Genomic DNA, 72089 nt, shown 5'->3' with positions numbered 1-72089 from the left:
TAATCACTCTCCATAACATTCATATAATATCTTCATTCATCTTCTGAACCACATATCCTCACAAGAGTTGCGGGGGTGATGGAGCTTATTACAGCCAACTCCAGGCAGAAGGCGGGGTACGACCTGAACAGGTTGCCAGCCAGTCGCAGGGCACATACAGACACACAACCAATCACGCATACACACACCCCCACGGACAATTTGGAGTGTTTGATCAGCAAACCATGCACGGTGTTTTGGGATGTCTCAGGAACCCAGGGAAAACCCACTCAGACATGTGAAGAACACGCAAACTCCGTACTAGAAGGCCGGAGCCGGAATTTCACCTATGATCCCAGAACTGTGAGGTAGACGTGCTAACCATTGTCCCACCGTGCTGCCTTCATAATGTGAATTACAATACATTTAAGAATAACGTAGAAAAATGCTCGTCTTTGTTAAATGCTTCATTGAGTGAGTCCACTCAAATTTAATGAATACACTGCCGAGAACAGCCTCTTACTTAGGCTACGTTCATACTGCAGGTCTTAATGCACGAATCAGATTTTTGCGTGTTTTTCCGAATCGAGTGAGGCATTAACTTCACTGTGTGAGTCGCATAGAAGTGGACCATTTCAAATCCGATCTGGGTCACTTTCGTATGTGGTTTAAAACCCAGCTAGGCCACATTTTTCCAGAACGTCGCGGCAGTCTGAACTGGCAAGTCTCCCAAAATCGGAATTCATGCAGCAATTACGTCAAAGAGCGAGAAAGACTGTGGGCTTCGGTAGCGGTGCAGCTGTGCGTTAGCGCCTAGCTTGCCTTGAACACGGCTTTTGGGGAAGGGTTGGGCTTGGCAACAGTCACAAAAAAATAATGGGTTGAGGATAAGCCTGATAATGATCGGTTTTCTCTTTGCTCTATATGAGCAATACTTCAAAGATTGTTTACAGGGCCAAAAGTTGGGGGCAAACTGCCCATATGTGTGTGTGACATGCACGGACAGTATGTGCATGCTATCGATCCACAGAAACTGAATATACTGTAAGCATAAACTGGGATTATTTATGTCTGTTATTTATGTCCTCTTTTTGGAAATGAAAATATGATTACCCTGGAATGACTGATGACAGCCAGAATGTGTAGTCATTTGTTTTGATGCTTCTGCACATGCAGGTCTTGCTCACTGTGCGTCGGACTGCGAATTAGTGCGCATGCGTAATACTTGAACTGTCTCAATGGACAAAGGCAGCCTGAACAGGCACGCCAAAAAAACATGACCAAAAAAATCTGATTTGTGCATTAAGACGTGCAGTATGAACGTAGCCTTCGACAACGAATGAGTTGGCGCAGCACACTTCAGACTGGCCTGCAGGTTAACAATGATTAACACATTTGTGCCTTTGATCGTAGCTACCAAGGCCTCTCTGGCCAGATCACAGCTACAAAGTACAAACCTGTCAATTATCGTTAACTTTACTTACCAACCAGCTGCACTGGTGACCAACAAAAGTTTGGCCATGCTGCTTAGCAGAAGGGAGGGTGAGAGGTTGTGGAGGTGATTTTTTTTTTTTTTTTTTAAACCCCATCTTTGACACCTCATGCCGATCCTCTGAAAAATGGAGCAATTGGCCCGATATCCGATAACATGATCGGGGACATCCCCAATTTATAAAATGCCATTTAATCATGGGTTGCTGTATATTAAAGTCATCCAGGATCTGCACTGGATTTGCTGCTTTTATAGAAACAAAAGTTTACATGTTAAAAAAAACAATTGCACATCCTGTGCTGTGACTAATGCGCATGCTCACATTCCGATGGAGATGTTCAAATGATATATTGTGCAGACCTATTATGTAGGTTACCATTCAGTTTTAATGGAGTCACTTTTGCAATTGTATAACTTTGAAATAACCCAAGACGGCAACTTTATATGAATCATGAGCCACGTTTACATGCTGACTTTTATTCATACCGATTCAAATCATTCCGAATGGAAATTTCACATCAGCTGTTTACATGTCACTTCATCTATTCCGATCCAGCGTTTACATGTGTCTGCCTTTATTCCGAAAGGACGTTTGACAACTGCCGTCTGACATGCGCAGATTAATCAAAACAAAGCGTCACGTTGCAAAACATGGAGATCGATCGTCAGATCAGCTGCTGTTTTAACTTTTCGAGTGGAAACAAAACTTCAGAATGACACGCCGTTCATTTAAAAAGTTGTGTGGGCTGGTGGAGGGATTCATGGATATAAACTTTCCGCCGGACTCCAATTAAGTGCGCTGTGCTTGGAAGCCATGTTGCAAGTGACGTTACTTACCTCACCAAGTGACGTCACCACGTCAGTACGGAGCATGTGCAGAAAGAACGCAACCAGACACCATTCCGCTTCCCTGTATACATGATATAATTTTACTTCTAATCGGTTTGGGAAAAGGAATATTCCACCCCTGTGAATCGGAATGAAATTCCATTCGGTTTGGGCCTGTTCATTCCGAATGAGGTGTTTATATGGAACACATTTATTCGGTTTGAACATCTAAACCGATTGCAATTGGAATATTTGGCTCCATGTAAACGTGGCTAGTGTCTCGCGCTAGCCATGTTGAATAAACTCCGCTCTCCTCGTATGTTTACTTCCGCGCTCAAGTCCCTCGTCCCGCCCGTCGCTGATTGGTCCACTCCGCTGTCAGTTTGCTGTGGCTTGCTCCGCCCTGGAAATTTTATCCGCTTAATGGTGTCCAGACTCAATAGCTGGAACAGCAGAGAGTCTGGAGTACCAGGCTACATTTGCCCCCCCCCAAAAAACCTTTGCCTTTTGTGATCTGTATCATGCTTGATATTTTACACCATCCAAGTCAAATTATTATTGGAACTGGCCAAATGAAATGCCCCCTCCCAGTTTGTTTCCGCATCCTATATTTAGGAAGTCATACTAGTTTGCCACTCAGTATTGTAGCTTAAGAAATATGGAATTTGCCTAAAGCAAACGTTATGGTCCAAGAACCTTACGCATTTTGGCCATGCGGATTAAATTGTACCATGTTACAGTTCAACAAAACAAGACTTTAGGCAAAGTTGTGTCATATTGTTTATTGGCCATCATTTCACATTTTCCAAATCAAATCTTGATATGATGGAATGCTTTAAGTATCCCTCACCTCTGTACAGATGTCAATTGTATCACCTCACCTCTACTAATGCCACCACAGTACACTTACAAACACACACATTTTCATCATCACGACTAGGAAAACTAGTCATTCATAGCCATCACTCACACATTATACAGTGAAAAGTAGTGTATAAGTAGAGCCAAGAGGGGATACAGATGGTACATACAGTATGGGCGAGCGGTGGTACTGTGCAACTGCTTCCTCCCCGTATCAGAATAAACTCTTGTCTCAGAACAAACATGAATGTAGCGCACTCGTTAACTTTAGTAACCATAAAGAATCTCGAAAGAGGCATGAACGCAGTGCAACTTTTCAGAATTGGCTCCCAAAAAAATAATCATCCATGGCCTGAGTGTATGTGTGTGTGTCCAAGTGCCAACTCTGTCCCATCAAGGCCAAAAGCGGCTACAATTGGGCACGATGGTCAAACATAAAAAAAGTCCTAAATTAAAAAACGAAAAACACTCAGTTAAAGCAATTAAATAAAAAACATTCCCACCCCCGATCCTCCCAAAAAGTTAGCATTTGTTCCGTTTGGGGGAGGAAAAAAAAAAAAAAAAAAAAAAAGTCAGTAGACCCCACAGAAAGTGAGGAGTTAATTGTTTGGAAATGACAGGGATAAAAAGATCTGCCACCGCTTCCACTCTGAAGGCAGGTTGTTCAGATATTGGTCTAAGCTACATGTGAGCGGGAGGGGCCTTTTGCTACACAGCGAGGATATATTTTACTGTAAAAGCACAGGTAGTCCATTTGTCCGAGAGATTGATCCTTACAAAATGATCAGACCAAACTCCGTAAGTGCACAGATGAAAGCTAAAGTGTACTTTGTTGAATGAAACTAAACATTTGGTGGAGAAGCTCTCGATGCCAATGTGTGATTTTTTCTGTGTGCCCTCCCCAAATAAAATGAGACGTCAGGGAAAGAAGCTTGTACCAATATACTGACTGGCCAACTAGTGGGCCTGCTGGTGGACTAAGAGGTGGCTAGATAAGGGAAATAATGGTCTCAGTAGAAGGACACTGTCTTTAAAGAGTGAAGGGAAGGTAAATGGAAGGAGGGGGCAGCGTGGGTCTCTTCTACCAGCTTTTTAAAACTCATCATGTACTTTTTCCTTGCTGTCTGAGTCTTCGTCATCCGTATCCTCCAAGTCCTCCAAGTCCTGCAAATCAGTCGAGAATGAGATGGGTATTAACATCTACTATGACTCGCAGATACCTCAAAATTGATGCGCCAATGAGTTTCAAAAAGGCCTTGCGAGTTAAAGTTATTAATCATGCTCTTCAAATGTGACCATCTACAAATGTAAAGAAAAAACAAAAAACAAAAAACAAAAAAAAAAAAAAACAAAACAAAAAAAAAAAATCACACATGAGTCATCATTTGGGTGCAACAGACATGACATCTTGTGCTTGCAATGTCTTTCCCAGTCTAGGCTGAGGTTAACTAGGGGTGGGGAAAGGAAGATTTTAATGTTGGCTGTGGGTGCTGCACGTGCGCTACTGCAGGCTTAGGGTCTCTACGGGCAAAGCCAAGTAAACAGGACAGCTGTAAGATATTTGTGGACATTGGAGTGGTGGTGGGGGTCTACACCACACAATTAGACTTCTGAGAAAAAGATGTGCTAAAACAACTGCCATGCAAGAATAGTAAACATACACGGCAGACCTGTAATGCACGCATTCTAATTAAAAGCCGGCACGCATCAATATCCGATCGCGATCCAGACACGTTAACACCTTTAATCTAATTAATATAAACACTTCAAATCAGTTTTACTTTAAAATGCTAATATTTTACCTCAACCTTCCCAATACGGCATTTCATTGGATAAAGTGCATGCATGCATGCATGCCAAGCTCTATCCTCACTTCTCAGGCACATTCTGGAAATGTTGTCTTTTGGTCAAAACACACAATTACGGCAATATATTGTAGAGGTGGGGATTCTTTGGGCACCCAACGATTCAATTATAAATCGATTATTGATGCACAACCCCCCCCACACTTTATGGTTTCGTACATTAGTTCCAAAATTGTTCGAAAATCCTCTCAGACTATTTCAGTATCAAGTTAACAGCTAAAAACGGTAAATAGAATACTATTCAGAATACTGCTAGAATAGTCCCCATTCTGGATACCAGTTTACTTAAAAAAAGTAAAATCAAGCAGATTTAACAAAATTTTTCAGATCTCCAAAATCTTAAATGGCGCACGCTGTGCTAACAAACATTGCTGATATTGTTTATTCATAATACATATGGGTTGCTGATAGGGGTGTGACAAAATATCGAAATGGTGATATATCGTGATACTTTGTATCCCAAAAGGTTATCGATATGCTCCTGTCAAGAATCGAGATATCGTTTTAAAAAGGTGTCAGTGTGTGTAAAAGTTAAAAAAAAAATGAACAAGTTGCTTCCAAAATCTTCCATCATAATAGTGTCTCAGTTAACTCCAAGGGTGCATCGACGGTGCTCGACACCCAATCCATTTGTGATGGATTGGGAACGTTCGATCATTCGAAACCAGAGCATTCAGTCATTCGGTCTGATTTTCGGGGCATTAACAGGTCACTAACTGTTCATTTTAGGGCATTTCAAGGTCATTTCCTGTTAAGTTTGAGTCACTGCACACACTCATTTGGGTGATTCCCAGGTCACTTCCTGTTCTGTAACCAAAAATAAACAGGAAGTGACCCATAAAATACCCCAAAACCAACAGTAAATTACTGAAAATCAACAGGTACCTTAAATGGCCCAAAATTACCTCATTGCCTGGCATTGGCTGCCACAGACGTCCAGACGTTCAATCCGTTTGAAGTGGGAGGGATTCCAGTTCAAACGGATTGGCCGTCTACGAGGGAAACTCATTCCAAATCACAGCAGAAGCTTGTTTTTCGGTTTATTAGTTATTTGTACAATATCCTAAAATGATTTCCTGACCAATGTATCGATAATCGTTGTACCGCCATATCGTCAGATCATCGTTATCGTGAGCAAATCGTATCGTATCGTGAGGTACAAAGAGGTTCCCACTCCTAGTTGCTGAATCAATAACTTTACGAAGTGTCGAGAGGTGGATGGTCTTTTGTGTTGGTAGATCCAGTGTGCCTCAATCAAAGGTGAGTAAATGAAGCCAATTGTTTGTATTCTTTGTTGAGACGTTACTACTTAGCACAGAGCGCTTTAGCTAGTTAGCGATTATGCTAATCCGCAGCTTAAGTGTCCATTTGTATTGTGTTTTGGGGAAGCATATTAGCACTTGAGTTATATGTTATATGGTAAAGTTGTCTCATTTTTCCTAATAAAAGGAACCACACACACATATAAGCCCATTCAAATTACAGCTTAGAATGTCCTTTCAACAAACTTCCATGTATTGTTTAGTTTGCTTAAAGAAAATGGAGTCATTGACAATTTATATCACCGCTTCACCCACAAAAAAAGTCAATCAGCAGCACTTTATTGGAATGAACCAGACTTTAATCTGAGAAATTCTTTTGTTTTAAACTCAACCTTTTATTTAAAACTAAGTTTTATGTACTTAAAACAGTGCAGTTGTAGACTAGAGTTAGGTCATGAAGCTGTAATAAAATATTTTTTAAAGGCAATAGTCATCCATTTTATCTTCATTGTTACTTCCAAGTGCCTAACACAACTTAAAGTTAAATTGTTAAGGTAATTGAAAAATTACATTTATCCGATTAATCATTTAATCGATCATGAAAGTAATCATTAGTTGCAGCCCTACTCACTAACGGGGCACTGTGATTTTCAAATGATCATTTAAGAGTGATCATTTGAACGCATCAACACTGGCAGGAATTCATGGAAATAGTGTTGCCCATTGATAACGGTTTCCTATTTATGTTAACCTATTGCCCACCATTGACAGAAGTAAATGTCCAGCCCATTGTAACTGGGAAGTGTTGCAATGACTGATCACTGCGGCTCTCTCTGCTTAAAATGTAATAATATTAGATGTCTATGGCCATCAATGTCAGCGAAAAAGTTAATGAGAACTGGCCCTTTTTTGTGACAATACTTCAAAATGTTGATGACAAGCCTAAGACCTGTCAAAAAAATGTCAGGGACAAGCTTGTAATTTATCCAACGCAATGGTGGTGATGATTGGTGACTTTTGGAGGCGTGGCTGCACACGCCGCATTTAGCTACACTAGTCAAGCCGTGCTAAAAGCCAGTTTGTTCTGGAATCGCAACTCTTAGGGAGGGTTGCAATGTTGTTATCCCCTCAAGAGTGTGATGTCTACTTGTTCCCTCCTTTCCAGAACATTTTCATCTTGTCCGTAACGAAACACTGCCAAATCAGAAGACTTGGCATCCCTGCATTTAGAAAGCAATAAAGTGGGTGACCCACTTTGTTGTAATATTACAACCTCACATCCTGACTTGCACCGTTCATCTTTTATTGGAACGGCAACCTCTACGTCTCAACAATCATGACGCAGCCGACTCAACCTTAAATGGTGCTAAGATTTATTTAGCTCTTTTGGGAAGCACAATCTCTAAGCCAGCCTTCGGTTTGTGGGGAAGGTGGTGAAAACTTCTATGGAGAAGATTCAAAACTGACATTGCAAAATCCAAGTATACCTTTAACGTGTGTCTAGAGTATGTTAACATGTTGGCTGCGATAGACCTCCAATCATTTAGACTCATTGGCTACCATTGACAACGCTAGCCGTTCAGTCCATTGTGACTGGGAGATGTTAGCCCTTCCAGCCAAAAGAGTGGCTGTGAGCGGCACAGAAACTTTTGCATTCATCGCCAGCTCTCCCAGTTTGAATGAACTGGATATCCATCTTTGTTAATAAAGGTTTTACTAGTTCCTACATTTGACATACGATTGTTATATTAGTGTGTGCCACAGCTTATGAAATTGGTCTACATCAATATATTTTGTCCACTTCCAAAACACCAGGATTTATGCAATACATTTTACCTAAATTGCTAGGATTTTAACATTTCAGCCAGATACTGGATCTCAAAACTACAGCCAATTGACAATTTTAACTTCATTTTTCTTTTTTAATGACCCAAAAACTTAGTAAAATCTCACTACTTTTATCCAAGAAGTATTTTGCTTGTAGACCGGCGTAAACACCACTAGTCAAAATGGTTCAAAAGTCTATTACAGACAATTTCAATAACTCTGTAGCACCACACATTGCTAGGAGTGCTTTTGGTAGGAAATGCATTGATACTACAGAACAGTGACAATCCTACCTCAGGATCAAAGTCTTCCTCATCGCCATCATCATCGTCGTCGCCAGCAGGTGCTCCTCCCTCTGTACCGCCACTCTCCAAGAACTTGCTCAGGCCTTCTAGTGTTCTCTCCCCATTGTAGTCAATCACCTGTTTAAATCAATTCTCTTCAATGTGTCATCTTATGCCAATAGTGTGCTAACATTTAATCTATTTTAATGTCCTAATCCAGCTAGGGTGTATTTCAATATTGATTTTATTCTGGGTAGAAATAAAGCTAGTGCCCAATTATGTATATACTAAACAAAACCTTAATGTGCAGAACCTTGAGGTTGGCTGTCTCACATTTCTATGCAGTTAGCGATGCTATATCAAGAAGCACTAATGACACTTTGGCTGAAAGGCACGGCCTCCATCAATAAAGCCTAAAAGTAAATACACCAGATTTCTGTGGGTGCATTATAAAGTCACTGCATAGTTTGTGAAATGTTTTGACTTGCTGTGAGAGGGAGTGAAATACCTTGCGTTCTTCTCCTGCAGGGAAGAACTTCAGGGTAGGGAAGCTATGGACTTTGACGGCCTCCACCTCATTAGCTGTAGAATCCATCTTGGCCACAAGGATGTCAGCATGGTCCTTGTACTTCTCACCCAGCTTTTCCCAGATAGGATTCAGCTGCTTGCAGTGGCCACACCAAGGGGCATCTATAACAACACAATATTTGAAAAGGAACAAACAAAAACATTTGAGACAAATGACCTCTTCAGCAGCAGACTGACTATTGTACATCACGTGCATCCAACACCCCATCACCTGTTGTGAGATGTCAGACGAATACAACGGAAATAGCCCACATTTGGATGGGAATAGCTCACAAATAAACCAGCAGCTATTTTTAAAACTGATCTTTTCAGCATCAGTGTCTGGTAACAATACACACAAGCAGGAGTGGTCAAGGCACTACAGGTGTGAAGCCTGACCATCTACTCTTAGAAACCAAAAAGGCTTAGCAGGGACAGAAAGGATAAAAATACCACTTCAGCAAGTGAAGTCTTTTCACTCTCTCATGTTTAGCTATTTTTTTCAACAATCAACAAGAATGCTTACAGAATTCAACAAAGACGTTCTTCTTGGGATCAAAGGCGACCTCCTCAAAATTCTTGCCAACCAGAACCTTGACAGGTGTTTGGTCCCAGTCTTTGGGGATTTCTTGGCTCATCAGGTGAGGCTGTGGGTAGAAGACACCTGAACAGTCACTCGAGGTACTACATTATATTTGCAAATTTGTTTTACCAATCAAAAGAAAATGTCTGAGGCTTAGTCAACAGGCTAGTGAATTATCAGTGCTGATATTAAAGGAGTCTTAACCCTTTCTACGGCACAAATTTAACCCATTTTTTCCAAACTTAAAAAAACCCAAACATTTCCTTAGTTTTTGGTAGCATTGGCTTTGAACTGCATGATTTGGGTAACGTTCCACAAGCGTCTGACATTGTTTTCTTACGGAATTCTGGCCCATTCATTCTGACAGAATTGGTGTAACCAAGTCAGGTTTGTCAGTTGCCTTGCTTCCAAAAACCTCTTTGGATCTTCCCACAGACGTTCTATAGGATTCAGATCAGTGCATTGTGATAGCCCCTCCAAGACATTAACTTTGCTGTCCTCAAGCCATTAAAAATTCTCAGTGTGCTTAAGGTCATTGTCCCTTTGGAAGAACCATTTGCGCACAAGTTGAAGCTTTCTTGCTGATGTCTCAAGAGGTTTTCTTCACATTTCATTTTCCACAATTCTTCACGATGTCGTCAATTTTATGAAGGGATCCAGTTTCTACTGCAGCAAAACATCCCTACAACATGATGCTACCACCTCAGTGCTTTACAGTTGGTATGGTGCTCTCAGGTTTACAAGCTTCAGCCTTCATCCAAATTTAACTGTCATTGTGGTCAAACAGCTCCACTTAAGTTTCAGACCACAGGACATTATTATTCCTGTCTTTTCGCCAACTGTAATTTGGCTTTTTTGTTTCTTCAAGAGTGATTTGTTCTTTCATGCAGAGTAGCCGTTCATCCCATGTCGGTGCAGGAGTCACTTCACTGTGGATAACGACACTTCCTTACCAGCTTGACAAAGCATCTGTACAAGGTCTTGGAAGTTTTGCTCTGGCACTGATTCGCAGAATTCGGACCAAAATACGGTAATCTCTGACACAGAGCCCTTCTCCTTTCTGAGCGGTGTGATGGCTAGACATTGCCATGATGTTCATATCTGAATGTAGCACCTTCAAGCATCTGGACATTGCTCCCACAGATGAAGCAGACTTGAGTTTCAAAATGGTCTCCTTATTTCTTGACAGAATTGTGATTTTTCCATGATTTTTAACACGAACGCACAGTGTTTGAGGTGTGGCCTTAAAATACATCTCCAGGTGTGCCTTCAATTAATTTATATGTTGTCAGTTAACCTATCATAAGCTTCCAAAGCCACTACATCATCTGGGCTTCCTAAAGTTGCTAAAATACATAATACTTGTTGTGCATGTAAACATTTGTTTTCAACGAACAACAATTTAAAATTCTCATTATAGTGGTATTTAGCTAAATTAAATTATTTTGTATCCTAAATTACCTAAAACAGGACAAGTTTATTCTGCTTTAACTTCACACAGTGAGGAAAATGTAGTGTCTTATTGCACAGTATGTAAACTTTCATTTTAACTGCAAGTATAAAAGCAGCGTCGCCAGTTCCGTTACCTTCAGTTTGCCTTCTTTAAATTGTGTGCAAAATCCAACAATGGCCTCTGCAGTGATGGTGTCGCTCTCTGGTTTGTACTTAGTCATCTCATCCTCCAGGGTGATGAGGCGGATGGCTGGGCACTCCTCTTTCTTTAGGCCAAAGAACTCCAAGATGCGCTGGTTGTCATCCACCTCGCTGTCGATGAAAATGAAGAGGATCTAGATTTTGGAAAAAGGGAGGAGCGACAAATTAAGTAAACATGGCTCGATGACAGACGTTGGTGCTTCGGGCAAGTTGACTTACCTGTCCTTTGAATGACTCGGCGGCTTTTTTAAATTGGTCCATTTTTTCCTGGAAGTCTGAGGCTGCTTTTGGCAGAAACATAAGAATGTGGGACTTGATCTCACCCCCAAAGATTTTAGGGGCAGTCTAGGGATGAAAGAAAATGTTAAAATTCTACTTGTTTTACTGGTGGTTACTTTGGAGAGAAAGATTTGATAAATAATTTTACACTACCCAATCACTTACCTGCTCAGTGAATTCAATGACCAGAGGCAGCTGGTTGGCTTTGACAAAAGACAGGATAGTTTCTTTGGTAAGGTCACCATCAAAAGTGTTACGTCCTTCATCGAACTTAAAAACAGAAAAAGACACAAAGAGTCAGTCACAAATGTTCCAATGTGGTCTGCTGGTAAACACCCAAAAAAAGATTTACCAGACAACGATTACCAAATCCTCCTATCTTCCGGGATTTGAGAGGGGCACGGAGGTAAACTGACATTTGACTGTTAAGAATAGCTGGTGTAAGATTGGCCAAGCAGCTTTTACCGGCACACAACAGCAAAGTGTTTGGCAAAGGTCACGTAGGCAGCTATTGGCTCTGAAATTTAAGACCCTGTCGTGATAAACAAATTGAAGTTCCCAGCTGTTAAACAGAGTTGCTGCGTTGGCCGAGTTTGCAGGCAAAGAGCCCATATGACAATAATGTTTTTAATTCTGCTCGGATCTTCACATGAACACGTGGCTGTTATGAAGAGGATTGGCACCGATAATGCATAGCAGCTAACAGAGTTACAATAATAAATTAACTTATTTTAGCAACCATTACTTTAGCTCGACTCTTAGGAATTTAAATATACGATTGTCGACTGTAGTGCAACTTTTAATTCCTTCACCTTTTTTAACCTAAAAAATTCAGGTAAACAGGTCATGAAATACGGGTGTATACTTTCTCAATTGGGAAACATTCCAATTGATTCTAAATGTGCATATACATACACACACCTTATATACTGTATGAGGAATATACACAAAGAGCAGCTACTTCCAAAGATCTTTTAGTCATACCCAGTCTATCAAGGATAAAACCAGTGATTCCAGTTTAACTCTTCGCCAGGCACAGTATAACAAAGACAGGAGCAGTAAATTGGTCTGGTTGACAAAGAATGCGCTTCAAGATTTAAATTATTAAAAAAAAAAAAAAAAAAAATTGCTTTTTAATCCTTTGACAGTTGCTAATTTTTGATTAGACAACCATACATAGATGAAGAATAAGTGATTTTTTAAAATGACCTTGCATGAGTAGCCATGACTGTTGATCAACTTGTCCGGTCATGAAAGATAATATTCACAGCTCACACTGAAATGAATGATAAACTATGAAACAACCTTTTATAGAGCTAGATTACCTCTGTAGCGGGAACCCTCTAATTTGTTTGCCCTTTCCACTTGGCAATATCTTTAATGGGTAAATGGTAGGCATTTTTGAAGCACCATTTGGTATACATTTTAATTCTTAGGATGTTTCTGCATTCTTTGACAAGCGTTTATACAACTAGTATATGAATATTTTGATTGGTATCCATTTGGCTGCATTGTTTAATTTTTTTAGTAATCATTTATTGTGTGGCGTATATGAAATTGTCATGAATTGGGGGGGGGGGGGGGGGGCAAAGAAAATTCCTTTGTAGCAAGTTATACATTATCAAACGAAAATTCCTTTCATATCACATAGCTCCATTTTGGACCTTGTACTAATATAACAGTTGAGGTCGCACCATCTAAGATGATAAATTGATAAGAGGCCCACAGCAGCTCTTGTACAGGTCAAACACTTTTTACATTGTTGTATCAAAAATAGTAAAGTGCAAACATCTCAGTTGCATATGCTCAATTCTCAATACTTCAACAAGTACATTAGGGATGTCTCAATCGCGTATTTTTGCACCCGAGTCAGAGTCACCTGATTGAGAATATGCCGACAAAGTCCCAATCAGATACCGAAAAAGTTGTCCAAAAAGTTTTAAATGTGTTAATGTCCCACTGATTTTTTAAACAGAAAAACACTTGTCTTTATTAAATGCTTCATTGAGTGAATCCACTCAAATCTCCTCACACTGCTGGAAAAAAAAAAAACAGTTGCCACAGCACTCTACTGCTAGTGTTTAATAAGCTAAACGATAATCGAAACATTCGGCGCGGTTAAACATAGCACTCCTAAGCTTCTCTAGCAAGACCAAAGCTTCAACGCATGTCAATTATTGTTAACTTTAACAAGCAAACTCAAACTGCAACGGTGGTGACCAAGAACAGCAGCAGAAGAGTGACAGGCTGTACGCACATGAAGCAGGAAAAACAAATAAACCTGATCCTTTTCACCCGATTCTGATCCTCTGAAAAATGGCGTGATTCGCCCGATTTCAAAGATCGGATTGGGACATCTCCATTAGATATGTAATTTGGTTTACATTCATCTGCTCATGGCCAATATGCTTCAGAGAAAATAAATCTTTGAATTGGCTTTACTAGTTGACATTATTCCAAGACCAGGTCTTGCAAGGCAGTCATGTGAAAAGAAATGTGGCAGAGAACCTCTGACGATCTTTAATTAGCAACACCAAGTGGATACCCTTCCTGAAGTCAACTGCATCATGTTACCATCATGTAAATCAGACCACAGCCGACTGAACGATGACCGTTACTAAATAAAAAGGGCTCACGTGAGACCCCGAATGACTCATTGGTCATCATTTTTACACCTGGGAACAATTCAAACTAATCAAGTTGAATTTAGGCCTTATGGTCTTGGGTGTCAAGAAGAAAAGAAAAAACATGAAAATCCTTACACTCTTCAAACTAAGCAATACATCGACTTTATGAATTGCTGAAGATTAAAAACCCAATACCAGTTTTCTTTGTTATTTGCCAGAATGGAAATCTAGCAACCAGTTAATTCAATAGTTCAATAATTCAAAACTTCATTAGTATTTATTTTTTGCCATGGACAACGATTAAATGTCCCGTTCATTTGAACTGGGAAGGATGAAAATGCTCATTTTTCAGTGCCATAACGTTTGATCGCTGCCAGTCTCTCCCAGTCAAAATGGATTGATGTCTAGTGCCATCAACGACAGCCAATGGGAGGAATAAAAATAAAATTTTACGGTTTTCTTAAGATTTTATTTTTAGGCCATGTCACCCAACCTCAATTCAAACCAACTATATATTTTAGTTCCATAATTTCATTCACACCACTTTGCTAAATAAGACCGACACTTAAGAGGTGCACTTGTAGGAAATCTACTTAATGAAAAGGAGAAAAAAAAAAATCTGTTTACACTTTTCTACCTAAGTCGGAGACATTTTTTGGTACCTGAATGAGTCTTTGATAGAAAAGAGCACACATTTAAATTGTCTAAATATTTTACAATGATTGATGCAGCTGTTGATTATGTGCACACTTTGACTTGAGATGCATCCAACTCCACTCCAGTGTGCACACGTGCATCATGCAAAACTTGTTTAAGTTCAGACCGCTGTTCTGACACCTATAATCTAAACAAGCCATCAAAGCTTGAGGTAACATTCCTTAAATGTGTCACTAGATCTGCGGGTAAGAAGGATCTAAGCTAGGGATGTTCTGATGGAATATTTTTGCAACAGTCAGAGTCACCCGATTTGGAGAATCGGCCGATTCAGATTTTTTTCCCCTACAATTTGGACAAAAGTTCCAAACATGTTTCAGTTCTGTACTGTTTACAGTACTTTTTCTTCAGAGTTTTGCAGAGTACAAAAGGTACGTATATATTTTTATGTATATATATATAGATAAAATAAAAAACTCGATCCTTTCACCAGATTCCGATCCTCTGAAAAATAGCCTGATTGGCCCGATTTCTGATCAGGTCCATCCATAATCTAAGCCTAGCGCATCCTTATGCCGGCATCATTGGGGGAAAAATTGCACTCACCTTCTTAAAGAGAACAATGCCATCTTGGGAGACCTCAAACTTGGTAAAAACGGCATCATCTGAGGTAATGCCGAAAGGAACATCTTCGATTGCTTCAGCTGCCATTTCAAAGGCCTTGGCTCCAGCAGACTCCACATCCTGTGAAAGAATAAAACTATTTGAATAATATTGTCAAAATAAGGCGAGGAAGGTTTTCAAGTGACATTCACCTATTATCCACATATTCTACGAAACATCCCAACAGACCGTAGTCAAACTAAGATCAAAATATTCGCTTACCTTAAAGAACCCAATGACCACCACTTCATGGTCAGCTATTAAGGACTGCGCAGCTGTGACGTCAGCCAACAGCGCAACTGCGGGGCCTGTGCGTTTCTTGAGCCAGCTGATAAAGTCATCTGCCTGCCTTCCAGCTGAAACGGGGGGGGGTTGTAATTAGTGATACAAGTACACTTAACAGTAAATAAAGTTGAATATAAAATTACAACAACTGAATTTGGATATTTTGTGTAAAATGTATACAATGCAGTAGCATCCATTCATTTTTTTGGAAAAATAGAATGTACTTCTAAAAATGTTCTACATAGGGACTCCATGACAAAAGCTGCAATTCACAAAAACATGTAGGCCAACAGTTTCAATGTTTTTTTAAAAAAATAATTAATAATTCATTCATCTTCAAATGACAACACAGAGCCCAAATATTTTGACATTTCCTAAAACTTGTGACAAAAAATATCATTCCCTTTCCGTTGAACCAAGATCTAGGGGTTGACAGTAAGATTTATGGTACGAGACCAGAATGGGTCATGGGCAATTAAAAAAAAACCTCCGTTGCCAAATAGACCAGAGCCCAGCCCACAAAGACGACGTGACTGACTGCACATCCCACCAAAGAGTTTGAGCCAACTCAAATGCTTTTCTACATACAGATGGCATTACATTTCCCACCATGTTTAAATGCACCGACATGGTCCTGGGACTTAAGAGCTGGTCTGACATCTCAAAGATTTACAGCGATGGCTTACTGTTCATGCAAGTGTGTTTAAATTAATCCTGCACAATCCATACATGTATGAACCAGACAAAGGTTCTGTGCATGCATGTAATAGGCCAAAGTGGGTACTGTGTTTCCATGGATGGCCCAAGCAGAGACAAAATGTTGCACTTGGGGAAGTGGAGTCTCATGCCAACAAACAGCCAACAACTCCGGAGTAACCAACTACTTAAACCACAGGTGTGAAACAGATTCCAGAAAGGGCCAAGTGGGTGCAGGTTTGCTTTCCAACCAATGAAGAGGACACCTTTTCACCAATCAAATCTTTTACATGTATAATCAGTTAAACTTTGTCAGGTGCCGCTTGTTTAAGTAGGAAGTTCATCGGTTGAACTCTCTGCACGGTATCGGTTGGAACAAAATCCAGCACCCACTTGGCCCTTTCTGGAATCTGTTTGACACCTGTGACTTAAACTGAACAACAGATAACAACAACAACTCTAAAGTTCATAGATACCATGTTATAAGCAACATTTAAAAAGGCCACATCAAAATGCAAACACTTATGCACACAAATGAATAAAATTATGAACTATGATAAAAAGTTTGAATATTGGTTAAAACCTTAAATATTTCAAATAGTGAAGAATGTTCAAAATCATGACTCATGAAGTCAACTCTCCTTTAGCAACTCTCCTTCACCGTCCGTCCTTCAGCCGTTAACAGTGTGATTAGTTTATTCTTATGAACTTGTTGTTTACACTCAAGATGCTACTTAAAATACAACCAAAAAGAGTAGTGAATCATAAAAAAATTGGTTTTCACGAGGGCAGCACACCATCAACAAAAAAAAAAAAAAAAAAAAATATATATATATATATATATATATATATATATAACGAACAAATTGAACTAACCATTCTTTCATTTATGCAATTATGTCAAAAACTGATTAGCAGGGAGGAAATCGCACTGGAAGGGCATGAATTTAATTATCTTTATGATTTTGCAGTGTACGAATGACTTTTCACTCCATTAATGCTATCTCATGGAAGCTTCTCAATGCACATAAAAAAACAATTGAAATCTCTTAATCTACCAGTGTGACCTTACGGAGTCACCTTTAATTTTTTGAGACGTGGTAATGTCGTAAATAAAAGACTTGGGATAATCTTAGTTTTTGTTTAGCCTTTGGGATAATCTTAGTTTGTGTTTAGCCTTTGTCTATACTTATCAAAACTACATTTAAAATCCTACATTTATAATTACTACAGCATCTTGAGCAATAAATTAGCGCAGGTATCAATACTACGGCACGATTAGTTTGTAAACAGTCAAAGTGAAAAGTAGAAAGGCAGGCGTTGTCACATTGCTTGTTTTTAGGATTTGGAAAGCAGCTATTGAAGTCTAACAGGTGTAATTAACCTGTGTGCACAATGAAGACGTGTGTTTAACATACAAACACTTATCCCTTCAAGGCCTAACGGGACTACAAAAGAGTCCAAACCTTTTATGCTGCCGGTTCTGAAGCAAAACTGTGAAAAACAGTTGAAGAAAAAAATAACCAATTAAAAAAAAAAAAAAATAAATAAAAAAACTTTACCTGAGTACTCTCTGGGGGATTCCTTGTCTCCCCCCTTAATGAACTTGATGGTGGGGTATCCACGGACACCAAACTCTTGGGCTAGGTCTGTCTCTTCAGTGGCGTCAACCTTAGCCAGGCGGATATCTGAACCTTCTGCCTTCAGCATACCAGCAGCCTTGGCATACTCTGGAGCCAGGGCCTTGCAGTGACCGCACCATGGGGCATCTGAAGGATGCAGTACAAACAGAAATTAGGGAATACACCTAATGCAAAGACAGGTTTGAGTTTAGGCGATGGAAGTCTGGACAACTGCTCCCGTTTTTTTTCCAGATGCACTGCTAAGCGATTAGGTCATGATAAGGGTTAAAAATCAAACTGGTGGGGCGCATTTGTCCTCACAGTCATTTTGGGAACAAAACATGACAAATGATATGACAAATGGAACTGCATCATGCACAAATACTACAAAGTTTACCGGTAAAATTAACATTTCCAATTCACAGAAAGCGTAAAGTTTAATTCCTTCCTTATCCATGGTTCAGTTAAAAAAATCCATGATTATGCTCAGCCGAGAACACCCAGTTTCCACACACTAAAAAAAATTTGACAAATAAAAAATCTTGCAGAAATTCAACATTTACATAGACAAATACATATTTATTGCCGTACAACTGAGAAAGTATTTTCACTCATCTTTCAAGTTTAAAAAAAAAGAGGACCAAAGCCATCCCAACTTGAAAACAAGGCAGTGGTTAAAAACACTTTAGCCACATTGGCTAAGATGTTTTATGACCCAGTGCCAAACCGAAAACTGCTCTGAATCATTGTGTAGGGAGTGCTAGGGAGTACCCCCCCACCCCCTCACCGTGATCATTCATTGCCAGGCCCTCCCGGTTAAAATGAATTGGGCATAAATGGTCCTAAGAAATGGTGACTATGGATGTCGAAAAATTCAAATAACTTAACCGATGCAATTTTACATGTAGATGAAATTGGCACTCAAATCTCATCGTCTTTCACCATTTAATAGTTACTGTATCTTAAAACAATACAGTAGGGGACGGGCCCCTTTTTCTTCAATTCTGGGAGCGACTTCACAACCATAATTGATGATCATGCCTAGCCTTCTATTGCAGTGCTACCTATAGTGCATGTTGACATAACAGAACGGTCACATTGTAACAACAGAATAGAAAGACTGATAGTATGCTAGCAAACTGCAAAAATCCGCAGCTCATTCTGGGTGTGACATCTTCTGTTAAGTGATATTTAAATGGGAAAGTTGAAGGCAGCTGGCGAAGTGTAATTAGGATTAAGAGTGTGACAATATCTCGATACAGCGATATATCGCGATATTTTGCAACCCGATCTGTTATCGATATGCTCCCGCCAAGTATCGATACTTTTATTTAACATATTGGCCATACAATGGAGTATGGATGCTGTACACTGCTCAATGTTTGTTGAGCAATTCCTTGGCGGTCCACTAGGGGCGCTCGGGAGTGGCGGTGAAGGTAAAGTGCGCACAAGTCGTCTAGAGAAGAAGAGAGGAAGCTCCAAGTGGGTTGAAAAAATAAAGCTCCGTGAGAACGGTGGAGGAAAAAATGAGAAAAATATTGCTACAAATCACGCATGGGGACACAGTTTAGATTTTACACCAACAAGAAAAGAAGTAAGGTGAACAAGGACTTTGCTGTATGCAAGAATTGTCTAACAAAAATAAGGTTCACTGGAAGCTGGTGACGAAGTGCACACCGGATTTCTTCACTGCTTCCCATTCATCACTTGAGGTAAGAAAGTTTTGCAATGTAATTGATTTTTAATTTACATGTATTATTTTGATGACATTTGGTGTTGAATGATATAAAATAAACCAGGACCCTAAACTGGATGAAAATGAACATCGAACAAGCCCACATGAATTTACCGATTTATTTGATATTATTTGAGAACCACTTTCCATCTAGTTTACTACACAAACTGTTATTACTGTCATTTTGATACAATAAGCTATAAAAATGGTTTGACTAGGTTCCAAGATATATAAAGTGATGTGCATGATAATTAATGTAGCCTACATATTAAAAATAGGTAATTATTGTATTTTTAATTTCTATATTCAATTCATATTTTTTTAAATTCAATACTTCCAACACACAAAAAAAATCAGGATTTCAACTCAAAAGTTATGAAGTAGCTAATATTTTTAGTTTTATTTTATTGTTTTTAAGGTGAGGAAGACTGACTGAGCAAGTCTGACATCTTAAATGCTGAAGCAGATAGTGGAAGTGCTCAAACCCAGCAACAAATGTCATATACGAAGAAAAGACCCACCAATTTTATCATTGTCCCACTCCAAGCTCAACTGTGGACACCTACAGCACTTTTTTTTTTAATTTTAATTTTTTAAAGATTTAAAACTTTAAAGAAATTAAGGGTGCCATTCATCATGATCTCTCAAAGCGATATCAGTGGTTGTGGTTTGTTTCCTCTATATGTGCAGGTGCACAATTTGCAGTAGATTTATATTTTACAGCAATGTTGCACAGAAAAGGTGTCACTGTTTAATAAATGACCTAAACAGTATTTTTTCTATTTTGAATTTTTTTTTCCCGTTTCAACAGTTGTATTGAGAATGTCATGGATCCAATTTCTGACCAATATATCGATAATCGCTGTATCGTGATATCGTGAGATGATCGTTATTGTGAGCCTTGTATCGCGAATCGTATCGTATCGTGAGGTGCCCTGAGGTTCCCACTCCTAATTAGGATCTTCTTTCATTAAGCCTTTTCTGTCATTTTTTGATGACTTTGTGCCAAAATATGTTCTATCATTCTAAACTCACCTAGTGCTGCAACGATTAATCTATTAACTCGAGTATTCGATTAGAAAAAAATATTCAAATTTTGTTGCTTTGAGTATTCGTTTAATTAAAGTGGCTTGGATACACTGCCCTCTGGTCTGCCTCTTTCCACATGGCTGAATCCAACCGTTCCCTGTTAAGACCAACGTAAGCTAAGCTTTTGTTTGAGCTAATGTTTTTAATGCATATGTATATGTATATTTAGCCATTTTTGTGGGAATATGCGTCAGAACCATTTGTTAAGAGCATTGCAAAAAAAAAAAAAAAAAAAAAAAAAACCCTAGCATTTTATAGCATTTAAGCAGTCTGACTTCTGTGTAAGTTAGTCAATTGTTCTTTTGTCGTACATGGATCCTAATGTAAAAAGAAATTATACCGTTTGAGGCTCAGCTCAGGTATTTGAATGTTTCATGTTCTTTATCCGATTACTCGATTATTCGAACTAACTAGTCCATCGATTAATCGACTACTAAAATATTCAATAGCTGCAGCCCTAAACTCACCTATGGTAGGATTTCCTAGCACTTTTAAAAGCACCCAGTGAGTTAAACGCCTCCCAACAACCCAAGACAACTTTATTTGCACATTTACTCAGGTGATGAAAAACAAATCAGAGTAAGTTAAAGTGCCTGTGACACGAAAAAGCATGTTTGTTTCATAATACACGCGGTATTTTATGCCCCTGAATGATATGGGCCGCTTGGATGTGTGTGGAAGCGTCGCTATTTTTATTTAGTTTTTTGAATCCCGCGCCATGAAAATGAGTGACTTCCGGCTTCGGTCTTGCATTGAGGAGGAGGGCGCTGTGACGTGTACGGTAGAAGACGTCCTCTTCACGCTACAGTGTACTGTTGTGCATGAGGACGAAGGATTCAGCTGATTTTGCGGATTAATACGTTTATTTTTCGCATCACGCCAGCCAAACGGCTGCAGAAAAATCATTCTGTATGAGGGAGAGGTGTATGCGCCTTTTTGGAGTTTCAAAAGGTTCCCATTCACCGTGGATATTTACTGTGGGACCATTGGACTTACGAGGAAGTGAGTAAACATCTTGTTTTGTATTATGTCAAATACGAATACAGTGATTACAAAGTAAACACTACAAACTACCTTTAAATGAAGGACTACTTACGTTTGATCATTGATAGGCATGTAAAAAGCTCTCCTAATGCTCATTAGCAGCAGCACGTTAGCTGCACAACAACTCCAGCCACCCTCCTCCGGGGAACGAACTGTAAATTGCTCTCCGCCGGGCGGTTTGCCGATCCGCGAAGACAATCGACAACCGGGTCGTCATGTCAAATAATCCAGGATAGTTATGTGTGATTTTCTGCTTCGAAGACTTTGAAACATCACTCGGTTCGGGTTAGCATGTCGGTTAGCTTTCACGCCTTCTGGTTTGTTTACATTCTCCGAAGCCGGGGATGGAAAATGACATATGTCCGATTAAGGTGTCATAAAATATCGTTCGGGAGGTGCGACAGTAAAGGTGAAGTCGACAGTTTTGACCATTATGGAGTAATTTTGCCATGTCGTCCTGAATAAATGCATTTTTATTATTTCATATTCCATTCAGCACAAGACTGTTATTTCTCATGACCATGCCATTTATTTAGCAATTGGGGAAAATACTTGGATAAAAAGAATACCCTGTAAAAATATTGAAGTAAAGAGACAGAAACAATGACATTTTGCCACTCTCTTTGTCGCGTTTTCCTCGTTCTGAATAATTCCCCCTCAATGGGTTGAATAGTAAAACCGATGAGCCCAGTCTACCGCTGACGTCATCCACCTGTTGGGGACGCTAAAGCCCTATAATGGTAGGCGTGGCTAACCGGCAGATTAAAAAACTAATTTCTCGTCATCTGTGCTTTGCTAAATTGTTGTATATAGTCGAATCGTCTCAAAATATGATTCTAATTCACATAATAATGCCATTTAAGACTTTTTCTCATGTCATATGCTCTTTAAAGCTACAATGGGGAAAAGTCCTTGTTGCATCATATTAAAATGTTTATGTGCAGTGCAGTCTTTGTAAATACTCTATGCTGATGAACGTTTGTGAAGTACACGTCAACTTAGCGCCACATCCCCATTAAATTCCTTTCCTGCCGAGAAATACGTGTGCAAACAATTGTTAGTCCCTCCCATTCCACAGTCATTGGCTCGTTCGACCCACGGCGAGCTGTGAATGGTCCACGATGAAGCACGTAGTTCGGTAGCGCGTCAACTTATCTGACTGCAGCGACTCTTTCAAGATGCCAATTGACCGATAATGCTCGTTTTCACATATTTACCCCAATTGCAAAAAGTTCGTGAGTTCAAATATAACGTCATTTTATGCATTCATATACAACTCATTCACTGACATTGACAGCGATAGCCTTGCAATCAATTTAAACAGAAACCACCTGTCTAAATCTCAGTACAATTCACGGCGGTAAACGTCCAACCCATTATAGAGCAACTCTGGCTCGTACATCGCCGTCATTGTCAATAAAGGAGTTCTCTGTACACGTCAGTGTAAAAGTGTGATGAATCTCAGCAACTTAAACGCTAAACTATTTTTTAACAGCAACGAGACTGGTGCTTCAGCATTTTATACATTAAAATACTCAAACTTAGTGTTACAACGGGCCAGGCGTCAATAATTAGCCACTTAGCGGGGACAACCTGTCGGCTTGACAAAGTTTACAGCCAATCACGACTGACTCGAGTTTGCTTAGCACGCTAACGTAGAAAACTGAAAGTCCGATGAACTACCGAGCATTCGTTTGCGGTTTTGTGGCAGATTTAGTCATACTCACAGAATTCTACCAGGATGTTAGGGTGCGCCGAGAGAGCCTCGTCAAAGTTACTCTTCTTCAGTACCAGAACGTCGTCTTCCTCGGGAATCTCAGCCCGACTGGCTACAGCTAACGTGCACAGGATGAAAAACTTGAGCATTTTTGCCTTCAAGAGTGCTCTTCCGCAGAAAAGAAAGCTGGCGGGAGACGCAGCGGACGAACGTGTTACTGAAAAGTTGAGGCTTTCAATTTGGTCGTGGTATTCTTTATCGGGGTTTGGATTAGTAGCTTGGTATTTTATGTCTACCGCTACTAACGTGGCAGTGCAAGCAGAAACCAGAGGGGGTAGCTGCTATGCGCATGCGTATTTATCAGGCCCTAAGCAGTTCGTGTTGAATTGTGACTGGACCGCAGCTGCACACACGCACCTGGAAGTGAAAACAACGTCCGCCGACGTCAACGTCTCATCTATTTCTTCTTCGATTTCTCGCACTTCAGTTGCATTAGCATTAGCGCCCCCCACTGGATAACTGAAGCGCGAGAATGGAAAAAAAGTTATGAGATGTACCTTACAATATACTGTAACTGTATTGTTAATGTATTAACCCTTTGGCAATTAAAAAAAACAACAACTACATATTAGCTAATTATATATGATTAATCATTGTTATACGTTATAGAAATATTTATTATTTTATAATTATAAATACATTTATAAATTAATTCAATCTTAATATAAACCAAATTAATTTAATTCAAATGAATAAAAGCAGAAGGACATACTTTTTATGGCCCCTAGTAACACTCGAATAGATTTATTTTCATAGTATTTAACTTAATGCATACCATTGATGGTGAAATGGCAGGCAGAGTTAGATGGGTGCCCAGTAAGAGTTCAAAGGGTTAACGCAAGGGCGTAGGTTTGCATAGGGACAGTAGGGACATACCACTACCAAATTTTCATGATGCTCAAACTGTCCCCACCAACTTTTAAGCAACCTTATTTGCATTATGTAATGCGTTCAGTTCAGTTCGTTCAGTTATGTTGTATGGGATAGAATTGACCCTACCATTGTTAAGTGAGTTATTTTCATTATGTTCAGACTTACATTTACCATTTTTCACTTGTAGAATGTGCTGGTCGATTTTCTCCCCTAAAATGGGTGTTTGATTGGCTGATGACTTGCGTTTTTTTGTTTGTTTTTTGTTTTAGCTCTCTGTATTTATTTTCTACATTATCTATTGAAAAATAATTTTTGTTTGCAGCCTATGCAGACATGTTTTCGGATGATAATACATTAATCATAGACGAGGTAAAAAGTTTTCATTTTTTGTTGAGTTTAGCAGTGCTTGTGGACAAAAGCAGTAGTTTTTAAAAATACCCTAACAAGTTTTTCAGAGATACGTTTATTTATTTAGAGAGCTAATGTTGTGTTGTCTTAAGACAATTGTTAGATTAGTTTAGATTATATTAAATTAGATTAGAATAGTTAGATTATTAACAAATGTGTATTAGGGGTGCAACAGATCACAAAACCCACGGATCAGATCGTTCCTCAGATCAAGAGTCACGGATCGGATCATTTTTCAGATCAGCGAAAAGCAAAAAAAAAAAAAAAAAAAAAAAAAAAAAAAAAAAAAAAAAAAACAAGACAGGTAAGTATAATTTCTGTTTGTTTATTGAAAACTGAAATTATTAAATTAGAATATATAAAAGTATTGCACAAGGCATAATATCTTCTTTTTAACAAACTTCTAACAACTTCAAATAAATGCATATCTTCTCCTTTTAATCCAATGACCATTAATAAAATAGACCTAAAAAATGAACATAATAGGACATCTTCCCTGAAACAAGGATAGTCCTTCATTGCATTTATTTGATTTTTTTGCATTATCAGTTGTTACTGGGATATTATACTGGGCCTCCATATCTTCCATTCTTCCACCTGCGCAAAATGAGTGCCTGTGTGACTCTCGTAGAGGGGGCGTGTCTGCAGCACTGGACTTTTCATCTCCCAATCTGGTGTGATAAAGTGAGCGGTTATCGTCACATAACTCTCCGTTACCCTGGACGTCCACCCGTCCGTCGTGAGCGCAACAGTTGACGCCCGGGATAGTTCATTCTCAACGTTTTTTTCTCCCTCGTAGAGATTTGGCACAATCTTTTCACTAAAGTGTGTGCACGATGGGATGTCGTAGCGTGGCTCAAGCACTTTCAACATGTATTTAAAGCCCTCGTTTTGCACAACTGAATATGGTCTCATGTCTGCAGCTATAAACACACCGATAGCTTTAGTGATGGCTTTAGCCTGGTCGGATTGTGCAGGAAGAGGCTGCTTAAATGCCTCGGTGATGAGCGGTTCTTTTCCAGCTTTTGTTTTATCTTCGGTCAGTAAAACACCCGGGTGATGTCGCTTCAAATGCGTGAACATACTGGATGTGTTTCCGCTGTCATATGGCTTTCTTATGCCACAATGCGTACACACTGTCGCGGTTTTGTCCACTGACCTTTTTCCTTTGTCATCATACTTGACAGGGAAACCAAAATGCGCCCATACAGGAGATTTAAGTGTAGCGGGGCGTTCAAGCTCCTCCTTTCCTCCGCTTGCCATGTCTGCACTGTGCACTCTGCTTCTCCTCTTTGTCCGCTCTACACAAGTGTGTGCGGCCAGAGCACAATTTTTTTTCTCAGAAATCAATCCACGGATCAGATGTGTGCTAAACCGAAGACGTCGATCCGAACGGATTTCGGACCAATCATGATCCGTTGCACCACTAGTGTGTATATATTGTATATGTTAATATAATCTATGTTCAAATATTGCAATTTAAATTTGCTATTAAATCCAGACATTTGTTCTGGAAGTTCTCAAAATGTTTCTTTAGGAGTTTTTGAAAACAAAGGTTTGAGTCGAACCGTGTATCACCTGAACCAATCCACATGAAATTTAGTACAAGTCAATACAGATTTATTTGGCATGGATCATTTAGCCTATCAATGAATTAGGTTCATATTGGTGAGAAATGTAGCCCTGACCCCCGTTCACCCAATCTGTTTGGTCTTATTAATGTCCCAGCCCAGCAAAAAGTGTACATGCAGGTTTTGGTGCTATATTGTCCCTACCAATGTCATACCTGTCAACCTGAGGCAGTTGGCAATCTTCCAAATAGCGACGTTTGCCATTAGAAATTGGTGACGAATCTTACAACGTCGTATATAGCGTGCAATATGAAAAAATAAAAAACTCCATTTTTAAAATAATATGAATTTATTGGTAATATTGTAACATATAAACTGGTGCAATCAAAGAACAATATCTTCAGCTACATCATGATTAGTAACATTTAACAGTGACTTTTCTTATAATTGTATGTAGCACTTTTGGCAATTTGTATCATGTCTTTTGATGGCTGCACTTCATGGCACTTCAGCTCGCAATTTAGTTCGACTTAAAGGTAGTTCGTTAGTGTGTCCAATTATAAGAGTATAATTACAAAAAGTTCAGTTGATAAAATTAACTTACCGATTTCTTTTGCTAATTCTGAGAAGTTATCAGCAATAGTTGCGGGCAAATTGTTTTGGCAACAAATTGATAGAATGAAATCTCCGCTTTCGTCACCTTTCGTTCTGCAGACTTCACCTTTATGACTAGTGTTGTTAATCTTACTTTTAAAAAGTAATTAATTGCAGTTACAAATTACTTCTCCCAAAAAGTTATTTAGTAACTCAGTTACCTGAATGTAAGAGTAATTAGTTACTTGGCAAAGTAACTGATGTTACCTTTCATGTTTTTTTTTTCATTTTTTCATAAAAAAAAACAAAAAACAAACAAACAAATAAATAAATAAATAACATAGTAACCTTTGCTATGTTTGGAAGTCATTTAATGTTGTGAATCAACCGTTAAAGTTGTTAAAATTGCTCCCGTTTTTGCATTAGTTCCCTTCTGTCTACTTTTGACGTGAAAGTTTTAAAACTGTTTCATCATTTAAAGATAAATTCAAGTCAAGATTTTTAAGGAGTATTTTAGATAAAAAAGTTACTTAGGTTAGCTAGGAAGGTTCACTACAACAGAGCCTTTCTGAGAAGTCTGCTACTTTAAAATGGAGGCTGTTTACCAACGCCGCCGAGTCTGTCATTTCGCATGTATTTCTATATGCATGTGATATCTAGGCGTGGATTGTAGGCTGTCGGCTACAGACAGGAAATATTGGAGCCACCTAGCCTAGCATCGTGTTTGAAACAGCTTCACAACAAACACTCTTCTCTCTCCGTGTCCCTGACTTTTCTCGCGTCATTCAACCAACGTAACGCATAGTAACGTACATTGTCTCGTTGCCAAAATGGTGACAAAATCGGAACGGAGAAAAAAAAAGGTAATGCACGAATAACGTACAGATTTTGAACGAACGGTGTACACATTTAAAAATCAGTGCTCACTTGTACAAATTTCGCCGAAACCGTACAACTTGACTGGTATGCAATGTTGAGACCAAACCTACGCCCTTGTGGAAACTAATTCAAATAAGAGCATCCCAACACATAAATATAGTACTCTACACTATTCATTACACTGGGGAACACAATTTTGTTATTTTAGGACTAAAAGAAGTTTTTAACCAACTTTTTGGAGCATAATCCAGAACTGATTTCAGCTTTTCCCTATTACATCAAGTGTTTGATATCCATTTTCAAAAAAACAAACAAACAAACAAACAAACAAACAAACCGTACTTTAGGTCTTAGGAGACAAAAACATTTATTATGTACAACTCAGTGGAAAGAACTTGTTTGATAATTAAAAAAAAAAAAAAAAAAAAAAGGTTGAATTTTTTTTTTATGGATATTAGTGGAGAAACATGTCAATAATAGCCAGTCTTTCCAGGAAGTGGCCACCTGACATGCAGGCAGACATTTTATCAATGCCAAAGCCACGAACAGTTTTGAATTCCGCACCCTAAAATGTAAAAAGAAAAAAATCTAAAACAACTGTCAGACCTAACACAACAGAATAAATTTGTGCCCAATATAACTGAGATACTTTCGAAATTAGAAACTACTGTAAAAAGGCAACAACACAAAAAGTGTAATTTGTTCGATTTACTTTATAAAGTTAATGGTGGACGACATGAAGAACTGTTGTCATAAAGTGTTACTTTAGCCCCAAGGGCATTTCTAGAAGAGAAGCGCCTAAAACAAAAAACTAGACAATTGGTAAACAAAGATATAAAAATATTGGACTACCAACCAACGACCAACTTGAGTTGACTTCTGCTGTTTCGAACCTGAAGTTTGGATTCTTTACGTGCATGACTAACTAATATACTGTACATGTGTATGTTTCATTATATTCTCAAAACACATTAGTAAAACTATAAATTTTTTGTGTTCTGCTGTGTTTGTGTCTAAAACTATTAAATAATTGCTTATACGGGAATGAACAATGTTTTGTTTGAATGTTTGCCTTATTAGAGTTTTCCCAGTTGGTCGTAATTGTTGTTAAATACTCATCGCTGTGAAGTTTTGAATAAATGCGTGAATCACCTGAGAAGCAGTTCATCTGGTACTGTCAGTGCCTACATCCTGGTCAGTTGTTTAATTTAGTGTCACATGAGGAAACTGAGGGGAAAACAGCATCTGTGCAGGGACAACAATACAGGAATGATAACATAATGCTTACTATATCTGCTATCCAAACTGAATAGATGAAAACTTGTTTTTACAAGGCAGGGCTAAAATAAGCAGCAACTTGTACAACTGGTCTGGATTCCCTTTGAATATTATTGTTGCTAATAACAATTTATAAAGTAGTCAAAAATGATTCTAAGTGAACATCTACATTATGCAGGTTTCAATGATGACATAGGCAACAGCTAGATGTGTTTATCTTACTGTGTACTTTATATAGACAATGTTCAAACAGCAGGTAATGCGCAAATCAGATTTTTGTTTTGTTTTGTTATATCCAATCTATCCTTACCGTTCAGACTGCCATTTTCATTAAGGAATGCATTGGTGCACTTTATTTTCATACATATACAGTTAGATGCACAAAGAGTAAATTTATCCTTATGGATTGAAAGCACCCTTATATTAGCTCAAAAGGTGTATGAAGGGAAAATGACAAACAGCATATGTAGTGCTGTTTAAAATACCTCAGTGATGTCACTTCACTTAAGTTAATGGTATTTTTTTAAATAAGCTTGTTGGCAGAGTTGCAATGAGGCAGACAATGTTATGTGTTCAGCGCTGTCACCATGCCAACATTCAGTGCTGGCCCATGTTGCCCTTGAAGAACTGGAAAAAAGAACAATCATTTGCATCAAACCCTGAATATGAGTTTTTAATCTCAATATTGGTTCATTATATCACGTGTTACATACTTCATGTTTTATTCATTCTGTTCAAAATTGAAAAAGACATGCATACAGTCATGCAAAATGAGGCATCAAGAGATAGTACCATCAGGGACAGCCCTTGTGACTTTGGCAGGTGTAAAAGCATTCCTATGTACTATTTGTTTGATATTCCTGAATCCTACATGCACCTTGAAGCTAGGCAAACGATGAGTCTTGACGCAGGAGACAATTTTGTTTTCTAACTTTGTAATGACGCTGTAATCGGCTCCTGATCTGCTGATGCTGGTCAAAAACACTGTCTCGCTTCCACATCAGCTGGATTCATCTAACTGATGAACCTGGAACCATGCTCCTTTGAACTGCTTACTTAACCCCTTCAGACCCACATTTTTTCTGCTGGGCAAAAAAATAATCTGTGCTGATTTTTACTCCACTCCAACACCAGAACAAAGTGCAATTTTTGGGGTCAGGGATATTTCATGCTTTCATTGGTTATTTTTAATGTTAATGTGTTTTAATGATGAATGAGCACTTTACAATATCCATTTTGAAGTTGTGTTTGGTCAGCCATTTTCAAAGAGCCAAAAATAACAAAGAGGGCGTGCCACACCTCATGATTTGATTTCAATGGGTAAAGTTTCATCCAATCATCTCCCAGAAGTGGCAATAGTAACTAAGTTCAGTGTATTTATTGGTTTAAAGACGCGAACGTGTCATGTCCTTCAGCAGCATGCTTAGCCCTGAAGGGGTTAAAAGCATGTTCCTTCCTCCCTATGACTAATCGCGTGACATAGCTCAAATGTGCTTCTACAAGTGCATTTTGAGGGATGTCGAAATGGCATCAAAAGGTTGTACTTAAAACAAAAAACAATGACACAGGCTCCAAAGTAAAGTTCCCACTATAATAAAAACGATGCTCTTCAAGAGTACTGTTTGTACTGATACAGAGGTCGTTTCCCAATTGAGTTTGCATAATTAACAGAAAGCAATAGTTATTTCCTAGTAGTAGCAGTGGCCGCACAAGCCACCAACTGGTATTTGGTTAGGAATGGATTAGTTGATTCTGAAAAAGAGATTTGAAGCAGAGCAGAAATATTGTGTTATCAATATTCAACACACGTTCATTATATAAAGAGACCAATGAGCTTCACATACAGTATTCTGAAAAGCATATTCAACCAAAAACACCACAAATGAATGCTTTTATTCTTTGGCTGCCGGGTACAGCAAAACAATATACACTAATGAATGCGCATACTTTTGGGCATTAAACTGCCTGTGTTCACTCCCTGCCAACAGAATAGAACATTAGTATTTATAGTAATGTCCATCTGTTTGTGGATAACGTTATGCACTATTTAAAAAAGGTAATTGAAGATTTAAGACACTCATGTTAATGAAATAGAAACAGAGCCAACCACAAGAAGAAGCTAAGGAAACTCCAGGGTAATTTCATTTGCATGACTTGCCTGACAAGAAAACAATTTGATTATTGTTTTATGCATGCTTACATATTTTTAATCAATATTTTATTTATTCTGTTCAGAAAGATGCAAAATGATAATGTCCGACGTGACCCGCCTGATGCTGGTTGTTCAAAAATATTTGCCATATTAAAATGAAAAATAAATGTAACATAAGCCTACAACTTGTAAAGCTGAAAACAAACAAACAAACAAACAGACAAACAAACAAACAAACAAACAAACAAACAAACAAACAAACAAACAAACAAACAAAAGAAAACAGCAGCAACAACAACAGACTTCATTACATGTAGAAAGTACATACTAGTACTGTACTGTACTTTTTTATTATGCACAGTAAAATACTATAATATTGTTCTACCACAAGGTGACGCTGCAGACTGCATACGATGAAGAGAGGCTTGCCAAAACGTTGCCTATTTTCTTATAAAGTATAAAAGAAATAGAAATACTTTGGTATGGGAATTACAATTAAGATTACAAAATGTTTATGAAGTATTGACCAACAGATACCAACAGTTGTTTTTACACTCAATATTCATATTAATATTACTAGGCCTACCCAAAATGATTAAAATGTGTAGGTACAGATTGACTGTTTCAGCATAAAATACAGAAATTTTGGTAGTTTCGAATCAAGACTAGTAAGTTTTAAATGATTTTTTCGCACTTTGTCCCTCTATGTTTTTGACCGATTTGCCATATGTGTCTTTGGAATGTGGAATTCAATCAGATCAGAATGCCTGGAAGAAACCCAAGCAGATGCAGGAAGACCATATGGACTTCAAAAGCTGAGATTTGAACATGCAATCTCTGAACTGTGAGCCAGAACATGTCAACACAGTGCCACCCATACATGCAGCTATGTTCTTAAAACCTTTTAATTCATGAATAAAAGAAAAAGTATCTGAGTCAGAAAGAGCATCATCAGACTAATTGCTCTAGTGGACTCAAGGTAAAATTTCTCTTCTATTATTCCCCCCCCCCCGGGTCAAGTTTGCGTTTGTGCCAATGCTAAATGCATGTATGTATGAACAAGATGTTTACTGAGATAAACCTACCAATTCTGTCCGAAAATGATGTCCCTGGTGCCAAATTCACTGGTAAAGATGTGGAAGAACATACAAATGTTCAATTCAAGAGATGGCTTGACTGTCGAGGGCTGAAAAAGACGGGAAAAAGAGCCGACCTGATCCAGAGGTAGCTTTTTTATTAACACTTTTTTCTTGAATGCATTGCCTTAAGCCACCGACAATGACATTCTCCTGTTTCAACAATCTGTCTTTTCCCACTATATGCCCTGTCTTTCTTATATATTATATCCTCTGGTTGTCTTACGTCTCTGACCGTTCTTGGGGGTAATTTACATTGCTATATTTGTGTAGCGATCGCAAATGCTACTCAGTGACAGCCAACGAACACTTTTAATTTTTTTAATAATAACAAATCTTAATTTTATAATTTATTTACACTTCCCCCTTAATAAAGTTATTATTTATTTATTTATTTATTTATTTTTAAACAAAAGAAAAGGAAACAACAGTCGCAGTCAGATACCATTTTAATTTTTTTCAGGTCATTCATTGTCAGACAGGAGCAGCATGGCAAAACGCCACGCTAAAAAATAAGTAAAATACCAAAATGGCTTACCTCTTCGTCCTCTGTAGGACCATGGCCCCCAACAAAATGTTTACTGCATATGAAGGTGAATGGCTTCACCTTGCTGGCGTTAAACTGGTCATTTGGACGTCCGCACAAGTTGATCCAATTTTTTCCTTTTTTTCTTTTTTTTGGCTTCGGGAAACGTATGAAGCGTGGAAGTTACATGTTCCATATAGGCTGAATACAGTACAAACTCATCGGATGCCTCGGTTTTCTCTTCCTTCATATGTCGTAATGTCTAGAGTCGTTTCTACAAGTTCCATAGCAGCAGTGTTTACTCGGCTAGTTCTTTTTTGAAAGATTACCGGCAGAAAACAAGCAGTAAAACCATGAGTTGTATGCAAGGGCCTGTCTATGCTGACCCTGTTCCGGGTTACGATAGCGACGCCACGGTCAAAAAATACCATTCGTGCGGTACGCTATTGAAACCTTTTTTGACAAAGCTCATTGTTACCATCGCATCGCAATAAATATCCAAAATAGAATGGAAATGGAAATAATAACAGAAATAATGAATATACAGTTTACTCCTTGGCTGCCATTGAGTGCGATGGACGTTAAATCAATTTTGACTGGGAGTGCCAGCAGTAATCATTCACTGAGTTAATGGTTCAATTCACGTAGCAAGGAAACGGATCTTAAAGATGTTTCATATTGTTGCTACATCTGGACACCAAACAATGAAAAAACAGCAAAAATGACACATGCCTTTATTAAAGAGAAAATATTTACAGCAGTCATTAATGTTGCTGATTGAAATGTCAGTTGGGTTGCAAGAGGCACTCGGTGCTTTCACGACAAGAGAGAGCGGCGGGAATAGTGTCAGATAAAGTTTCATCTGGCTAATCCACTGGAACGGGTAGATCCTGGCAGTCAGTGTGCTCAACTGGATAGTGATTCATCTCATGTTGTTCTACATTGAGATCAGCATACTCCACAGAACCCTACAGACACAGGGCAACATTTGGCATTATGGTATGATCATATTAGCACCATGACGCACAGGAATAACCTTCTGTATATGGATTAATTACTATTACAACAAATTATTAGTGTGCCATCGGGGTGTTAGGTCATGTTGGTTAAGAACACAAACAATTAAGTTGAGTTGGGCCTCAAGGTAATTTTACTGAGGCGCAGTGCTGATCTTGGGGTTGATAAGGAAGGAAAGCCAAGCCCAGGCGGCTTTGTTCTTGTCTGGAAACTTTGACCGCGATTTCCCTTTTGCAGTGGATCATCAGCCTGCTTAGGGATACTTAAACAGGGAAGGGCTGAAGCAGGCCATGCATGCAACGGTATGTAGAAAGTAAGTTAAGAAAAAAAAAGAAAAGAAAAAGAAACATAGTGACATGGAATTCATATTACTGTCATGTCATCGTTGTTGTTGTTGCTGTTGTTGCACCAAATAAAATATACTATTTTGTGTCATTCTGTGCAGTTGTGATTGCAGTAAACTCACATAACCAGGGGGGTCATCAGCACCTGCAGAGAAAAGGGTCACAGGTTAGGTTTACTGCACGTGTCACATTTACTCATCGGCTGACATCAGAGGTAATCATGATGAGTCACTTCACAGAAGCGTAGACACGGCTGACCTTGATGACTCACTGTTGTTTCACTAACGAGAAGCAAACAGATGCCATTTACGTCTACTGCTGTCAATTTATTCCACAGTCTTACAAGAATACAACAGTTTTTAGTCACAGTTGGACAGGAAGTCTTCGTACACAGAGGGATGCTTGACAGCATCCAGCATCTGGCTGCCTTTCCAATAACAGGAAGTTCCTCCCAGCAGTAACAGGATACAGTCAGTTTGGTTACTTTGGGTAAACTTGTCCAACCTTCAGTGGTTAAAAACGCTAATTGATTTTGTGTAAACTTTGAACTACAGTTGTTAATAACCTTTTTCTAACAAATATACTAGGTGATAAACCATTACGATGCAATGTGTTACCAACTGTTTTCCTGGTGACTGAGGTACGAGAAGCCTTCAGAACATTAACATCCTGAAATTCTTGCCATGTACTTTTACTTCTTCATATAGTATAGAATTCATGGGGGCTGCCCCCTTATCTTTTACATTCCTGGAGCTCCAGAACAAGGAAAATTTATAGTGTGTTTGTGTGTCTTCCATTTGCAAATAATGGCACGGATCAATAGTTGACACCTTTTAATGAAGCCTTGTGCATATCTACAAGTTGTCTGTGGTATCTTTTGACAGCTCTTTAGGATGTACACAGATTTCGAGGTATGATAACGACCCCAATGAACAGGTGTGGGTTATACAGATGATGTGTTAATTAATGTTAATTCATTGATTTTGCACAGCTGTGTGCCATATGCACATCAGCCAATCTGTGGCAGGCAGAATTCTTCATGACTTGTAAGAGTTCAAATACCATATTCTCAGACTGTAAGCAACAAAATTTTCATATCTCACTTTGAACCCTACAGCTTATTTATGGATTTTTACAGGATTTATTCATCTCCTTTTGCTAGCGGCTCGTAATGTTATAGCGACTTTGCCCCATTGGGTGATTTCAGACTCTACCTAGTGTGACTGTTCTGTTTTCCAACAACACTCCGAGTACTGATGCATGTTCTTTTATCAAACAACACTGATAGTGTAGCAGCATGCTCCACATTGTTGTGCATTGTCAAACACAAATTTAACATCGTTTCCTACTAATACTGTTATCATTCCCAAGGCTACGTTTGTGAGAGTCAGACAGTTTGTGAGAAGTTATTTACATGATCATGTAGACTTTTTGTCAAGAGAAGGCCCTTAGTTTTATAATTATATAGTTATATTGTTTTATTATTATGTTAATATTTAAGGCTAACCATGGGGTGGTTAGATATACTGTATTTTGAAAGAAAGGATATCCACTATTTGTTACAAGATGGCTCTCTGTTGCGAGCACCGACAAAATTGACTTCATCAAAAACTCTGGAGATTTTATGGAAAAATGGGGCTCCAAAGGAAGAATAATTAGTTTCTAATTTATTAAGCCTTTTCTGTCATTGATCGGGTGGATTTGTGTCCAAAATAGGGTCTGCTATCACAATAATGTCACTTGCAACAGTATTTCATATCACATTTAAGTCCTTTTGTGGCATCAGGCTGGCTAAAAACGCCAGTGGGACTGTGACAGCTTGGCTCCCTTGACAGTCAGCTTCATATAAATGACAACGATGCAGTCTGATATGTTGATAATGTCAATTTGCTTGACAAAAAGATATCTGATCAGTCAAATCTTTTCTTTGTTACATCTTTCTTGGTAATATCCCATATTAAAATATGGATATCTGTGGCTTATTGTCAGGTGCGGCTGATATGTATATTTCTTCTCAATTCTTATTAAATTTGGCGTACGTGGATGGTCTGACACGCTTGATAATATGGAATCTACGATGCTTATTTTGCGCAAGGAAAAACAACATTTTATGATTGTATATTTTGTGTCAATAAATCATTTTTTATTAACTGATAATCTACCAATTACCATAACCAATGGACAGTCCTCATATGGAGAGAGTTAATTTCATTGTAAAAATGAGTCAACGCGCAAACTCATTTTAAAAAGTACAATGCCCATTGCATTCACGCAAGAACACTTTTAGAGAATATTCAACCTACCATGTGGGGAATTCTGGAGCTCGCTGTAGACTGTTTCTGTGCCTTTCCTCAGTGGTGCTGTTGAAAATTCACATATTATCCTGTTTTCTCATCAAAAGGCAAATGCTTCAAAGGTCAAGATTAGCATCAGAGAAGTATCATTGACCTAAACACCAAAATAGATTGAGGTCACATTCTGCAATTTTGAACTCATAAAACATTAATGAAACACTGCCGCATATCAGAGACTAGTGCAGCAATTAGCTCAACCCTTCCTGTTTATAGCATCTATAACTATTCTGGAAAGCCTAACAGTTATCTCAGCAGTTCTAACTACCTGGAGATGTCTTGATTAGGGGTAATTAGGCCCCTCCTAGGAAGTGTTGCTCTCTTATCAAATAAGGAGATGGTATTTTGGTTACAGGAAGATATAAAAAGGAGGAGAAATTAATGTGTAGACTATCCAAGGGAAAAAAATAAAACCTCAGAAGGGTAGTCAGGGACGGAGTAGCTTTACCTCTGGATATGTCTGTTGGTTGAGGATGCACCACCTCAGTGTACTCCACGTCTGGCTCATTGGACACCATGCTGCTCTCCTCGTCGTTGGCTGGAATAGAACATGAATCAAGTCAAGTCATTAATGAAAGGCCTTCTCTGCTCGCCTAAACACTATCAAAGGCAATTAGCTATGTTTACAGCCTGCCCTCACATTCGTTGCATGAGATTGTGCTTGTTCATTACCAACAGTCATACACTACAACCTGATGTGGCTTTTTATATCAGTATCATTCCCCCCCCAGTGTATTAAATTTGGTACGTGCCTTCTTTGTGCTGGAACCCAAATTTCGGTAACACTTTATAATTACTATCCGTTATAACTAGTTAATAGAGCATTATTAAACTGTTAATAAATGATTTATTGTTAATTTGTGAAGTGTTTGTTAACAGTTTGTTAAGAATTTATAATGATGCCTTATAGATTGTTGATATGTCATAAATAAACTAATGGTTAATGAGTAATAAATGGCTTGTAAGCTGTATGTCAATATAACCAGTGTTGTTAATGTTACTTTAAAAAGTAATTAATTAGAGTTACAAATTTATTCTCCCAAAAAGTAATTGAGTTAGTAACTTTGTTATCTGAATGTAGGAGTAATTAGTTACTTGGCAAAATAATTGGTGTTACTTTTAATGGTTTTTTGTTGTTGTCCCCCCCCCCCCCCCCCCCCTCAAAAAAAATACATAGGTCTCATTATGTGAAGTTCAAAGGGTTTTTGGGACAATAGGCCCTAGCCCAATTCTTTACCCTAAACTTAACTAGACACAGGGGTATTGTGGATATTGTGATAACTAGATAGTAACCTTTGCTATGTTTGGAAGTCATTTAATGTTGTGAATTAACCGTTCAACTTGTTAAAATTGCGTTATTGCATTAGTTCCCTTCCGTCTACTTTTGACATGTGAAAGACTGTTTCATCATTTAAAGATAGAAAGTAAAGATTTTGCTGATTTAGGAGTATTTTAGATAAAAAGTTGCTTAAGTTCGCTAGGAAGGTTCTCGACAACAGTGCCTTCCTGAGAAGTCTACTGCTTTAAGATGGCAGCTGTTTACTAATGCCGATTAGTCTATCATTTCGCATCTAGTTTTCTACAGACGTTTTAATGCCACCGAGTCTGTCATTTCGCATCTAGTTCTATATACATGTTATATCTACCGTAGCATCAAGTGGGCGTAGTTTGTAGGCTGTCTGCTGCAGTCAGTGCAGTGAGGTTTATTGGAGCCACCTAGCATCGTGTTTACAATGACATCACAGAGGCTCTCTCCGTGTCTCTCTAACTTTTCTCGCGTCATTCAACCAACGTAGTAACGCATAGTAACGCACACCTTTACATCCTCAGTAATTGTAATGGCGTTGCAAAGATGAGAAAAGTAATTAATTAGATTAGTCACTATTGAAAAAAAATAACGGCGTTAACGCCGTTATAACGCCGTTATTAACAACATTGTATATAACTACCTTATAAATTTGTAATACACAATTAAGCAGCTATTAGTAGCTTACTAACTAATGATTTATTAAGTATCAGTTGATAGTTTATTTGTTAATGGAACGTTAATCTGAAGTTGCAACTACTCCTCATTTCTTAACTGTTAGTAAATGAAGAATAAGTGCTACTTTAGAATATTCTCCCAATAGCAAACATAAGCTTATAACTATACTCAATATATTAACTCACACTTTACAGAGCAGTTGTTAATAGTTTGCTAACCATCGACTAAACTTTAAAGAACAGCAAATAGGTTGAACAAGTTCAAGGTACAGAAATTAGATGTGATATTTAAAATCTCAAATTTTTGTACCTCAAAATTGTTCCCCCTCTAGGCCTTTCTATGTGCTGTATTTTACCAAAGAAACACCAAAGATAAAATATTGAACATTTTTTTAAATGCATAGAAACACACATACTGAGCCATCAAATGGCAGAACAACAAAATACTACCACAAACCCATGAGTTTGTGACACTTTTTGTGTTAAACCCAGGATAAACTGAGTTTATGAGAGGCATATAATGTAAATTTATCACAGCAAACTGTTAACAAACAGGTAACAAGTCAACAATTAATCATTTATTAACAGTTTAGTAATGATGTATTAACTAATTATAACTGATAGTTATTATAAAGTATTCCCCAAACTTCTTAAAGCTTTAGTCGGGCTTTTGTGACCGTAGTGGACTGACATCATCATGCTTACCTGTTTGAGGTGGCCGCTCGCTCCACACGCTGATGTCTACTCTCTCCACTTTACCTGCAAAGACAAAAATAAAGCACAATGAGAGAGTAAGCATAATTAGACAGAAAATTCAAGAGTATATGACAATTTAAAAGTTCAAGTTACAGAGCAAATGCAGCCTGCATGCTGAGGATTCATTTAGCTTTGCATAATGTGGCTAAAAAAATAGAAACACTGTATTATAGTATATTTGCATTTAAAGCAAAACTACTTGGCTGTATTCAGCTCATTTAAAAATATTTCAGATATTAATGTACCCATAAAACAGTAAAGCAAGTTCAGCAAATTATTATTTTGTTTTGTAATTTTACCAGCTCACCAGGTGTCATTGAGATCCATTAGCACATTCAATTATGGTTACAAAACTACATTGCCTATCCCCAGCTGGTAATGTAATCTCACGTTGTTTAAATAAGGGTTATGAGATTAATTTCCTCTGCATGCTACGCACATTCGAACCAACAAAAGATGTTTTGTGTCAACATAGGAAGTTTCTCGCAGACTCCATTGTTTCACTTTGGTAAAGGAAGTCACTGTAGTGCATTCCTTTTTGGGAAATTCATCAAATTAGTCTTAGGAGTGTTGGTTGTCTTGCTTTGGCTCTGTGCATACAATCTTACATAGTGAAAAAAAAAAAACATTTAGAAGCATTTTTACAATTAACAATATGCAGTAGCTGCATGCAGCAAAATGAATGGGGATGACACGAATCTAAATCGAACCAATTTATTTATTCTAAAAGAATTTGAGCAATTCAAGGAATCAACCAACATATATACACACATTTCCTCTGATGTTGATAAAAGGAATTCAACATTGACGCGAAAAACATACAAAGCAGTCTCAAAAACATGCACTCGTTCACACAAAGAAGCAGAGGACATAGACAGTGATGTTAAATATAAATATAAAAAGAAAAACAAAGGCCATCTAGATTGCAGGGGGAGGGGAGAGGGAGCAGCAGGAGGCGAGTCATTTCTCTTCATCACATCCCTCTATGTAGAAAATTGTCAGAGAAAAAATAACAACCCCCCCCCCTTTTTTAAATTTTTTTTTTTTTTTTTTTGTGTTTCTTGAAACAATTTTTTAAAAGTTTGTTTTCAAAGAGTCTCCCCGCCCCTTGCAAAGCAGGGCATCTCTACACTGTGGCTGGGATACTGAAGCTGCTCCTGTTGCTGATGTCAGTGGGAAGCGACACCGCGCTAGCTCGTGTCCCATTGGTCACCCTCCCCTCCATGCCATCATAGTGTGGCACTCCGTCTGGAACAAGATGATAAATGGGTACTCTAAACAGTTTGCAACACTTGACAATGTCATTCACTAGTATTCAGTTTTAAAGCAGCTATTTTCTGCTTTTCAGGTCACCATCCCAACAATAATTCCTGTTTTGGTTGCCTCGGGAATACACAAAGAGCGACAATGTACATGCAGCATGTCAACGGCTAAACACTCTCTCATGTAACAGGATACCAACAACAAAACAGATGTTTATGTTAAACAGAGGCAGTCAGGTTACAACAATATGACCCCTGCATGCATATTAGAACATAGATGATGGAATGAGGATGGATCACAATGGCTACCACATATAACATGCTATGAAATGAAGACAGCCGGTGGGACACAAGAAAAAGTAAAAAAACTATCTACCTGGGGCTGCATTATTAACCTCTGTGTCACGGGTTAGACTCACTGTTAAAGAGTCATCTGATTTAGGGCTCGAAGGCTTTCTGAGAAATGGTGAGAATAAAGTCAACTGGACGGAATCTAACAAATGTCAGGTTATCTGAAGCCTAAAAAATGTCAAGAACAATACTACAGATTTGGTGTGTTGAGGTCAACTTGTGTCAGTTTAAAGTTTCAAGTAAGTTTCTTCTTCAATGACACATACAACGTGTCTTTGCATAACAAAAACAATAAAACTATGGACTCCCACTACTGTGCAAAAGAAGCATTCTTGTATATTTTACGTCGGACCCATAAAATGCGTCGAGGCTTTGAAAATCAAGCAAGTACCACCAAAGAGGATAATTGTTCTATAGCCTGATTTTAAGAGGATTTTCTTTTCTTAATAACAGCTGTTTTAATGGTTGAAAAAAATAATTTAGATTGCATAATGGAATATGTAACTCCTACGAGCAAATGGGCTCATACTGGAAAGAATGGCTGTCTCTCAATGGACTTACAGTGGAATGAAAAAGTATCCGAACCTTTTTGAATTTGTCACATTTCTCCATACAATCACCATCAAATGTGATCTGATCTTTGTCATAATCACACAGATGAAAAAACAGTGTCTGCTTTAACAAAAAACGCCCAAACAGGTTTTCATATTTTAATAAGGGTAACATGCAAACAATGAAAGAAGGGGGGGGGGGGATAAGTAAGTGATCCCTCTGCCTAAGGGGACTTAAAGTGCTTGTGACACGAAAAAGCATGTTTATTTCATAATACACGCGGTATTTTATGCTCCTGAATGATATGGATCGCTTGGATGTGTGTGGAAGCGATCGCTATATTTATTTAGTTTTTTGAATCCCGCGCCAGGAAAATGAGTGACTTCCGGCTTCGGTCTCGCATTGAGGAGGAGGGCGCTGTGACGTGTACGGTAGAAGACGTCCTCTTCACGCTACAGTGTACTGTTGTGTATGAGGACGAAGGATTCAGCTGATTTTGCGGATTAATACTTTTATTTTTTGCATCACGCCAGCCAAACGGCTGCAGAAAAATCATTCTGTATGCGGGAGAGGCGTATGCGCCTTTTTGGAGTTTCAAAAGGTTCCCATTCACCGTGGATATTTACTGTGGGACCATTGGACTTACAAGGAAGTGAGTAAATATCTTGTTTTGTATTATGTCAAATACGAATACAGTGATTACAAAGTAAACACTATAAAATTCCTTTAAATAAAGGACTACTTACGTTTGATCATTGATAGGCATGTAAAAAGCTGTCCTCATGCCCATTAGCAGTTAGCTGTTAGCACGTTAGCTGCACTACAATTCCAGCCACCCTCCTTCAGCGAACGAACTGTAAATTGCTCTCCGCCGGGCGGTTTGCCGATCCGCAAAGAAACTCGACAACCGGGTCGTCATGTCAAATAATCCAGGCTAGTTATGTGTGATTTTCCACTTCGAAGACTTTGAAACATCCCTCGGTTCGGGTTAGCATGTCGGCTAGCTGTTGCTCCTTCTGGTCTGTTTACATTCTCCGAAGACGGGGAAGGGAAATGACATATGTCCGATTTAGGTGTCATAAAATATCGTTCGGGAGGTGTGACAGTAAAGGTAAAGTCGACTGTTTTGACCATTATGGAGTAATTTTGCCATGTCGTCTTGAATAAATGGATTTTTATTATTTTATATTCCAGTTAGCACAAGATTGTTATTTGTCATGACCATGCCATTTATTTAGCAATTGGGGAAAGTACTTGGGTAAAAAGAATATCCTGTAAAAATATTGAAGTAAAGAGACAGAAACAATGACATTTTGCCGCTCTCTTCGTCGCGTTTTCCTCATTGTGAATAGTTCCCCCTCGATGGGCTGACTGGTCCTTCTCAAGCCATTTATATAGCTATTGGGGAAAAATTCTTGGATAAAAAGAATATCCTGTAAAAATATTGGTAGTAGAGAGACTGAAACAATGACATTTTGCAGCTGTCTTCGTCGCGTTTTCCTCGTTCTGAACAATTCCCCCTCAATGGGCTGAATAGTAAAACCGATGAGCCTAGTCTACCGCTGACGTCATCCACCTGTTGGGGACGCTAAAGCCCTATAATTGTAGGCGTGGCTAACCGGCAGATTAAAAGACTAATTTCTCGTCATCTGCGCTTTGCTAAATTGTTGTATATAGTCGAATCGTCTCAAAATATGATTCGAATTCACATAATAATGCCATGTAAGACTTTTTTTCTGGTGTCGTATGCTCTTTAAAGAGCAATTGAAACCAAGTTTTACCAAATAAACTAAGTCAGGTGTGTGCCCAATCACTGATGAGTGGTTTAAAGCTGCCCTGCCCACTTTAAAACACACGCCTGGTTAGAATTGTCTTGATGAGAGGCATTGTTTGATGTGCATCATGGCTCGGTCATAAGAGCTGTCTGAAGACATGCGATCAAGGCTTGTTGATTTGTATAAAGTTGGGAAAGGATAAAAAAACATCTCTAAAAGTCTGGATGTTCATGAATTGACAGTCAGAGAAGTCTACAAATGGAGAAAGTTTGGCACTGTTGATTCTCGCCCAAGGAATGGCCGTCCACCAAAGATGACGCCAAGAGTTCAGCGCAGAATACTCATAGAGTTAAAAAAAGAACCTGAGAGTGTCTGTTAAAGACTTACAGAAATCACTGGCACAATCCAATATCTATGTGCACACATCAACTATACTAGTATGTAAAACTATGGCCAAGAATGGTGCTCATGGGAGGACTCCACAGAGGAAGCCACTGCTGTCTTAAAAAAAGACATTGTTGCTCATTTAATGTTCACAAAAAGGCAATTGGACACTCCACAAAAGTTTTGGCAAAGTATTTTGTGGACTGATGAAACCAAAGATGAATTGTTTGGGAGCAACACACAACATCATGTGTGAAGGAAAAATGGAACAGCTTACCAACATCAACACCTCATCCCCACAGTGAAGCATGGTGGAGGGAGCATCATAATGTTTGGCTGTTTTGGTGCCTCAGGGCCTGGACAACTTGCAATCATTAATGGAAGAATGAATTCAAAAGTTCAAGATGTTTTGCAAGAAACCCTGAGGTCGTCTGTAAGACAGTCGAAACTAAAAAGAGGATGGATGATGCAACAAGACAATGATCCAAAACACAGAAGTAAATCAACTTCAGAATGGTTTCAGAAGAACAAAATACACGTTCTGGAGTGGCCAAGTCAAAGTCCACCCTTGAACCCCATTGAGATGCTTTGGCATGACCTAAAGACAGCGATTCATGCCAGACATCCCAGGAATCTGACTGAACTACAGCAGTTTTGTAGAGAAGAATGGGTCAAGATAAGTCCTGACCGATGTGCCAGACTGATCTGCAGCTACAGGAAGCGTCTGACTGAAGTGATTGCTGCCAAAGGGGGGGGGGGGGGGGGCACAAAGTATTAAATGTGATGTTTCACGTTTTCCCCCTTCTGTCATTGTTTGTATACTATCCTCATTAAATTATGAAAACCTATAAATGTTTGGGTGGTTTTAGTTAAAGCAGACACTGGTTTTTTCATCTCTGTGATTTTGACAAAGATCAGATCACATTTGAAGGTGATTTTATGCAGAAATGTTAGGCATTCCAAAAGGTTCAGATACTTTTTCATACCACTGTAATTGAGCATAACAACAAGGACGGCATTGAAGCTTGTTTTGATTCCATGATGACATCTTGGGTGATCTAATCACAATTGGACAGCTCTGTGTAGTTTTATTTATTTGTTTTTTTTGGCAAGGGATGACAAAATATTTTATTTTTTAAATTTCTGGCATTAAAAACCAAACCAAAACAAAACAAAAAAAATAATCCTATTAAGACCTGGCGTCCACATCATATTTATGGGGCATGTAGCCCACATGCAATGTCCACAAATTTGGGTGTCAGGCCTCAATTAAAATTACACATTGACATATAAAACGATCACTCATTACTGTATATTTTTGATATTACTATTTAACATACTTTTGTCAGAAATACACTCTGGTTATGCCCCTCCAAAAACACTCTAAGGTTGATTTCTATTTTAGAATTTCATGGCACTTAACACATTACCTGCCATTGACAATAATAGACGTGAAATTAATTTAAACTGGGAGGAATGGCTGAGAATGCTCGCGTTCCAGTACTATTGAAGATGGTAGATGTCCAATTTCTATGAACTTGGAAGGATGGCAAAAATCAATTTTGACTTGGTAGGGCGAATGAATGAATAGCAAATGAGCATTCACTCATTGGCCCCTCCCAATCCAAATGGCAGCCAATTAAGTTAAATGTGTGCCCTATAAAGGGTTAAGATGCTATAGGCTTAGCTCACCTTTGAAGGATGAAGAAAATGATTGCATTAAAAAAGGGAAAATCACATTTGGAAGCAGGTTTTTAGGTAATACATTGGAGTTGTGGATGTAATTAATATGAAAAAGTTACTGTAGTATACCTTACGGAAATATTTCCTTCTGCTGATCACAAGCAAGCAAGCTCGTTCTCAAAAATATCACCATCATGTGACAATCTTCAAATTTGTTTTAGACAGCCTGATCTTCCTTGCCAGTTTGCACAATGGGAGGAAGTGGAAGCATTATCTAGACATAATATCCAGTCTGTGTTTTGCACTCATAAAAAGTGTACAAAGAATAGGGATGCATTTTTTTGTAGTCAGGATTTGGGGTTCCTCTTGATTTTTAATTCAATTATGAGTGAAATGATCTTAAAATCTGATATATTTAGTTTAGAGTACTTTTGACAGGCAGAACCCAGCAATAGACCTCTAGCCAAAAACTCTGAAGTGTTGAAATAAAATCAAATGTGCATCAACAAAAAAATGTAATAGTGTGGTTTTGTAATGTTTTTATCCCGGTATTTAAAAAAAAATCCTATTTCATAAAATTGCAGTTTGTTATTAGTGCTATAGCTCATGTTGCAAGTGGAAAGTTTTGAAATGGTTCATCTTCTTCTTTTCTGTCTTTCTCCCTTTTTTATTTTTTAACATCACAATACCCCTTACAATGGTTACAAACCATAACAATTTCATTACAGATTGTATCTTGATGCATTTCGTGTGTTGTCACGCCTGTATTCCGAGCTGTCCATTGACTGGGTCACCCAAGATGAAACCTTTTGTCTAGAGATCTGGCATCGGCCCTTATCATCCCAGCCAATTTAACAATACACATCCACTATGACTAGCGCAGCTATACATCATCCGTCACATTGAGAGGAAGCAAGTAGTGGAGCCAACTCACACTGACAATTCAGCAGCTGCTTCCCTTTTACCTACAATAAGAGAGGAGATGTGAGAAAAGCAGAAGAGAGTAGGCGGGAGAAGGTTGCTTCATACATAGTCAAACTAAGGAGGAGTGAGCTGCTGCGGGATCGTAGGTGTCTCTACCTCTCTTGGACCTGAAGCACAGCACAATGACTATCACCACCACCGACAGCACCAGAAGACAGAAGCCCCCGATCACCACCTTCTTCCATAAGGCCAGGCGCACTGCAGAGACAAAGATTAAGAAAATTACGTGTTTTTGGAAAACATAAAAATAAGTGTGCTTCTTGACCATCGCGCAACCTGTATGATAATTAGTGGTGGACTGTGCATGTGGGCCTAAACTTCAGATTTAGCCAATTTAATTTATCTCTTCATACATCGCCATTATCATGTTGTGAATACAGAAACCAACTATATGGTGCGAAATTCCAACATAATAGCATACATATGCCACGCACTTTTTGCGGAGTCAATAAATCTGAAAAACAATAATAAATATGCTATAAAAGATAAACCATTTGATTTTTTTGTAAGCATTGGAACACCAATATATAGCTGAATGGGAATTCTCTGAGATAACTGAGGATGACCCAAAGACATATTTCTACACGTGTGTCCGAGTCACCTGATTTTGACGATCTGCGATTCCATACCTTGGAAATGTAGAAAAATGTACAAGAAGGAAATAAAAGCACATCCAAATGTCTTTTTTTTCCCAATTTGAGCAAAGCTATCCCAACATTATAGCCATATAAAAGGGTTATTAGCAGGGGTGCACATAAGTGGTCCGCATGCGCGCATGCGTACCGGACGTAGACAAACGCGCTGGCCCTCAACGACTTCCATACGAACTTTTGCGTTACGATGTCTGACCACCGTATTTGCGGCGGACACGAGAAAATAACTTCTCAAAATGTCAAAGAGGCAGGCCACACTGAGTAATTACTTCCGTGTTCCCCCACCCCCGTCAAAAGACAGACAGACGACAGAGACGTCACCGGAGCTACCGAAAAAAAGGACTTTTGCTGAAAAGTAGGAGGTACCATGGCTAGAAGCAAATGATGCTCGCACGGAAATGCGGTACAAAATGTGCTGTGAGAATCCCAATGTCGCCGATAAGAGCAGCGCATTTTATGTAGGGTCAAAGAATTTCAGCCATCCAAACTTTGAAAAGCACAAAAAAACAGAGAGCATGTGGCAATTAAGCAAACTATCGATGTCAAACAGGACCCCGCTCTCCCTATGGACAAGTGGCGGAATAAAGGTAATGAACAGCGACATGCACTGACAAACGTGTTTTTGCTCGCATTTTACAAAGCTAAACATGCACGTTCAGTAAGGTCTTATGAGGAGGACATCCCACTTTTAAAAAGGGTTGGAGTTAATGTGGGAGCCGCATAATGCCCTTTATTTTGAATTGGTGCTTTTTATTTCTTTACATTTCACTTCAAAGTAATGGCAATTTTGTTGTGCCAGTTGATGTTAATCAAGCATTAATTGTTAATATAATTAATTAAAGTTAATTGGCTCTAAGTAAAGCTTGTCATAAATTTATCGCATCAGGCGGGTCGGCTCTCAAGTTCAATGAGGACCAAGTCACATCTCCAGGTCCTCCTCTGAGAACCTGGGCAAAAAAATTATGTGCACCCCTGGTTATTAGTAAAGCAGTGGTTAAAAAAAATGCAAATCAGTTGTGCAGCACAAAATACGGTTGCAAACAAATTGCCTTAAAATATATATCTTTAACAGAAATAAACTTAAATTTTAACTTGTTTTCCAATCAAGTTGGTCATCCAGTGTGAAAAATTTGATGAACTTGGTTGTGATATTCTTGACTTTGCTGTCGCTGGACATATTCTTTGTTCGGCAAAGTTTGTAGTTACACACATATGCAGGGGTTGGACAAAATAATGGAAACACCTAACATTTGGCATCATTATCACTGAACATAATTGTTGAAGAATGGCACGAGGAACATTCTAATAGAGTTTTAGCATTTTAGCAGAGTTTGATAAAGCATTTTGTATGGCCAACACAATCCCCAGACTTCAACATTATCGAACATTTATGGTTCGTTTTAAAGATTCAATTAAGACGTCGATTTCCACCGCCATCGTCTTTAAAAGAGTTAGAGGGCATTCTAACTGAAGAATGGCTTAAAATTCCTTTGGAAACAATTCAAAAGTTGTATGGATCAATACCTCGGAGAATTGAGGCTGTAACTGCGCCATATTAAATTAGTTTTTGTTGATTTTTTAGAGGTGTTTCCATTATTTTGTCCAACCCCTGTATACAGGTATATACAGTGGGGTAAATAAGTATTTAGTCAACCACTAAATGTGCAAGTTCTCCCTCTTGAAATATTAGAGAGGCCTGTAATTGTCAACATGGGTAAACCTCAACCATGAGAGACAGAATGTGGAAAAAAAAAAACAGAAAATCACTCTGTTTGATTTTTAAAGAATTTATTTGCAAATCATGGTGGAAAATAAGTATTTGGTCAAAACCAAAAGTTCATCTCAGTACCTTGTTATGTACCCTTTGTTGGCAATAACGGAGGCCAAACGTTTTCTGTAACTCTTCACAAGCTTTTCACACACTGTTGCTGGTATTTTGGCCCATTCCTCCATGCAGATGTCCTCTAGAGCAGTCATGTTTTGGGGCTGTTGTTGGGCAACACGAACTTTCAACTCCCTCCACAGATTTTCTATGGGGTTGAGATCTGGAGACTGGCTAGGCCACTCCAGGACCTTGAAATGCTTCTTACGTAGCCACTCCTTCGTTGCCCTGGCTGTGTGTTTGGGATCATTTTCATGCTGAAAGACCCAGCCACGTCTCATCTTCAATGCCCTTGCTGATGGAAGGAGATTTTCACTCAAAATCTCTCGATACATGGCCCCATTTATTCTTTCCTTTACACAGATCAGTCGTCCTGGTCTCTTTACAGAAAAACAGCCCCAAAGCATGATGTTTCCACCCCAGTGCTTCACAGTGGGTATGGTTTTCTTCGGATGCAATTCAGTATTCTTTCTCCTCCAAACGCGAGAACCTGTGTTTCTACCAAAAAGTCCTATATTGGTTTCATCTGACCATAACACATTCTCCCAGTCCTCTTCTGGATCATCCAATTCTGTCTAGCGAACTGCAGACGGGCCTGGACGTGTACTTTCTTCAGCAGGGGGACACGTCTGGCAGTGCACGATTTGAGTACCTGGCGGTGCATTGGGTTACTGATAGTAGCCTCTGTTACTGTGGTTCCAGCTCTCTGTAGGTCATTCACTAGGTCCCCCCGTGTGGTTCTGGGATTTTCGCTCACCGTTCTTGTTATCATTTTGACGCCACGGGGTGAGATCTTGCATGGAGCCCCAGATCGAGGGAGATTATCAGTGGTCTTGTACGTCTTCCATTTTCTAATAATTGCTCCCACAGTTGATTTCTTTACACCAAGCGTTTTACCTATTGCCGATTCAGTCTTCCCAGCCTGGTGCAGGCCTACAATTTTGTCTCTGGTGTCCTTCGACAGCTCTTTGGTCTTGGCCATAGTGGAGTTTGAAGTGTGACTGACTGAAAATGTGGACAGCTGTCTTTTATACCGATAATGAGTTAAAACAGGTGCCATTAATACAGGTAACGAGTTGAGCCTCGTTAGACCTCGTTAGACCTCGAGAACAAGTTAGACGTCTTTGACAGCCAGAAATCTTGCTTGTTTGTAGGTGACCAAATACTTATTTTCCACTCTAATTTGGAAATAAATTCTTTAAAAATCAAACAATGTGATTTTCTGTTTTTTTCCACATTCTGTCACTCATGGTTGAGGTTAACCCATGTTGACAATTACAGGCCTCTCCAATCTTTTCAAGTAGAATAACTTGCACAATTGGTGGCTGACTAAATACTTATTTGCCCCACTGTATATATAAGTTCACATATAGATCAAGGGCATAGGTTAAGGACATAACACTACCAACTTTTCAGGAAGCTCAAATTGTCCCCACTGACTTTTAAGCAACCTTATTTGCATATAATAATGAGTCCAGTTATATAGCTAATTTTGTCCTATTCAAAATGTACTTATTCCATTTTCTACATTATTTCAAATATTTTTATTTGCAGCAGAGGCAGACATTTTTTCAGATAATCAAACATTAATCATAGTAAAGGTAAATATTATGTATGGAAGTATGTTGATATAATTATTTTCAAATATTGCAATTTAAATTAGCTAATAAAATCCAGACATTTATTCTGGAAGTTTTCAAAATGTTTCTTAAGTAGGTTTTTGAAAACAAAGGTTTGAATTGAACGGTTTATCACCTGACCAATACACATGAAAGTTAGTATAAGTCAATACAGATTTATTTGCATTGATCATTTAGCCTTTCAATTAATTAGATTCCTATTCGTGAGAAATGTAGCCCTGACCCCCGTACTCCCAATCTGTTCGGCCTTATTAATGTCCCGTCCCCAGCAAAAAGTGTACATGCAGGTTAAGCTGTTTTACCGTCCCTACCAATGTTGAGACCAAACCTACGCCCTTGATATACTAGTAGGTACACGCATATAGTATATATGTATATATACTGTATATTTACCGTCATTTTTCGGAGAATAAGGCGCACTTGACTATAAGCCGCCACCCACCAAATTTGACACGAAAACGGCATTTGTTCATAGAAACTTTGAACCAATTGGTTGCAAAGCTTCATGGTGGTTCATTTGTTCTTATGACAGTCTTACGATGCCGCTGTCAAATAAAGTATTATCAGTTAATATATTTTGGTGTAAATATCCCATAATACAGTGAGGACAGCTGCGGCTTATAGTCCTTTGCGGCTTATCTTTGAACAAATGCCGTTTTCGTGTCAAATTTGGTGGGTAGCGGCTAATAGTCAGGTGCGCCTTATCATCCGAAAAATGACGGTATATATATATATAAGTACATACTGTATATGTGTGTATCTATATCAAGGGCGCAGGTTTGGTCTCAATGAAGCGGCAAAGCTTCATTGCTTCAAGAAGCTTCATTTGGTCATCACTGCTCCCTTGGCAGAGACAGTGACCCTCTGCTACCACCTGCTGTTAACACTGTTGTCGTCCAAAATGCCTCCTAGCATGCATTGCAGCACTGCAGATGTAAATAACAATCAAAATTCATGTTCTGTGCTCATTATTTCTTCGGTTACTGTTCCAGTGGTTTCGTTAATTGCAAGTTATGGTATTTAGGAACAATATGACAGTGGCGTCACCATGAGACTGTCGTAAGACTTTCATAAATATAACATGACACAGCCATGAGAATTAATGAATGCCTATGACGGATGTCATTTTGTGTCATCCAGAAAATTATCTCACTTTTGAATGGAATTAAAGTGTTGTCTATTAACCCAAATAAATAAATCAATGAGTCGCAATTACGGTACATACATACATACATACATATGTTGTACTCCTTAAAGACCAAATGTGAAGTAAGGTTGGCCAACCATGTTTTTGAATAATGTCAATGGCTAAACAATTATAAGGATATTTTCGTTATTTTTTTTTTAACGCAACCCTTCCAGATTCTTTGTTTAACCCATTGCAACGCCCTTGACAACGAAAATGCTTTTCTTCGACAATCTTCGGAAATCTTCGGAAATTACGTCACACCGAGAACTGCGAGGGAAGTCCTCCATTCACACAGTATTGTTGCATTACTTCTCGGTAAGATGCCACGGCGGTGTGTGGCGATGTATTGTTCTCAATCTAAAGAAAAGTTGTATGAGTGGCTGAAGGATAGCAGGGCACGTAAATGGACATCTTTTGTTCGCACTAAGCGAATGAATTTCACGCAATTATCGAGTTGTGTTCTCTGCTACAAAGACTTCGAAGATGCCTGCTTCCTCAACCGGTCTGCTTATGATCAAGGATTTGCAAAAAAGTAAGTGTGATTTTTGGATAGATGACTGATGACTTTGTCAAAGCAGAGCTGCCAACTGTTGTGGAACAGTGCTTAATTTGTAAATCATAAGGTGCCGGAACGCAAAGTACATATGACAGCGCAGGGATGACGGCACGTGGACAGGTCCCAGAACATATTGTAATAGCCCGAATAGGGAAATAGAAAGGAGAGGAGTGAATGATGGCTTCCTTCACTTTATTGTGGCAATAGTTAAATAACAAATAACAAAAATAATAGCGAACTGCTGCAACATGCGACCGGCAACTTCGCTCTCACGCCACACTGTTCTCCTCACTTCCCGCTACGTCACCACTCTGCTGTCCGATGGCCCCTTCACGGGCCCGCACACAGTTACGGACATTACATTATGCAGAAAATGGTGCTGAAAACAAAACGCAAATGCCCACTTGCCATGCTGTGGGACTTTCCTTTTTTTTCTTTCTTTTCTATGTACTTTTCTGACTCGTTTTGAACCATCTTCCTTCTTTTTGAAAAAAGACAGTAAATGCAACAGTCTTTTTGGCATGTTGAAATACCATTTGATCCTGGCTGCTTGCTCCCAAGATGCTGCAAAACTTCGTTTTTTTTTTTTTTTTTTAAATGTCAGGAGTGTGATATGTTGGTCCAGCTTCTCAGTGCACCAACAAATCTGCGACTCTTTCATATGACGTTAATTTTCATAAACTACATGCAATTCTTGGGATATGTTGTGTAAATGAATTTATGCATATTATTATTTTATTTTATACTGTAATGTCCTAACTGCGTGTAATATTCTGATATAATGTTTTTCGAGGCACCCTGAAGTGCACGCAACGTTACTCTTCTTTTGGTCACGTGAGGCGGGAGTGTGATAAAGAGGCACAGGCTCTATCTATCGTTCCGCACAGCCTGCCGAGAGCTCCAAGCTGTGTTCGTACTGTTAGCTCCATGTGTTAATAAAGAAACAACATTGACAGCATGTCGTGTGTTCGATACCTTTGTCAACAAAAAGCTCATAACAAGACACTATGCATGATCTGTTTAAGAGACGCTGGGACTGGAGAGCTGTGAGTAGTAGGAGGCGTGGGGGAGATGAACGAGAAACAAAACTTCGTGGTCGAATGTGGCGGCAGTCCGCTATTATTTTGTTTTCTTATTGTTGCCACAATAAAGTGGAGAAAGCCATCAACGACTCATCTCTTTCTTTCCCCCCAACGTTTTTATATTATTATTTTATATGTACGAGAGCTGCCGGATCTGCCAAAATGAACATGAAGTCTGATTATTATTTTTTTTAAACAATGTCATCAGAGACAAAAACATAAAATTATGTGCAAATGCCTGCATCTTCAAATCATGAAAATAATAACAGCCTATATCTTACCAATCTTGTAATCTCAATGGGTCTTGTCTCCATTCCATGTCAGGTAGTCTAGGCACATTGTTTGCATCCTGATTAGCGTCTGGCTGATACATGTTAGGTCCAACATAAAATTTCAACCTTCTCTTCTTCCTCCAACTCTTGATCTATCGCATTTATCGCTGTTTGAATCATTGTTTGAAGGGCTTTGTATGGCGGCCGTATGGAGCGCTGCCATCGCTGTTCTCGGTGTGACGTATCACTTCCGGTTTCGTCCCCTTTCAGGCTTGAACTTCGGAAACGCGATTATTTTGTCAAATATACAACATATAAATTATTTTTTCATGCTTTATTTGTTGGACAATTTTTAATTACTTTATTGTGACCCTATTTGGCATGTTATGAAATTACTTCACATTTGGTCTTTAACTCCTTCCTGCCATTGACATTACTGGACATTAAATTTGTTTCAACTGGGAAGGCTGGCATTGTGTGATCATATTTTACGGCGTTATATTTGTGCCACTATTCTGAGCAAGCAATGATGGGTTTTGAGCGCAGAAAAATATATTGAGCAAGCAATTAAAAATTTTGAGCGATTAATAATAGATTTTAAACACATGATAAAAATAATCTTGAGCAAAAAAAAAAAAAAAAAAAAAAAAAAGATTTATAAGGCTCTTGAACCCTGCGCTTGCTGGTTTGTTTTCTCTGCGCGCTTAGTTTGGCACACAGGTTAGAAATGTGCCACGAAGCCAACCAATCAGAGAGCTGGCTGAAGTACACCGATTTGCTGAATTGGACGGGAGAAGGATGACCTATTTTGAAAACAGGCGATCGGAATCACAAATATAATATTTCACTGCCACTGACGGTGATTGACTTCCCATCCAATTTAACTGGGAGGGCTTTCAGTGATAGCTCGATTGCTGCCAGCCCCCCAGTTAAAATGGATTGGATGTCTATCGCTGTCAATGGCAGCTAATGGGTGAATACTTAACAAGAAAATAAAAAACATTTTAAAACCCGATCTTTCACACTCAATTTCAATCCTCTGAAAATGATATGATGGGGCCAAATTTCCTATCACGTGATCAGATCGGGCACATTCCTAATAGTAACCATCTAATATGTGCATCCTCACCTTCTATGGTGACCTGTGCGCTGCGGACGACATTGTTGGCGTGATTGAGGGCCTCACAGTAGTAGGTACCACTGTCATCTTTACCCAATGCTTCAATCTGATAGTCGGTATTGTTCTTGTCAGAGGTGGTGGTAAATACCGGTTTGTTGCTGTCATCACGATACCACTTAAAGGTGATGGGCGGGGTGCCCTTTACGCCACAGATAAGGAATAGATGATCTCCCTCTGCAATTTCCGGCAGGTTAGGGATGACGGTGAGGGTCGGATGAGACAGCGGCACTGTGGAAGCAAATGCAGAGGTAGAGGAGGGCTGTTTGATGTTGTCACTGTATTTTAAAAGTAAAACACTCTTGCTGTGTCAAATATTTACCAACAACAGCGGCATCTAATCTTTTGCTGAGTGGCGCTTCCCTCTGGCTGTTCTTGGCCTCGCACATGAACTTGTTGATTTCGCCAGGGTGGTTGACTGTGACGGTGAACAGAGCCTGTTCAAAAGGCATTTTGACACTGGCCACGCTCAGCTGCTGATATTCCTTAAGCAAAGTGTAGTTTATGGGTAGGCTGCCTGTATCCGACTGACACAGGATCTTGAAGGGACGCCCAAGCACTGCCCTGCCAACCACTGAGATCTTTGGTGTCGACACGGTTACTAAAGTTTGGAAGCACAACAACAACAAATGCTGAAACCCAAGTGAAGAGATGCACTTTACCTTTATTTACAATATTAATTTTCCCACAAATGCTCCTCTATAGTATGGCCGGGTGATATATTGATATAAAAAGTCTATCGATTTGTGATATGGAATTAGACTATAGCCCTATATGCGCAGGATTATTTTACCTGGGGACCTATTTTGATTTGAAATAATTACAGAGAATGTCTAAGATCTTAATCCTGTGCCATTGTGCCATGTCCGTTATTTGCAAAGTAAAAATTCCAAATTGAGAAATGCAAGGACATAGACTTCACAATCAGTTGACGAGACACCTCCAACAGTCATTGCGCCACGGCCTCCTGTAGGGGGCCGAGCCAAGCAAAGCGTTGTGAAAGCTTTCACTGCTATAAACTCAAACACCGGATTTAGGTGGAAACGGAAACAGGATAAAGGTTTTAGTGCATACATAGCAGCTAGGAGTGTGTCAAGAGTGATTTGGTCGAGGATTCAAGGAAATTATTAGATTTTTCGCACCACGCATCCAATTTGAAATGTTGTGAAAACAATGAAATGGGAAAAAAATAGCATAACTTTAGCTGAAATATTTACGTAATATGAATGATAACTGCCCGTTTTTTTGCCTTCAACCAAGAATCTAGACTGTTTTACGTTCATATTTATAGAAATTCCGGGATTTACGCATTTAATTACAAGAGTTACAACTCAAAAGTTATTTGTTTTGTGATGGCCACCATGTTGGATTTTATATTCATACACAATGAATTTACAGTCAAATAATCAGGTGATATTTGGCCAACTGCCTGTTTATGTAAGAAATTTTGTCATTTCTGAGTCCATACAAAAAAAAAGTCGGCTTTTGCGTATTTTATGTAACATATAAATCTAAAAACGACGAGGGCCATATAGCGGGCAACACGCGCTGAGACAATAGTGACATCGGAATTCAACCTAAATAAGTTGTGATTGTGTATAGAAAAATGAAAAAAATGCTTTTGATGAGTGAAATTAAGATGATTCTGCATGCTTTCCTCAAGTATCAAGTTTCTGATGTGAAAATTGTGTGATTTATTAGCTCTTGAAAACAAGCTAATCATCCTAATCATCAATAAAGTCGCTATTTCGGGCAAAAACATATATATGTTATGTTAAATATTGCTATTGATCCCGAAAATATGGCGTGATTATCTCTGCATTTGGTGATTTTTGTGTATCTAGCGAGAAAATCTGAGAATTTTATAGCCATTTTAAATTTTGTTATACTTAAATAAAAAACAACTAATCGGGATTTTAGTAGGGAACGACTTTGAATTTTTTGATGCCGCTGCTCATGGAGACTCATATATGCCTAAGGGAGGGGCCTGTTTTGGTTTTAGGTCGTTAGCGCCTTTGGTTTTGAAAATATCTGAATTTTAAGTTTTTAAAAATAGGCCCCCTATGGCGCGGCTCCGTGCCCCGTTTCCCATCAACTGATAGTGAAATCTATGGCAAGGGCAATTTGATATTTTTCATTTTGGGGAAGATGTGCAAAGCATTTTTATATTGCATATACTCTGTATACCATTTACTGCTAAGATTGCTAATATTTGTAAAGGCAGACTTTATGATGCAAATTTGAGCTCTTTTTGAAGAGATTTTGTGTCCCATTATGAGGCATGCTGTAATACATTATGAAAGATGCATGCATTTCACCTTTAGGTCGGACTGTCAATGGTTGACTGTATTTCCTGATGCCCTTGGCTTGAGCGATGCAAGTGTAGTTGAAATCGTAGAGCAGGGCTTTGCCATAAAACACGCCTGTGCTCTTTGGGATCAGGAGACTCTCCGGTGGATCCAAAGTGTAAGTCAACTCATCCCTGTGGATTCTCTCTGAAGCGACGCTGTCACTTTTGCAGCTCAGAGTCATGTATTCCCTTTGAAAGACTTCACTTGGAGACATGGTGAGAGTGGGCATTGAAAAGAGCTCTGTGGATACAGTCAAACATATCATGCATTACTATCTTTCCACACTGACACAGGGTAGAGGCAGTGTTCACAGGCGAATGAGAAGTGTGCCCAAAGCTTTTGTCAGGTGTGAGCCCCTAGACTGCAGGTGTAAAACTCATCCGGCACACCACGTCTTTTTATGTGGCCCGTGGAAGCAAATCATGTTTCTTGCTAAAATAAAATTTAAATATAAATTCATCTAGTCAGATAGTATTTAGCTTTAAAGTGCCTATGACAGAAAAAAAACATGTTTATTTAATATTTCACACATTATTTTATGCTCCTGAATGAAATGGACCGCTTGGATGTGTGTGGAAGCGATCAATTTATACTGTATATTTAATTTTTTTTAATCCCACGCCATGAAAAATGAATAACTTCCTGTTTTGAAGAGGAATGCGAATGTGTCGTCACCCGGGTCAGCATCTCACAATACATGGACTGCGGATTCTGCTGATTTTGCGGATTTTTCGCATCACGCCAGCCAAATGTGCTGCAGGTTTTTGTTGCTGCACCAGGCAGAGGCATGTGAGCCTTTTTGGGTTTCAAAAATTTCCCGTCCCTCACGGACATTGGCCAAAACAAGTCCGACAACTGTGCGACCATTGGACTTACGAGGAATTGAGTAACTACGTGTTTTGTATTATGTCAAATACTGGGATCATGGCACACGTTTTAATAAGGAGGTGGCTTGCATTTTGTGGCTGATTGTCCACCGAGTAGGCCACTGGGCTGACGGCCGACACCCCCCTCGGTCCACTTTGCATGCTCGCCGAGAGAAGGCTATATTCGGCTTATGCTCGTGAAGCCCCCGCTCTCGTCGCCATATTGTCCAGACTTCCAGCCCCCTCTGCCCTCTTCGTGAGCCTGGCAATAGACCACTATCCTCGGGTTGGGCTTGGGCAGCCACGCGCTCCTCCAACGTCGGCCGGTTTGTCCGACGGTCATTCTCCAGCTGCCCTTCAGCGAGCATTCCTGCCCGCAGCAGGGGAAGCACGAGCTTACGCGCCGCTGATCAGTGAAGGCTGTCACCCTCGCTGCTGTGTGTGACATGAATTGGGGTAGTTTTGTGCTTTTTTTTCCCGTTTTCGAAAGGCGAAAAAGATTGGAACAGCTGCTCGGCGGCCATTCTCCAGCTGCTTCCCCCTCAACGAGCACTCCAGCACGCAGCAGGGGAACGATGAGCTGTAACTTGCTGTAACTTGCTCGGTTGAAGTTGTCGGTGAAGACAGTCAACCCTGCCGCCGTGTGACATGATCTGGGGTAGTTTTGTGTGCTTTTTCATTTTCGAAAGGCGTGAATGAGACTTGGAAACGCTGCTCGGTTCGGGTTAGCATGTTGGCTAACTGCCACGCTCTTTTCTCGGTCTTCAAAGCCAGGGCAGGGAAATGATAAAAGCCGTACTAACTCCGGTGGCATAAAATACCATTCGGGAGGCGCAAGAAGTCAATATTTTTGACCATTATGCAGTACGTCTGCCCTGTCGTACTGAATAAATGCATTTTTAATAGTTCATATTCCATTTAGCGCAAGACTGTTATTTGTCATGACCATACCATTTATTTAGCAAGTGGGGGAAAAAAAACTTAAATATGTCGGAAAACACAGACAACACTGAAAAAGCAGTTTCTACTCTTGCACTCCTCTTTAAAAGAAACTGCTTTATTTTAAGCCAAAACAACTGTTGTGTTTGATGGAACAATATGTTTATATGCTGCCATAGCAGATTCATGGCGGATTAAGCCCCCAAACTATTTTTAATTTGCCCGTCTAATGTCTAATATTTTGTTTAAAAAAAAAAAAAAAAACGATTTTGAAAAATTATTTACTCGCATATTTTAAACTTTTAAACAAATTAGGTCACAATGAAAAAAATGGCGTCTGTAAAAAAGTCACGGATGTTAACGTTTAAAAGGGTAAATAACATGAAAAAGAAAATTTCGACCACTCCTTGATGTCTGCGATTTCTGCATCATGACCCTTGTTATATTATTACCATGTTTCACCCATAAAATCCCCCAAAAATCCAGCTGTGGCCATTCACAGCTGTGTCTTGACACTCAGTGATACATGCGACATGCGAGTTTTTGGATCGAAACGAGGTAAGAACGTGATACTATCTCGTTAAAGTCATGGCGTCTGTAATTCTGCTCTCGTGTGCTCTCACCTCCATATAGGGTTTTGCTGTTTAAAAAAACATTGAAAAAAAATGCCATCCTGTCCAAAATTTTTCTTCCCCCAGAAAATTGAGATTTTGAGCTTTCCAATGTATCACACATACATATCGGACAATTTTGAAAGTTGGCCAAATTGGGGGTCTCAGAGCGGAACTTCAAGTCACCTGAGTGTTTTCCGCCATACACAGTTGTGGTCAAAAGTTTACGTACACTTGTGAAGAACATAATGTCATGGCTCTCTTGAGTTTCCAGTTATTTCTACAACTCTGATTTTTCTCCGATAGAGTGATTGGAACAGATACTTCTTTGTCACAAAAAACATTCATGAAGTTTGGTTCTTTTATGACTTTATTATGGGTTAACAGAAAAAGTGATCAAATCTGCTGGGTCAAAAATATACATACAGCAACACGAATTAGCAATTTCTTGTGAGTGATTATTGACTTGAACAATCATTGACTTGAACAAGTCAGGAAAGTCACTTGGGGGCCATTTCAAAGCAGCTGCAGGTCCCAAGAGCAACAGTGCAAACAATTGTTTGTAAGTATAAAGTGCATGGCACTGTTTTGTCACTGCCACGATCAGGAAGAAAACGCAAGCTATCACCTGCTGCTGAGAGAAAATCGGTCAGGAGGGTGAAGATTCAACCGAGAATAACCAAAAAGCAGATCTGCCAAGAATTAGAAGCTGCTGGAACACAGGTGTCAGTGTCCACAGTCAAGCGTGTTTTGCATCTCCATGGACTGAGAGGCTGCCGTGCAAGAAGGAAGCCCTTGCTCCAAAAGCGGCACCTTAAGGCTCAACTGAAGTTTGCTGCTGATCACATGGACAAAGATAAGACCTTCTGGAGGAAAGTTCTGTGGTCAGACGAAACAAAAATCGAGCTGTTTGGCCACAATGCCCAGCAATATGTTTGGAGGAGAAAAGGTGAGGCCTTTAACCCCAAGTACACCATGCCAACCGTCAAGCACAGTGGTGGTAGTATTATGCTGTGGGGCTGTTTTGCTACCAATGGAACTGGTGCTTTACAGAGAGTAAATGGGATAATGAAGGAGGAGGATTACCTTCAAATTCTTCAAGATAACCTAACGTCATCAGCCTGAAGATTGGGTCTTGGGCGCAGTTGGGTGTTCCAACAGGACAATGACCCCAAACACACATCAAAAGTGGTAATGGAATGGCTCGAATGGCCTTCCCAAAGTCCGGACTTAAACCCCATTGAGAACTTATGGACAATGCTGAAGAAACAAGTCCATGTCAGAAAGCCATCAAATTCAACTGAACTGCACCAATTCTGTCAATAGGAATGGTCAAAGATTCAACCAGAAGCTTGCCAGAAGCTTGTGGATGGCTACCAAAAGCGCCTAATTGAAGTGAAAATGGCCAAGGGACATGTTACCAAATATTAGCGCTGCTGTATGTATATTTTTGACCCAGCAGATTTGATCACTTTTTTCTGTTCACCCATAAGTCATAAAAGAACCAAACTTCATGAATGTTTTTTGTGACAAAGAAGTATCTGTTCCAATCACTCTGTCAGAGAAAAATCAGAGTTGTAGAAATAACTGGAAACTCAAGAGAGCCATGACATTATGTTCTTTACAATTGTATGTAAACTTTTGACCACAACTGTATCCTGTAAAAAATATTAGAGCGATTGAAGCGATGATATTTTGCTGCTCTGTCTCGTATTTTCCTGTGTCATAATCTTCCCTCTCAATGGGCTGAATTCTAAATCAGATGTAATCGTGACCCTGCCGACGTCATCCTCCAGCTGGGGACGCTGGAGCGCTATTATGACAGAGGTGGCTAAACGGTAGATTAAAAGACTAATTTCTCATCATCTGCACTTTGCCAAGTTGTTGTATATAGTCGAATCGTCTCAAAGTATGATTCTAATTCACATAATAATAATGCTATATAAGATTTTTATATGCTGTCGCAGGCACTTTAAAAAAAAAAAGATAAACGACTACTGCCGACCCTTCCAGTCAAAACTCACTGGACGTCAATTGCCATCAATGGCAGCCAATGAGTCAGCTTTGATTTCCGTGCACCTACAGTACATCTTATTCTAAGCAAAACAGCACAGTAGACAGTTCTTACCAGTCACTGCAACCTTTTTTGTGTCGACTTTCACAACGTTTCCCATCTCCAGTCTGCACTCAAACTCCTCAGTGTCCTTGGCCAATGCGATCATGCTGTGGTTGACATTGGTGTTCCCTCTTCTGAGAAGCTGCGTCCCACGGCTCAGGTAGAGGTGTACATTTCCCTCCATGTCAGGCATGAGGTCTCTGATGCCGCACATAATGTCAAGTCTGTCTCCTTCGTAGATTTTACTGTAAGGAAAAATCTCCAAAACTGGCGTGATGGAAAGCTCTGTGGGACCAAAATCAACTAGTGAGAAGGAAACTTTTATGTTTAGAAAAGTGAATGAATTCAAATGCTCCAGGTACCTTTGACTGAGATGGTTACAGTGTTGCTCTTGCTGGACAGGAAGGGCTGCGGCGTCACAAAGACGGTGTAGGAACAGTACATTTTGTGGATGCCGACACGGTTGAAGCGAAGTTTGACTTCTGATTGGTTGGAGTTCACACGGTCCTCCAGGATTTCTTTGGTGTCATCGTAGAAGTAGAAAATGATGGCGCCCGTCTCTCCGGGCGCTGTACACCTGGCTGTTAGCTCCTCCCCCTCACTGATGACCGCGTTGTTCAAATGAAGCAGTGGTGCAGAAAGACCTGTAGGTTGTTTTCAATCTTAATCAGTGGTGGTTTAAACCGTATGGGGCGCTCATTTAACCCGTCACCTCACATTGAGATTGCTAGATGTCTAATCTATTTTGACTGGGAGGTTTGGCTGCGAATGATCGCTGCCAGACCTCCCAGTCGAAATGGATTGGACGTCTAGTATCATCAATGGAATGAAAAGATGAGTATTCACAGCCATTTCTCCTGTTTAATCAAACTGATTGTCAATGGCAGGCAATGACTTAAATACTTCTCTACTCTACTCTACTCTACTCTACTCTACTCTACTCTACTCTACTCTACTCTACTCTACTCTACTCTACTCTACTCTACTCTGGGGGTAATTTTGATTTTCGCCTCCCTGTGTTCCGGGACTTATTTGGGCAGATCCAGCACCTCTCGTGTGACATTGAAAAAAAAAAAAAAAAAACTTGGAAATTTGCGGCATCTGGGGAGCAAGCACCCAGGATCAAACGGTATTTCAACATGCCAAAAAGACAGTTGCATTTACTGTCTTTTTTCAGAGAGGAGGTAGTTGGTTCAAAATGAGTCAGAAAAGGGACAACCGGCTTTGAAGGCAGCTGCAACGATCATGCTAACGGGCAGGACCGGTGTTCGGCAATTCCTTCCTACGCGGCGAAACGTGCCACACAATGCTCAGTTGCGCTTGCGCAAGCATCCGCACACATAATTAAAAGTGCCGAGAATTCAATATTTTTATTTTTATTGATTTTGATTCCTTTTTCATTGCCTCAAAAATACTTTTTGCACGTATTTCCCTCTAATACGTTCAACGATTGTGCTTTTTGGTGGCAGCTTTAAAGCAGTTGGCCACATTAGTCAGGTAGCGTATTTAAACCTTCCTTATTTGATGTAACTTCATTTAATATTTTCTTAAGGCAGTTTTTTGTACGTTCTGCCTGTATGCATCTAAACAAAACAAGTTGAGAGCGCACGGTAGTACTTTTGGTGTCAAATTCGCCTCATGTAGACATTTCGCCGAAGTAGCACATTTTGGCAGAACACCGGGTGAAGCAGGAAGCTAGCGCCGCAGCAGCTAGCCAGGTTCACGGACAGCCAGCCAAGCCGGGGCAGGAGGCTTACAAATTAGACCTGTTGAGAAGCTAATTGCTGACTGTGTACTGTAAGCCCCACCTGTGGTTATGTTGGCAATTGCCCGTGCTGTGCAGAGTATAGCCTAAATTATTGTAAATTGTTATCATAACATGTATTCCATAGATACATCCATCCATCCATCCATTATCTTCCGCTTGTTCCGGGGCCGGGTCGCGGGGGCAGCAGCTTTAACAGGGAAGCCCAGACTTTCCTCTCCCCAGCCACTTCAACCAGCTCCTCCGGCGGGATCCCAAGGCGTTCCCAGGCCAGCCGAGAGACATAGTCTCTCCAGTGTGTCCTGGGTCGTCCCCGGAGCCTCCCGCCAGTTGGACATGCCCGGAACACCTCTCCAGGGAGGCGTCCAGGAGGCATCCGAACCAGATGCCCGAGCCACCTCAGCTGGCTCCTCTCTACGCGGAGGAGTAGCGGCTTGACGCGGAGTCCCTCCCGGATGACCGAGCTTCTCACCCTATCTCTAAGGGAGAGCCCGGACACCCTGCGGAGGAAACTCATTTCGGCCGCTTGTATCCGGGATCTTGTTCTTTCGTTCACGACCCAAAGCTCGTGACAATAGGTGAGGGTAGGAACGTAGGTCGACTGATAAATTGAGAGCTTTGCCTTTCGGCTCAGCTCCTTCTTCACCACTACGGACCGGTGCAGAGTCCGCATTGCTGCAGACGCTGCACTGATTCGCCTGTCGATCTCCCGCTCCCTCCTACCGTCACTCGTGAACAAGATCCCAAGATACTTGAACTCCTCCACTTGGGGCAGGATCTCATCCCCGACCCGGAGAGGGCACTCCACCCTTTTCCGACTGAGGACTATGGTCTCGGATTTGGAGGTGCTGATCCTCATCCCAACCGCTTCACACTCAGCTGCGAACCGCTCCAGTGAGAGTTGGAGGTCACGGCTTGATGAAGCCAACAGCACTACATCATCTGCAAAAAGCAGAGATTTAATGCTGAGGTCACCAAACCGGACCCCCTCAACGCTTCGGCTGCGCCTAGAAATTCTGTCCATAAAAATTATGAACAAAATCGGTGACAAAGGGCAGCCTTGGCGGAGTCCAACCCTCACTGGGAATGAATTCAACTTACTGCCGGCAATGTGGACCAAACTCTGACACCGGTCGTACAGGGACCTAACAGCCCTTACCAAGGGGCTCAGTACCCCGTACTCCCGAAGCACCCCCCACAGGACTCCCCGAGGCACACGGTCGAACGCCTTCTCCAGATCCACAAAACACATGTGGACTGATTGGGCGAACTCCCATGCACCCTCGAGGACCCTGCCGAGGGTGTAGAACTGGTCCACTGTTCCACGGCCAGGACGAAAACCACACTCCTCCTCCTGAATCTGAGATTTGACTTCTCGGCGGACTCTCTACTCCAGCACCCCTGAATAGACTTTACCAGGGAGGCTGAGGAGTGTGATCCCTCTATAATTGGAATACACCCTCCGGTTCGACTTCTTAAAAAGGGGGACCACCACCCCGGTCTGCCAATCCAGAGGTACTGTCCCCGATGTCCACGCGATGTTGTAGAGACGTGTCAGCCACGACACCCCTACAACATCCAGAGCCTTTAGGAACTCCGGGCGGATCTCATCTACCTCCGGGGCCTTGCCAACGAAGAGCTTTCCAACCACCTCAGTGGCTTCAACCCCAGAGATCGAACGGCCCACCTCGGAGTCCCCAGACTCTGCTTCCTCAAAGGAAGGCGTGTCGGTGGAATTGAGGAGGGCTCACGACGTCTCGAGTCGAGATCAGCAGTACACCATCTTCACTATACACAGTGTTAATGGTGCACTGCTTTCCTCTCCTCAGGCGGCGGATGGTGGACCAGAATTTCCTCAAAGCCGTCCGGAAGTCGTTTTCCATGGCCTCGCCAAACTCCTCCCATGTCCGAGTTTTTGCCTCGGCGACCGCCGAAGCCGCAGTCCGCTTGGCCAGCCGGTACCTGTCAGCAGCCTCCGGAGTCCCACAGGCCAAAAAGGCCGGATAGGGCCCCTTCTTCAGCTTGACGGCATCCCTTACCGCTGGTATTCCTTACCGCTTGTATTCCATGGATATTATCTGAAAATGAGGCTTGTAAGTCCCACAGCATGAAAAGTGGGCATTTGCATGTTATTCACAGCACCATTTTCTGCGTATGTTTCGGGACCTGTGCCCGTCTCGTCATCCCTGCGCTGTTATATATACTTGCGTTCCGGCACCTTATGATTTACAAATTAAGCACTGACTATACTGTACTGTACTGTACTGTACTGTACTGTACTATTAGGATTGTGTTACTATTAATAGTGTTAGGTTTTTATTCATTTTAATGAATTAGCTTTTTATTAACAATTTATTATTTGCAATTATACTTATTTATTAAACATATAAAAATAATATGCAATTACAATAATATGTAGGCCACAATATTAACATATGGTATACAAGTGTGGACATATATGGACGGCAGGTCTTTATGGGGTTAAGTTCTTGTTGTGTTATTTCGGGTATTTTTTTTTTTTCAATTAACAAAAATAATCACTTGCTCTATAAAGGGTTGAGTTAATTAGCTTTAGGATTTCTGTACTGTATTTCAATATTAAGGATACCTACCTGCTTATTATGTACGATACTGTATTTTGCTTTGTTGAAAAGCCCTTTGAGGACCTCTCCGGTTTTGGAAAAGGGCTACATAAGTAGATTTGAATTTGAATATGAATACCTTGATTTGAAAACTAAACTTTCGATTTCATTTTCTGAGGAGGGATCAAAATAGGCTTGCTCCTTCAGAGGATGATGAAATAATTTACTCCCAAAGCAGAAAGGATGAAAACAAAGGCAATTGCCCTAAGACTGCAAAGAAAGCTCAGCTTCCACCAAAATGTGAAAAAAATACGTGATGAAATGTGTAGTGTTTAAAAACACGCAACAACACGCTCAACTTTTGTTCAGAATTAGCTTCTTAGCTCTTCTTAGCACTGTGTCTCTGGGGTTTATGGGCAGTGGGCTGGGCTCGGCTGACCCAGACGCGCTGGTTCTCTGAATGATGATTGGATGATTTGTCTGAGGCGGAATCCCTTTTTGATCCACAGCAAAATGAGCGAATGGGCGATCTTGTCGTATTAACATCCACAGGAGGATTTTAAAAAAATTTCACGGGACACTTGAAGGGGAGACTTTCATGATCATCCTAACGACACAAATGGAACTGGAGACACACAGATGGATCATTAATGCGGACTCTGCATCGGTCACTCGTGGTGAAGAAGGAGCTGAGGCGAAAGGCAAAGCTCTCTATTTACCTGTCGATCTATGTTCCTCCCCTCACCTATGGTCACGAGCTTTGGGCCATGGCCAAAAGAACAAGATCCTGGATACAAGCGGCCAAAATGAGTTTCCTACGTAGGGTGTCCGGCTCTCCCTTAGAGATAAGGTGAGAAGCTTGGTCATCTGGGAGGGGCTCGGAGTAAAGCCACTGCTCTTCCGCATTGACAGAAGCCAGATGAGGTGGCTCAGGCATCTTATTAGGATGCCTCCTGGGCAACTCCCTGGTGGTGTTCTGGGCTAAGCCTCCTGGCTGGCCTGGGAACGCCTTGGGATCCCTCAAGAAAAGCTGGCTGAAGTGGCTGGGGAGAGGAAAGTGGGCTTCCCTTCTGAACTACTGCCCCCGTGACCCAACCTCGGATAAGCGGGAGAAAATGGATGGATTGATAGATCCTAACGAACACTGGTTTTGTTAAAAACAACCAGTGAAAAATCAAGCATTTTTCTGGTGTTTTTTTCTATTGTAGCTGCGTCTGTTTGGAGACTTGACTTCTGGCACTCTAGTTTCTTTTCCTACTGAGCAGCGGGTGCCGCTAAAACCCTCCAACGTCACAAAGCACTCACAGGCAGAAATACTTTCAGCTACCCCAGCATCTGCCACTGGTTGTAAACAATTTTGGTTGGATTCCCTTGAACTTAATTTAGGAGTCAAAAAGGGACCAAAAACTTTTGGGTTATTTTGACCCTTAAAAACATATTCAATTACAGTACTTGGGTCAAAATAACCCAAGAGAAAGTAGTTCCTTTTTAATCAAATGAAAGAACTCGTGTTTCTTTTGATTGATCATAATAATAATAGTGATAACAACATTGATAACAAACAACCGTAACATCAATAATAGTAATGACAATGTGTAGTGACGACAACAAAAAATAGGAACTGCAGCAACATGATAGAACCAGAGCTCATTAATGACAATTATTTAACAGATATTCCCTTTGGATTTTTTTTTTTTTTTTCGTAGAATTCACTGCTGTGAGTGCCTTGACAAACTCACCTGTAACTGAGAGTTTCTTGGCCTCGCTGGTCAGCTTCCTGCCTTCAATGTTGATCTTACACTTGTATTTGCCCGTGTTGAAGACCCTGGCGTCAGGGAGGCGGTACAGGAGGTCGTCTGAGCTGCTGGTGGTCTTTGTGTACACTATGACACTGTCCTTGTAGATTGTGTACTCTCGACTCAGTGGCCCTGTGCCTGAAATGCTGACCAATGCCTGACAGCGCACAGTCACGTTGGTGCCCCGCATCACATTGGATTCGGGTTCGAGGGATATACTGATATTTCTGATGGTGAACACTGCAAAGTGGGATTTAAAAACATGTTAGACTAGAATTAATTTCAGTTTATTAACATGATTTTGAGTTTGAAGTGAATTTGTATTTGCTCTCTCTGGCTGGAAATAACAGTTAGAGATCCAGCATTATTTAGAACAAATCACATTTGAACATGTAACGCTATTGAGAAAGGTTATGGATGGTTTTCAAACAAGTCTTAAAGCCTTCTGCGACTCTCATGTGCTAGTTCAACAAATACAGTTCAACAGAGAATGTATTATATTTTTATAACAATACTATATGGAAGACACTGCAAGTGTATACGCAAATGGAAAAATGTGTGCAGTATACAGTACAGTACACAAGTGGTGCAGCTAGTTCAAGAATGAACTGCTAACTCGACATGGTTAACCCCATGTATTTTTATATCACAATAATAATAATAATAATAATTTAATTATTGGAGCAAACTCAACTCGGTAGTTGAATTAAAAAGGTTCATTAATACAGTCCTATACTTTACAGATAATGAAAACATTATTAATCATTTTCAGAAATTTGGAAAATTGTTCTAAGAAACATTGAAAAACAATTAAAAAAAACAATAGAAATGAATGGAAATAACCCAAGATGCACCTGTGCAATTCAGTTTTTTTGTGTAATTTTGACCTAATATGCAGAGAAATATTCAATTATTCAAGGTCCAAAATGAAATTGATAGCCCATATATGTATTGCCTTTTTCTGACTGCAGCTGGACATACAGCATACAGACACCTAAGCCACACCTGAACATTTGCTATGGTTTTCCATTCTTTTTTTGGTCATCAAAACCACTTACGAGTACCACAATCAGCAGCATTTAACATCTTCCAATCCCTCCCCTGACCGTGTTTGACCAAAAACAGCAGGATAAAAACCCTTGATGCCACAAACATGTCACCGTATAAACTGTCAAACAGACCAGATGGACACTATCTGTTACATTAACTGAGCGCCAATCACGAAAAGAGGACTGAGTCAAACGTTCCATCGAGTGACCAAAGCGTGTGACAATGCTGGCTGGCAGTTCCCAGAGCGTTTTGATGGTCAACTTTTCCACCAGGACACACACTAGCCCCTTCGATAACAAGATTTTCCACTAACTCACATTACGCTTTATTGAATTGTACAGTTTATGTAAAAAATAAAAATAAAAAAAAAATAAAAAATAAATACAAATAATTAAATTAAAAGCTAAACTTTGTAATTTGTTTATGCTTGCGTTCAATTTGATGCCAGTAATTTGTTGCTACATTAAATAATTTTAAATCCCAAATTGAAATACTTTACAACTTTGAATCATCGACTCTCCATTGTGCATTTGAATACCTATGACAATACTTTGAATAACTATGCCAAACACCATAAAAAGCCACAAAAAACAAAAAAAAAAGGGCCCAAAACTAAATAAAGATAATTTGCGTCTTCTTCCTAAATAATTGCATGCATTCGCCAGTGTAATGTACTTACTCGACTGTGCATCAGCCCCTCTCTGTGGATGTATGTCTTGGAACAAACAAGAATAAAAAGCACCTGATTAGAAATCAATCAATGAACTTGTTCCTCCAGAAAGAATTCCTGAGGATAACGGAAGCTTACAGTTAAATACGAGCGTGCAGGTCAACAGAAGCAGAAAGCGGTCCATTGTGTAGGAGTAACTTTACGCTGGTCCCGTTGCGGCCAGCGGTCCTAGATCCAAATGGCCTGGATGGGTGTCGGTGGGATCTGTTTGGTGGGCGGGGTGGCACTAAGGTGTCCCTCAGTGGGCAGCCAACTGCGTTTATCATCCCAAGCAGCCAGCGGCTTGGCTTAATTTGACAGGAAGTCAGTGTTGTTTCCTCAGGATGTCCACGCCAGCTCGCTCTGTGCTGCTGTGGAATGTTCTCTCCATTTGTTCGTATATGAGTGTGTTTGTAAGAATGACAGTCATAATAATGTTTGGCCATTTTAAGTGCAGTAGTCCGACCTTTGACCTCTTTGATTTGTTGCGAGAGAGCTGGTGAAACGAACAACAGAAGGCCCACATGCCGACATTCTTTCTAGCGCTTCCTGAAGTCAAATTTGTAAGCTGGCGAACATTCTAGCTGGTGTAAATCAGAGACACAAGTGGTTGAGACAAAGAATCCAGTAAAATATCTCATTTTTTCCGGCCTTTCCTGCAAAAATCTTAGTTTAACCCTGTTTTTAAAAGGGCTATTGTACTGTTATGTAGTAGGGTCATTTCAGAATTGGAAGACATTTTACATTCAAAATTTATATTATACACATTAGAGGTGCAACAATTAATCGATTAATCGACAACTAATCGCTTAGCAAATTAAGTTACAACTATTTGATAACCAATTAATTGTTAAAAACCTTTTTCACAAACTTGTTTAAATTGTTGAAATTATTACATACATACAGTGGGGCAAATAAGTATTTATTCAACCACTAATTGTGCAAGTTCTCCCACTTGAAAATATTAGAGAGGCCTGTAATTGTCAACATGGGTAAACCTTAACCATGAGAGACAGATGTGGGAACCCCCCCCCCCCCCCCCGCCCCCCCCCGAAAATCATATTGTTTGATTTTAAAATAATTTATTTGCAAATCAAGGTGGAAAATAAGTATTTGGTCAATACCAAAAGTTCCATCTCAATACTTTGTTATGTACCCTTTGTTGGCTAGACGAACTCTAGAACCTTGAAATGCTTCTTACGGAACCACTCCTTTGTTGCCCTGGCTGTGTGTTTGGGATCATTGTCATGCTGAAAGACCCAGCCATGTCTCATCTTCAATGCCCTTGCTGATGGAAGGAGATTTTCACTCATAATCTCTCAATACATGGCCCCATTCATTCTTTCCTTTAAACATATCAGTCGTCCTGGTCCCTTTGCAGAAAAACAGCCCCGAAGCATGATGTTTCCACCCCCATGCTTCACAGTGGGTATGGTGTTCTTCGGATGCAATTCAGTATTCTTTCTCCTCCAAACACGAGAACCTGTGTTTCTACCAAAAAGTTATATTTTGGTTTTGTCTGACCATAACACATTCTCCCAGTCCTCTTCTGGATCATCCAAATGCTCTCTAGCAAACCGCAGATGGGCCTGGACATGTACTGGCTTCAGCAGGGGGACACGTCTGGCAGTGCAGGATTTGAGTCCCTGGCGGCGCATTGTGTGACTGATAGTAGCCTTTGTTACTGTGGTCCCAGCTCTCTGTCGGTCATTCACTAGGTCCCCCTGTGTGGTTCTGGGATTTTAGCTCACCGTTCTTGTTATCATTTTGACGCCACGGAGTGAGATCTTGCATGGTGAGATTATCTCGAGGGAGATTATCAGTGGTCTTGTATGTCTTCCATTTTCTAATAATTGCTCCCACAGTTGATTTCTTTACACCAAGCGTTTTACCTTTTGCAGATTCAGTCTTCCCAGCCTGGTTCAGGTCTACAATTTTGTCTCTGGTGTCCTTTGACAGCTCTTTGGTCTTGGCCATAGTGGAATCTGGAGTGTGACTGACTGAGTTTGTGGACAGGTGTCTTTTACACCGATAATGGTTTAAAAAACAGGTGCCATTAATACAGGTAACGAGTTGAGCCTTGTTAGAAGAAGACTTCTTCGACAGCCAGAAATCTTGTTTGTAGGTGACCAAATACTTATTTTCCACTCTAATTTGGAAATAAATTATTTAAAAATCAAACTGTGATTTTCTGGTTTTTTTTTTCACATTCTATCCTAAAACATGTCTCACGCTACATTATGCAACCCCGTTATGCCTATGATTAGTACAAGAAACTCATATATGTTAACTGTCTATTGTTCTATCTATATCTAGTCCAAG

General features: G+C 39.7%; 3 protein-coding genes across 10 annotated transcripts in view; all 3 read right to left on the bottom strand.

Annotated features, from left to right (window-relative positions):
- Positions 1-2904, bottom strand: part of ppp1r27b (protein phosphatase 1, regulatory subunit 27b) — a 5949-nt gene extending 3045 nt beyond the window's left edge. The window contains exon 1 of the mRNA XM_057844367.1: positions 1-2904. This exon is cut by the window's left edge and continues 1305 nt beyond it. The gene's annotated coding sequence lies outside the window, so the exon portion shown is untranslated.
- A 162-nt stretch (positions 2905-3066) lies between these two features.
- Positions 3067-23969, bottom strand: p4hb (prolyl 4-hydroxylase, beta polypeptide). Its single transcript, XM_057844366.1, has 11 exons — positions 23623-23969; positions 17968-18174; positions 15647-15780; positions 15368-15505; positions 11646-11750; positions 11421-11546; positions 11135-11335; positions 9492-9612; positions 8907-9088; positions 8408-8536; positions 3067-4324 (listed from the first exon to the last, which is right to left on the bottom strand). Exons 1-11 carry the CDS (start codon positions 23759-23761, stop codon positions 4253-4255), a joined length of 1554 nt encoding a protein of 517 aa, XP_057700349.1. The 5' UTR covers positions 23762-23969; the 3' UTR covers positions 3067-4252.
- Positions 23970-33808: 9839 nt separating this feature from the next.
- pecam1b (platelet and endothelial cell adhesion molecule 1b) lies at positions 33809-70052 on the bottom strand. Of its 8 annotated transcripts, XM_057844752.1 has the most exons (16): positions 69867-70052; positions 69738-69773; positions 67952-68248; positions 62228-62509; positions 61878-62150; positions 57301-57573; positions 55305-55583; positions 54935-55213; positions 46628-46729; positions 46482-46512; positions 41179-41258; positions 39490-39543; positions 37250-37339; positions 36754-36810; positions 34573-34595; positions 33809-34057 (listed from the first exon to the last, which is right to left on the bottom strand). In XM_057844752.1, exons 1-16 carry the CDS (start codon positions 69910-69912, stop codon positions 33956-33958), a joined length of 2304 nt encoding a protein of 767 aa, XP_057700735.1. In that variant the 5' UTR covers positions 69913-70052; the 3' UTR covers positions 33809-33955. The 8 variants fall into 8 exon arrangements, 7 of the variants coding, with proteins under 7 accessions (XP_057700735.1, XP_057700736.1, XP_057700741.1 ...); XM_057844753.1 differs by lacking the exons at positions 41179-41258; positions 46482-46512; XR_009064283.1 differs by lacking the exons at positions 33809-34057; positions 34573-34595; positions 36754-36810; positions 41179-41258 and having other exon boundaries at positions 69867-70051.
- Between the last annotated feature and the right edge of the window lie 2037 nt (positions 70053-72089).

This window comes from Corythoichthys intestinalis, chromosome 8 (assembly GCF_030265065.1).
Source record: "Corythoichthys intestinalis isolate RoL2023-P3 chromosome 8, ASM3026506v1, whole genome shotgun sequence".
NCBI classification, from domain to species: Eukaryota; Metazoa; Chordata; class Actinopteri; order Syngnathiformes; family Syngnathidae; genus Corythoichthys; species Corythoichthys intestinalis.
This window is presented reverse-complemented; position numbering and strand designations above follow the sequence as displayed.

Excerpts from the sequence above, each read along its gene's own strand:
- p4hb (XM_057844366.1), bottom strand. The coding sequence starts at position 23,761 with ATGCTCAAGTTTTTCATCCTGTGCACGTTAGCTGTAGCCAGTCGGGCT. Across the intron at positions 18,175-23,622 it reads TAACATCCTGGTAGAATTCT|ATGCCCCATGGTGCGGTCAC; the intron begins GTGAGTATGACT and ends TGCATCCTTCAG. Across the intron at positions 11,751-15,367 it reads GCATTGTTCTCTTTAAGAAG|TTCGATGAAGGACGTAACAC; the intron begins GTGAGTGCAATT and ends TCTGTTTTTAAG.
- pecam1b (XM_057844752.1), bottom strand. The coding sequence starts at position 69,912 with ATGGACCGCTTTCTGCTTCTGTTGACCTGCACGCTCGTATTTAACT. Across the intron at positions 55,214-55,304 it reads ATTAGATGCCGCTGTTGTTG|TGCCGCTGTCTCATCCGACC; the intron begins GTAAATATTTGA and ends TTGCTTCCACAG. Across the intron at positions 37,340-39,489 it reads CGAGCGGCCACCTCAAACAG|CCAACGACGAGGAGAGCAGC; the intron begins GTAAGCATGATG and ends GTTCTATTCCAG.